At 55.6% G+C, this 69,347-nt stretch overlaps 3 protein-coding genes across 4 annotated transcripts; 2 read left to right on the top strand and 1 right to left on the bottom strand.

Moving 5' to 3' along the window:
* Positions 1-13,796: 13,796 nt before the first annotated feature.
* On the top strand, positions 13,797-17,340 carry SDS (serine dehydratase; the record flags this gene model as incomplete). Its single annotated transcript, XM_080717974.1, has 7 exons — positions 13,797-13,949; positions 14,302-14,341; positions 14,532-14,671; positions 14,757-14,848; positions 15,247-15,474; positions 16,389-16,513; positions 17,132-17,340. 7 exons carry the CDS (start codon positions 13,797-13,799, stop codon positions 17,338-17,340), a joined length of 987 nt encoding a protein of 328 aa, XP_080574100.1.
* A 2,550-nt stretch (positions 17,341-19,890) lies between these two features.
* Positions 19,891-43,556, bottom strand: PLBD2 (phospholipase B domain containing 2; the record flags this gene model as incomplete). 2 transcript variants are annotated; one of them, XM_080717970.1, is made up of 12 exons in its annotated part: positions 19,891-20,058; positions 20,239-20,401; positions 21,878-22,030; positions 22,359-22,430; positions 22,641-22,736; positions 23,067-23,227; positions 27,723-27,820; positions 31,939-32,153; positions 32,251-32,351; positions 35,148-35,306; positions 37,116-37,209; positions 43,279-43,556. In XM_080717970.1, 12 exons carry the CDS (start codon positions 43,554-43,556, stop codon positions 19,891-19,893), a joined length of 1,758 nt encoding a protein of 585 aa, XP_080574096.1. The 2 variants fall into 2 exon arrangements, with proteins under 2 accessions (XP_080574096.1, XP_080574097.1); XM_080717971.1 differs by lacking the exon at positions 22,641-22,736.
* Positions 43,557-55,721: 12,165 nt separating this feature from the next.
* On the top strand, positions 55,722-68,924 carry SLC8B1 (solute carrier family 8 member B1; the record flags this gene model as incomplete). Its single annotated transcript, XM_080717770.1, has 15 exons — positions 55,722-55,862; positions 58,366-58,518; positions 58,602-58,654; positions 58,748-58,805; positions 58,900-59,005; positions 59,079-59,246; positions 60,313-60,420; positions 61,075-61,137; positions 61,347-61,477; positions 63,506-63,647; positions 64,699-64,820; positions 65,810-65,963; positions 66,838-66,918; positions 67,688-67,755; positions 68,727-68,924. The coding sequence occupies 15 exons, from the start codon at positions 55,722-55,724 to the stop codon at positions 68,922-68,924; spliced, it is 1,746 nt and encodes a 581-aa protein (XP_080573896.1).
* Positions 68,925-69,347: the final 423 nt, after the last annotated feature.

Raw genomic sequence — 69,347 nt, 5'->3', positions numbered from 1 at the left:
CCCAGCCGGCAAGGGGCTCTCAGCACCCCCTGGACGGCCTCTCCCCACACAGATACCCCTAAATCTCACTCTGGGGCCAGGGCCCACCCGGATGCCCCACCGCCTGGGTCCTCTTAGCTCCAAGGAAGAAAGCCCAGGGTGGGGGATGGATATTATATGTTCCATGAGAAAGAGAGACTTTTCTCTCTCTCTCTCTTCCCCCACCTCTCCTTTATTTATTTTTATTTATTTTTATTTATTTTTATTTTTTGGTACTGGAGACTGAACCCAGGGCGTTGGACCTCCTAGCTCCACGCCCAGCCCTATTTTATTTTTTATTTGGAAACAGGATCTCAGAGAGTCTCACTACTTGCTGAGGTTGTCCTCGAACCTGCGATCCTCCCGTCTCAGCCTCCCAAGGGCTGGGATTAAAGGCCTGGGCTACTCGGCCTGGCTCCAGGCAGATTTCTTTCTGAATCACCTCTCCATCTCCATGTCTTATATTCAACACAGAACTCAAATAATTACTGACTGTTCAGCTGAATGTTTACGCATTCATTTGCTAAATATCTATTAAACGCCTACTGGGTGCCAATATCTGAGACCTTTAGCCTCAAACAAGATAAGGTGTCCCCGGCCCTGGAAAAGCCCCCGGGGCCATGGAAGAGCAGTTACAATCTGGCAGCTGGGGTTGGCTAGGGCTCTAGCACCCCCAGCAGGCGCCAGCCTGGCCAGGGGCTGAGAAGGCTGCCCCCGAGCCCGAGCCAGCCAGGCTCCGGTGCGCCAAGAATCAGAAGCCACGGCGAGCCGGGCATGGGGCTCACGCCTGTCACCCCAGTACTTGGGAGGCTGAGACAGGAGGATTGCAGGTTCAAGGACAGCCTCAGCAAGTAGTGAAACCCTCAGCTACTTAGCGAGACCTGTTTCAAAATGAGAAATAAAATAGGGCCGGGGTGTAGGTTGGAGGTAGAATGCTCTTAGATTCGCTCCCCAGTGACACACGGACACACATGCACACATGTACATGTGTACACGTACATGCACGCTTGTGTACACACACACACACACACACACACACACACACACACACCCCTCTGGGCCTCGGTTTCCCTGTCTGCAAAGTGGGAGGTGAGATCAGGAAGGGCCTGGCAGCCTGGGGGGTACTGTGTCCTCCGTGGACTGGTGGCCGGCCCAGGCTTGATGATTGACCCTGGAGACCGGGGGCCCAGCTGCGCTGCACCCCTTGGTCCTGGACGGGGGGCCAGGCAGGTTCATTGTGACCCTCACACAAAACAGGCGCCCACCCTGGACCCCGGACGGGCACCGGGGACATGGAGGCCGGTGTCCTGAGGTGGCACCAGGCCTGGACGGCGGAGGCCTGATCCGCACCCTGGGAGGCCAGAGGGCGCCAGGGCCCCACGGGGCGGGCGGCAGAGCAGGCGGCCCAGAGCCTCCTGGAGGAGGCCGAGGCCTCCCAAAGCGCAAGAGCTCAATTTATTGCATTCCGACTGAGTAGAATTTTGTTTTGATGCCTGGCTTGGCTGTTCTTGTGGGATTTTTTGTTTTGTTTTGTACTAGGGATTGAACTCAGGGACATTTTTTTTTTTTTTTTGGAGGTACTAGAGATAGAACCTAAGGGCATTCTACTACCCCCTAGCCCTATTATTTATTATTTATTCTCTCTCTCTCTCTCTCTCTCTCTCTCTCTCTCTCTCTTTTTACAGTACTGAGGATGGAACCCAGGGGCATTCTACCTCCAAGCTACACCTCCAGCCCTATTTTTTATTCTTTATTTGAAACAGGGTCTCACTGAGTTGCAGAGGGCCTCACTAAGTAGTAGCTGAGGCTGGCCTCCTGTCTCAACCTCCCAAATGCTGGGATTACAAGCATGCTCCACCACGCCCGGCTCAGGGGCATTTTATTTCTGAGCTACACTCTTAGCCCTTTTTATTTTTTATTTTGAAACAGGGTCTTGCTAAGTTGCTAAGGGCCTTACTGTGTTGCTGAGGGCCTCACTAAGTTGCTGAGACCCTCAAACCGTCAATCCTCCTGTCTCGGCCTCCCAAGTACTGGGATTACAAGTATATGCCACCATGCCCGGCACGTGCTTTATTTACTGTCATTATTATTATGATTAAAGAGGTAGCCGGGCATGGCGGCGCACGCTTGTCATCCCAGCACTTGGGAAGCTGAGACAGGAGGATCACAGGTTCGCAGCCAGCCTCAGCTACTTAGTGAGGCTCTCAGCAACTTAGCGAGACCCTGTTTCAAAAGAAAGAATAAAAAATAGGGCTGGGAGGTATATTAAACACAATATGCCCTGGGCTTAATCCCCAATACCACAAAAATAAATAAATAAGGGGTATAACAATATGGCAGAAATTACAAAGGAGCCCATAAATAGCTGGCATTTAGGAGGATGTGATATCAAAACATTAGAGAATGCTTGTGACCTCCTGGCAAGATGGCTAGTCCTTTTTTTTTTTTTTTTTTTTTTTTTTTTTGGTGGTACTGGGGATGGAACCCTTCTACCTCCAGGCTACACTCCCAGACCTATTTTATATTTTTATTTGGAAACAGGGTCTCTTAAGCCAGCGCAGCCTGCTTCGAACCTGCGCGATCCTCCTGTCTCCGCCTCCCAAGTGCGGGGATTACAAGCGTGCGCCCCCACGCCCAGCAAGATGGGTATTCTACAGAGCCCCGCATTGAGGAGACAGATCAGAGAGACCAAGCCACTTTCCCAAGGTCACACAGCAGAGGCAGACAGGGACGCAGGCGCAGAGGGGCCCCAGAGCTTCTGGCCTGGGTGAGCCAGAGAGCGGGCGCAGAGCCCGGGCGAGGGCCCCAGCGGGGGCAGGGGCTGGAGAGGAGGCCGGGCCGCGGGCCATGTTCGTCACCCAGCTCCTGTCCCTGACACCTTGAGCCGTCAAACAGACACCCGGCCAGGCGTCCGACCCCCCCGGGTTACTCATTAAGCCACGGGTCACCCTGCTGATCCCAGCTGGCCTTGCGGTTCCCTCACTGATGGAGGAGCTGGGATTGGGCCGAGGAGCAGCCACTGGCCAGTGAGAGGCGGCCCAGCTCCGGCGGCCCAGGCCGGTGCAGAGGAGCCCAGGGCCAAACAAGCTCCAAGCCACCTTCGGGCCTACTAAGAAGCTAAGCCCTGGTAGACCGGGAGTCCCCTTGGGGTCACTGTCTTTCCAGGCTGGCCCTGCCGCTCCCCGCGCAGACCCCACACCCACAGCCCTTAGATTTTAGTAAATAATGCTGTATCAGCATCGGTTCAATAATGGAAACAAAGCCGGGCATGGTGGCTCTCCCTAGGGTGCTGAGAGCTTCAGCTACAGTGCTGAGGCTGTCCTTGAACCTGCGACCCTCCTGTCTCAGCCTCCCAAGTAACCTGGGATTACAGGTGTGCCCCATCACGCCTCACCATCTTGATTACTTTTGTTTCTGCAGTTTTAAGGATTGAACCCAGGGGGGCTGGACCACCGAGCTATAGACCAAAGATTTTTATTTTTTTATTTTTGTGTTGCTGTCTGTTTGTTTGCTTATGGGACTGGAGATGGAAGCTAGGGGTGTTCTACCTCTGAGATATACCCCAGCCCTACTTCATTTATTTGTTTGTTTAATTTTTTTTTCGCAGTACTGGGGATGGAACCCAGGGGCATTCTACCTCCGGGGGGTACCCCCAGCGCTATTTTTTTTATTCTTTATTTTGAAACAGGGTCTCACTGAGTTGCAAAGGGCATTTAATTAGTTTTGAGACATGGTCTCACTAAGTTCCCCGGGCTGGCCTCAAACCTGCCATCCTCCTGCCTCAGCCTCTATGATGGCTGGGATTACAGGCGTGCGCCCGGCCACTGCACGAGGCCACTGCACGTTCTGAGATTTAATCTGCTTCACACGTCTTGCTTTCGCAGTGAGCTCTGCACAAATCCTCGCGGGGCCTCTGACCTGGCCATCTCCACCCCTCACGTGTCACCGAGGTGACGCTAACCCCAGGGCAGAGGCTGCGGCCGCTGCGGGTCCTGACCTTGGCCACAGTGGCCAGGGGCAGACACGGGACCCGTGGAGAAGCTGTTTGTCACTCAAGATGACGCAAAGCCAGGGGGCGCGGCCACAGACGGGGCCAGCAGATTGTCCCGAGACAGTTCCAGGAGGTCTTTACCAAATCGAAGGAGGGACTGCAGCCAGGTGGAAGGAAACCAAGCTCGACGGCAGCACCTGGATTCATTTCACCAGGAAAAAATATCTGGGAGGCCGAGACAGGAGGATCGTGCAGGTTCGAAGCCAGCCTCAGCTACTTAGTGAGGCTCTCGGCAACTTAGTGAGACCCTGTTTCCAAATAAAATATAAAATAGGTCTGGGAGTATAGCCCGGAGGTAGAAAAGCCCCTGGGTTCCACCCCCAGTACCACAAAATTAAATAAATAAATAAAAAATAAAAATAGCTGGGCGTGGTGACGCACACCTGTAATCCCGGTAGTTGTGAGGCTGAGACAGAAGGATCTCAAGTTCAAAGACAACCTCAGCAAGTAGTGAGAATCTCCTCAACCTAGGGAGACCCTGTTTCAAAGTAAAAATAAAATCGGGCTGGGGGTATAGCTCAGAGGTAGAATGCCCCTGGGTTCCATCCCCAGCACCACAAAATGCAACAAAAAGATAAAAAAAAAAAAAAAAAGTGTAGGGACTGAGAGATAGAACGGCCTGGGAGTACAAAAACAAACCAAAAAAAAAAAAAAAAAAAAAACGAACAACAACAAGAAATGGCGTCTACGCAGCGAGGGTAGCCAAGGAAATGAGTTTCCTGCAGGTAGACGCGTTGGCCCACACGCGATTAAGTCCCGGCCACATTAGCAGAGGGAGAGACGAGAGGCGCAAGGAGGAGGTTTCGGCCTCTCGAGCCGCGGCGAGCTCCCGGGCCTGCGGCCGCTGCACCCAGGCAGTGAACGCGTGGAAACCAGGGAGTCAGAAGCCGCAGGGCGCTGGAAGAGACCCAGGCGCCGAGTCGGGCCCGCTGTGGGCAGGTCTCTGGCCCCCCGGACGGTCTGGGAGAGCATCACAGGAGCCCCGCTGGGCCACACAGCGTTTTTCTTTATTCTTCCTGTGCCTCTCAGATACTTTTCTTGGTTTCGTTTGATAATGAGCCGGAGCGATGTTTACTGAGCACTGAAAAGGGAGTCCAGAAATTCTTGCCCTCTTGGAGATGGCAGCCAGGGGGTGGGGGTGGGGGACAGGAAGGACGAGGGAAGGGAGGAGGGTGGGATGCCCCGTGTTGTGGAATAAAACCAGAGACTCTGTGCCATCCTCGATAAAGGGCCCACCTTTCTGCAGGGTGACATTGATTTTATTTTATTTTGGTGTTGGGATTGAACCCAGGGGTGTTCTACCTTCAAGCTACACCCAAGCCCTATTTTTTATTCTTTATTTGAAACCGGGTCTCACTGAGTTGCAGAGGGCCTCACTAAGTAGCTGAGGCTGGCCGCGAACCGCGATCCTCCGGTCTCAGCCTCCCGAAGGCTGGGATGACAGGCGTGCGCCGCCACGCCGGGCTCTGTTTTTGTTTTTATTGCTGTTGTTTGAAACAGGGTCTTGCTGAGTCTCCGAGTGTCTCCCTGGGCTGCAGGGTCTGGCCTTGAACCTGCGCGGGCCTCTCATCTCAGTCACAGGTGTGCGCCACCATGGCCCGCTGCGGGGTGACATTTAAGTCGCAACGTGAGGGCCTGAGAAGCTGGGCCACGTGGATAGCTATCAGGAGAAGAAGCAGTGGATGGCGGAGAGCAGATACAGGGGGCCCCGGGGCAGGAGGGTGCCCAGCCTGTCAGAGAAACAACTAGAAGGCCAGGCCACCAGAGCAGAGTGGGTAGAGGAGACGCTGGGGCCGGGGGGGGGGGGTGTGTGTGTCAGTGACAGATCCCCCAGAGGCCACGTCAAGCACTTCAGCTTTTATTCCCAGGAAGGTGGGAGCCATGGGAGGCTCTAGAGAAGAGCAGCAACCTTCTCCTACTCAGGTTCCCCGCCACCGCCGTGTGGGGTATGGGCAGCCAGAGTGCAGCACAGAGGCACTTGCGAGGGTCCAGGCACAGGATCCAGGGGCCTGGGCCAGCGTGGCAGCAGGGGAGGCTGGGGGATGTTCTCAAGTTAGGGTCACTCAGCTGCAGTGTGAGAGAGAGACAGCAAAAGGGTGGAGGTGGGAGAGAAGCGGAGGGTGGAGCCGCCAGCCAGGAGCCCCGTGAGATGGGGCAGGCACAGCCGGCCCTCAGCTTCTCCTGGTCCAGCGGGGGATGGACGGGGCTTCTGAGCTACAGAATCCCAAAGAGGCTCCAGCCTGAGCTTGCCCAGGGAGAAACGTGGAGGGGCTGGGCCTTGTGGGATCCAGTGGGGGCAGAGGAGGACCAAGATGGCCGGCCTTGCACCCTGCTGAGGGGGGTGCGGGGGAAGCTAGGTGATACAGCAGGGGGGTTGGTTTCAGGCCAAGTCTGACCAGTGACCTGAACTCATCAGAAGAGACCAGAGGTGGCTGCGGCCCGGCCCTCCGGGGAGGGCACCAGGGCCAGGAAAACATCGGGTTCCCATCTCCCCACCAAGGACACAGGACGAGCTGATCTGACACTTCCCGGGAAGGTGTGGTGTAACCGCCCCGCAGCTGGGGGAAGGGGGGGCTGTGCCTGGGAGACCCGGCTAGACTCCTGTCCCTTCTCCCTGGACCACGGGACACTCCCAGGCCTATTTTATACTTTATTTGGAAACAGGGTCTCACTAAGTTGTTGAGAGCCTCGCCAAGTAGCCGAGGCTGGCTTCGAACCTGTGCGATCCTCCCATCCCAGCCTCCCAAGCACAGGGATTACAAGCGTGCACCACCACGCCCGGCTTGGAACGGTACTTTTATGCGCCATCACCCTGAGATAGGGACACAAATGCCCTTGTGAGCGCCAGAAAATAAAAATGGGCAACCAAGCATGTTGGCACACACCTGTCATCCTGGTACTTGGGGGCTGAGACGGGAGGATCACAGGTTCCAGGATACATTCAGCAACATATCAAAATTAGCAGCGACCTAGAGAGACCCTGGCTCAAAGCAAAGAAATAAAAAGGGCTGAGGGTGTAGCTTGGAGGTAGAGCACCCCTGGGTTCAAGCCCTTGTAACAGTAACACACACAAATGGCCATTGCCCCTCCCCTCTCTCTTTATGGTCTTGGGGATGAAACCCAGGGGCATTGTACCTTCAAGCCACACCCCCAGCCCTATTTTTTATTCTTTATTTGGAAACAGGGTCTCACTGAGTTGCAGAGGGCCTCTCTCAGTAGCTGAGGCTGTCCGCAAACCGCGATCCTCCGGTCTCAGCCTCCCAAGTACTGGGATGACAAGCGTGCCCACCACGCCCGGCTGGCCATTGCCTCTGACGTGCCTGCTCTGCACCGAGCGCTGTCCTGATAATTTTACATCAGTGGAGTTATAAAGCCTCAAATCTAACAGGGAGGTGAAGCGAGCTGTCTGAGGTCACACAGCGAGCCGATGGCAGAAACTGGATTTGAACCTGGAAAATGTCTGCGTAGACAAATACAACGTGGTAGGTCCCTATGCTAGGGTATCATTTGGCAAACAGAGAACGAACACTGGCTTCCTGCTTGAAAACATTCTACGTGAAAGGAACCAGACAGAAAAAGACACGCAGCCGATGAGTCCACGTGCACAAAATGATAAAGGGACAGGCCACGCCGAGACTGGTGGCTGCCAGGGGCTGAGAGGAAAGAAGGTGGGCGTGTCTAAGCCGGGCGTGGTGGCGCACGCTTGTCATCCCAGCACTCGGGAGGCTGGGACCAGAGGATCGCGGTTCGCGGCCAGCCTCAGCTACTCAGTGAGGCCCTTTGCAACTCAGTGAGACCCTGTTTCAAAATAAAGAATAAAAAATAGGGCTGGGGTGTAGCTCAGAGGGAGAATGCCTTTGGGTTTCATCTCCAGTACCACAAAAAAAATATAAAATAAAATAAAGAGGAGGTAGAAGGGCTTCAAGGAACCCCAGTACCACCAAAATAAATAAATAAAAATAAAGAAGTACCTGGTCATCTTGTCCCTACCACCAGGCCCCCCCCACCCCACTTCCCTGGGATCCGGTTATGACAGGTCAGAGCTAACACACTGCTTCAACTTTACAAGATGCTACATCCCCATCTCGATTCAGTCTCACCCCTCTGGCTGCAGGATGGCATCAGATGGAGACCGTCAAAACCCAAGTCTGGGCTGGGTGTGGCGGTGCACGCTTGTGATCCCAGCATTCAGGAGGCTGAGACCGGAGGATCGCAGTTCGCGGCCAGCCTCAGCTACTTAGTGAGGCCCTCTGCAGCTCAGTGAGACCCGGTTTCAAAATAAAGAGTAAAAAATAGGGCAGGGGGTGTAGCTCAGAGGTCAAATGCCCCTGGGCTCCATCCCCAGACCCGCAAAAAAAAAAAAAAAAAAAAAAAAAATCGAAGTCTGGGACTTCCGAATGTGACCAGGCCGGGCAGATGTCCTGTCCCCTCTCGTCCCTCTCTGCTGACCCTGTGTCCACAAAGGACTTGGAACCTCTAACTTGCCTTCCACGGATGCTCTCTGGACCTGGTGGTCTTGGCCATCGTCCTCAGCCTCCGAGCCTATCTCTAGCCCTACCGCGTGGGACCTGGGATGCCCACACTTTGCTTGCTGGGGCTGAGACCCCACATGGGGGTCTCGTGGCACGGGGGTATGGGGGTGCTCCAGGACTGCGGATACACACATGGGGCTGTGTCCAAGTGAGTTGCAGGGGACCCCACATCACCCCGCTTTGCCCGCCCATGGACGTCGGCGCAGGGAAGGCTCTGTGGGGTGCTCTGGAAAGCCGGGAGGAGCGGTGAACTAGGACAGCTTGTAGCTTGTCCCGCAAGGAGGGCGGCCCGCGAGCTGTTTGTGCCCGACCTCGGCCTCATCGGTATTCTCGTCTCGGCCAGCCCGACAAGGGAGCTTTGTTGAGGGGCCCGGGACAGAACCAGGCGGGCTGTGCGTGCGTGTGTGCGTGTGTGTGTGTGTGTGCACACGCACGCACACACACGCGCTGTCCTGTGCACAGACAGACCTCTGCCGGCAGCCAGGGACAGACGGGAGGCTTGGTGTGGGGCAGGGAGAGTTTGCCGAGGGAAGACCCTCCAGGTCGGTGATGGTGGTGGCCGCGATAGTAGTGATGATGGTGTTAATAGCGATGGTGGTGGTCGTGATGGGAACAGTAGTGATTGCTCACAATTCCAGCCCCTTACAGAGCACATTATGCCTTTTTTTTTTTTGAGGGGGGTATTGGTGATGGAACCCAGGGGCATTCTATCTCCGAGCTACAGCCCCCCCCAGCCCTATTATTTTATTCTTTATTTTGAAATAGGGTCTCGCTGAGTTACAAAGGGCCTCACTCAGTAGCTGAGGCTGGCAGTGAACCTGGATCCTCCTGTCTCAGCCTCCCGAATGCTGGGATGACCAGCGTGATGGCGATGATAACGCTGCCCCCCTCCTCTGCGGCTGGGCGCTTACTGAGGGCCCAGGGGCTCGAACACAACCTGGGTGTCACCGTGGCTGGGCACCTACCACCGCGTGACCAGCATGCATCGGGAACTTGATCTCACACCTCACGACGGCCTCCCATGGCCCCTGGGACGGAGGTACTGTCCCCATTTGCTACTGAGGGAACCGGACCCGAAGGCGGGCGGAGAGGGGAGAGGAGAAAAAACAGGAGGTCTCTGCCAAGAGGTAAGCGCAGGGCTCCGAGTCCCGGGCAGGGGCGGGCCCGGGGGCGGGGCCTGTGTGGGCGGGGCGGGGGCGGGGCCGGCCCTGCGTTCCCATTGGCTGCCGCGAGGGCGTCCGGGGCATAAAACCCTGAAGCGGAGGAGAACCCGGGGGACAGCTCTGCAGAGTCTCCATCTGTGTCTGATTCGTGTGATTCGATCCAATCTGACCCTCTCTGCAGCCATCCAGCTCGCTCGTTGCCCGAAGTAAGTGGCCCCACCCTCGGCCGCCCCCCAGAGTGGACTGCGGGGGGCCATCGGGGCTTCCCAGGGGGAAAGGGAGATGGGGGGCGGGGGGCAGTGGCTGGGTGCGCAGCCACCTCTGGGCCTCAGGGTTCTCATCTGTAAATTGGGGATGAGAGAGAAGCTTACTCCTGAGGATGTCGTGCGCGTGAGATTGACATTTACTGCATGCCCCCCAGGAGAGAAATGACCATGGCCGACCCAGAAGGCGCTTCTGACCGCAGAGGGCGCGCGCAGGGGGTCCTTGCAGCCCCCGCCCCTCCTGGCAGGGCTCCACTGGGGAAGAACCGTGATCTGCGGGCAGGCAGACGCTCACCCCCTTGTTCTCCCCTGCACTTACTTTACCAAAAACCGCTTTACGGGGAGGCCAGGTGGATGGGGCGCACGTGGGGGCCCCAAAATCCACCTGAAAGGGCTTCAGGTGGTGGACCCCTCCCACCCCCAGCCAGAGGCCTGGGTCAGGCCAGAGCTTGGCAAACCACCCACGAAGAACCGGGGTTGGGTGGGTGCCCTTGTTGAGGGGGGATAGTCTCCAGGAGCCAAAAGTTCGTTTGAACAAATCTGGGGACTACTGCTTTGGAAAGCCCACAGCCTCTGACTCTCAAGATGCGGGTTAACGCAGACAAACACGGGGGCCTCACATTTGGGGTGTGTGCGCAAAGGCCGTGAAGCCCTCAGGACGCCCACTCCTCATTTGCCTGCTAAGTGGAGAGAAGGCATTCTGAGTCAAGTGTGCCAGGGGCGGGGGCTGGACCAGAGACGTCATTGGAGATGGGACACTGTCTGGCCACCCTTGCCTGACCCTCAGGGAGGCTGAGGGCGCCAGAGAGGCCCCTGAGCCTTGCTCATCCTTTCTGGCTCAGCCCAAGCTGGGGAGAATCGGGTCTCCCCGGTGACGGTCAGCAAGACAGAGGGAGAGGTAGGGGGCCGCAGGGAGCCTGTGGCTGGACTGGGCCACACTCCTCAACGTTAGCCACCAGAGCCGCCCCAGGAGGAGAGGCCCGAGTCACATCCCTGGGTCCCCAACAAAGCCAGGGCTCTGGAGCTGACCGCCCGGGTTCTCACCCCGACTCTTAGCCGATTGCTTCTGGCATCTCACATCAGCATTCCAGAAACGAGGCAAAAAGACAGCAACCAAGCCGGGCGTGTGCACACCTGTAATCCCAGTACTAGGAGGCCGAGATGGGAGGAGGGTCGCAGAATCGCGGCCAGCTTCAGCTACTTAGTGAGGCCCTCCGCGACTTAGTGAGACCCTGTTTCAAAATAAAGAGTAGCCGGGCGCGGTGGCGCACGCTTGTCATCCCGGCGCTTGGGAGGCGGAGACAGGAGGATCGCGCAGGTTCGAAGCCAGCCGCGCTGGCTTAGGAGACCCTGTTTCCAAATTTTAAAAAAAGTATAAAATAGGTCTGGGAGTGTAGCCCGGTGGTAGAAGGGTTTCCAGGAACCCCAGTACCACCAAAAAAAAAAAAAAAAAAAAAAAGGAAATCTGGGTGTGGTGGCGCACGCTCGTAATCCCAGCATTCAGGAGGCTGAGACTAGAGGATAGTGGTTCACAGACAGCCTCAGCTACTCAGTGAGGCCCTCTGCAACTTAGTGAGACCCTGTTTCGAAATAAAGAATAAAAAATAGGGCAGAGGGTGTAGCTCGGAGGTCGAATGCCTCCGGGTTCCATCCCCAGACCTGCAAACAAACAAACAAATAAATCGATAAATAAGACAGCTACCATTCCGCTCTTGTTGGTCCCAGCCCCGCGGCAGGGGCAGCTCTCCTGTGGGTCTCTGGTGGTCTCAAAGGCTTCCTTGCTCCATGGCCACCGGCGGTCCCCTCCGTGTGGAAGGCGCGTCCCTAGGCAGGCGGGCGTAGCCTTCCCCGATGCGGGCCGGTGGCTGGTGCAGGCTCCCGAGGGGGCAGTGCCCATCTCTTCCCAGCTCCAAGCTGGGCATTTGGAGTTATCCCTGGCCTGAGTGAAGACATCACAGAAGTAGCTTGTGCTACCCATCAGGACTTTCTTTCTTGGAGGGAGGGAGTTAGTGGGAATTGAACCCACAGGCATTCTTCTGCTGAGCTGTATACCAAGCCCTTTTTAGTTTTTTGGGGTTTGTTTGTTTGTTTGTTTGTTTTTGGTGGTACTGGGGCTCCTGGAAACCCTTCTACCTCCGGGCTACACTCCCAGACCTATTTTTATACTTTTTTTTTTTTTTAATTTGGAAACAGGGTCTCCTAAGCCAGCGCGCACGGCTGGCTTCGAACCTGCGCGATCCTCCTGTCTCCGCCTCCCAAGCGCAGGAATTACAACGTGCGCCACCACGCCCGGTGCCTTTTTAGTTTTTTATTTTGAAAACGGGTCTTGCTTAATTCCTGAGGCTGGCCTCAGACTGGCGATCCTCCTGTCTCAGCCTCCCAAGTACTAGGATTACAGTGTGAGCCATCACACCCAGCAACTCATCTCCCTTTGAAAAAAGGGTCAGTGTTGCTTAGGCGGATACGTGTGGGATAGGAAAAGCTCATGGCGGCTGCCCCAGAAAACCCACCTGTGATCACTTAATAAGTGGTTATTAAAGACTAGAATAGAGGCTGAGGGGGGGCACTGTGCAGAGAGCTTGCCCAGCATGTGTGAGGCCCAGGGTTCCATCCCCAGCCACTGCAAAAAAAATAAAATTAAGATGTAGCCAGGCATGGTGGCGCACGCTTGTAATCCCAGCATTCGGGAGGCTGAGACAGGAGGATCGCGGTTCACAGTCAGCCTCGGCTACTTAGTGAGGCCCTCTGCAACTCAGTGAGACCCTGTTTCAAAATAAAGAATAAAAAATAGGGCTGGGGGGTGTAACTCAGAAGTAGAATGCCCTGGGTTCCATCTCTAGTATTACAAAAAAAATTAAAATATAATGTGGTTTTTTTTTTGTTTTTTGTTTTTTCTTTTTGTGTGTGTGTATGGTACTGGGATGGAGCCCTTTTTAGTTTGGGGGGGTTTGTTTGTTTGTTTGTTTTTGGTGGTACTGGGGTTCCTGGAAACTCTTCTACCTCCAGGCTATACTCCCAAACCTATTTTGTACTTTTTTGGAAACAGGGTCTCACTAAGTAGTTGAGGCTGGCTTCGAACCTGCGCGATCCTCCTGTTTCAGCCTCCCAAGCACGGGGATTACAAGCGTGCGCCACCACACCCAGAATAAAATGTAATGTGTTTAACGGGCATGATGATGGCGTATAGTTATAATCCTACTACTTAGCAGGCTGAGACAAGAAAATCGCAGGTTCAAGGCCAGCCTTAGCAACTTAATGAGACCTCTGTTGGCAAATAAAAAATAAATAAAAAAGGCTGGGAGTATAGCTCAGGGATATAATGCAAAAGTATGTGTTTAAATCAGAAATCCGAGCCGGGCGTGGTGGCGCACGCTTGTCATCCCCGCGCTTCGGAGGCGGAGACAGGAGGATCGCGCAGGTTCGAAGCCAGCCCCGCGCGCTGCCTTAGGAGACCCTGTTTCCAAATAAAAATGTAAAAATAGGTCTGGGAGCGTAGCCCGGAGGTAGAAGGGCTTCCAGGAACCCCAGTACCACCAAAAAAATAAAAAATAAAACAGAAATCCAGGTAGATGGTAAAGTATGGAGACAGCCAGAGGGGGCGCTGTGTACGGCGCGCTGGCCCTGCAGGACCCCCATTTCTGGTGAAGGCCAGGGAATCATTTATTATGCACAGGCGGGTGGGGTCTTTGCACCCTCTGCGCAGACACACCTTGACGTCCTGCTCCTGCCTCCCGACCGCCTCACTCTCGGGCTTCCTTTTCCCCCAGCGATGTTGTCCAAAGAGCCCCTGCACGTGAAGACCCCTGTCCGGGACAGCATGGCCCTGTCCAAAGTGGCCGGCACCAGCGTCTTTCTCAAGATGGACAGCGCCCAGCCGTCTGGCTCCTTCAAGATCCGGGGCATCGGGAACCTGTGCAAGAAGGTAGGGCCGGCGCCGTGGGCTGGACGCACCTGTGGACTGGACGCCGTGCCCGGAGAGGCCTGAGCACGTGCCACTCAGTGGGCCCCTCTGGCCAGAGCCGCCCGTCCTCGAGGAGGAAGAGGAGGGGGAGGCGGAGGAAGAGGAGGAAGAGGAGGAGGAGGAGGAAGAGGAGGAGGAGGAGGAGGAGAAAGAGGAGGAGGAGGCAGAGGAAGAGGAGGAGGGGGAGGAGGAGGAGGAGGAGGGGAGGGGAGGGGAGGAGGAGGATCACCCATAGGAAGTATTCTGGGGTGGAGGGAGGGGCGAGTCGGGCGTGGACTCTGTCCGGCCTGACCCCTCTCCTCTGCCTCCGCAGCGGGCTGAGCAGGGCTGCGCACATTTCGTCTGCTCCTCAGGTAAGCGGCAGCTCCTCCGGGCTCCTCCGCTGTGTGTCCGGGAGCCGGGCCCTGCCTCTCTGGCGGCCCAGCCTGTCAGCACAGTTCCCCATGGGATCTCGGGGGAGGAGGGCAGCGGCCACCGGGGAGAGGGACGTGAGCCCCCCCCCCCCGTGACACGCGGCCTCCGCCTCCGCCTCCGCCCTGACAGCGGGCAACGCAGGCATGGCGGCCGCCTACGCCGCCCGGAAGCTGGGCATCCCTGCCACCATCGTGGTGCCCAGCACCACGCCCGCGCTCACCATCGAGCGGCTGCACAGTGAAGGCGCCGTGGTGAAGGTGGTGGGCGAGGTGAGTGTGGCCGGGTGGGCCGCCGAGGGCGCCGGGGCTGCGCGGATCCGCCCATGGCCTCAACTTTCTCTTCTCGCGGCCGCAGATGCTGGACGACGCCGTGGAGCTGGCCAAGGCCCTGGCGAAGAACAACCCGGGCTGGGTCTACGTGCCGCCCTTCGACGACCCGCTCATCTGGTGAGTTCACTTCAGGGTCAGCGGGTGCAGGTGGCAGCACCCCCCCCACACACACACCCCTGGGCAGGGTCTGCGGGGACACAGGGTCACCACGGCCAGGCACAGGACCCCGCCAAGTGCTGCCGCTGAGAACCTGCATCGGCAATGGGTCCCCCAGCTGCAGACCGGGGGCGCAGACAGGGAAGGAAGGCGCCCCAGGAAACGGGGCTCTTGCGGGCAGGGACCCCTTGGGCAGCCGGAACTCCGTCCCTGGGGCCCCGGGCGCTGGTGTAGACGTGCACCGTGGGCGTTTTCCGCTCACAGAGTCTCCACGGCCAGGGAGCCCGGCTGGCGAGGTCAGGGACCCCCACCCCTCATCCCGGGAGCCCGGCCCTGACCCGCCGCCCCCCGCCCTTCAGGGAAGGCCACACGTCCATCGTGAGAGAGCTGAAAGAGACGCTGACCGCGAAGCCGGGCGCCATCGTGCTGTCGGTGGGCGGCGGCGGCCTGCTGTGCGGAGTGGTCCAGGGGCTGCGGGAGGTGGGCTGGGGGGATGTGCCCATCGTCGCCATGGAGACCGTGGGCGCCCACAGCTTCCACGCCGCCACCACGGCGGGCAGGCTGGTCTCCCTGCCCAAGATCACCAGGTGAGCCCCTGGGAGCTGCGCTGGGGGGGGGCGCAGGCGGGCCGGGGAGGCTGGCCCCCATGTCGCCCCATTTTACAGGGGGGAAACCGTAGCTTTGGTCACTTGGCCAGAGCCACGCCTGCCAGCATGTGGTACGGCTGGGGCTTGAACCCACGTCTGTGACACACAGGACCGGGGACGTTCTGCATCTTCACTTGAAAACGCTAGTCGTGATCTTTTTTTTTTTTTTTTTTTTTTTGAGGCCCTCTATGTCAGGGTTCTATGCACCTCATTAATTGCCAATTACCAGCAATTACCCCGGTACATGGGAGGCTGAGACAGGAGGATCACTGTTTGCGGACAGCAACTAGTGAGACCCTGTTTCAAAATAAAGAATAAAAAATTGGGCTGGGGTGTAGCTCGGAGGTAGAATGCCCCAGGTTCCATCCTCAGTATTGCAAAATAAAATAAAATAAATGGGGGTACGAGTGTAGGTTGGAGGTAGAATGCCCCTGGGTTCAACACCCAGCACCATAAAAAAAGAAAAGAAAGTACTCTGTTCCAACAGACCATGGCAGGATTCCACACAGGCAGTGGGACTGAGTGGCCCCCTGGAGGCCACCCCAGAGGAGGCAGCCTTATCCTGAGCCTTAAGGACGGGACAGGAAGTGGATGGACGGAGCCCTGCGGGGCTTAGTGAGGGTTTAGCGGGTGCGATTCAACCTGGTGCAACGGCAAGGGGTCCCGGTGGGGATAGCCAGGGGTCCTTCAGGCGTGGCGCGCCAGTGTTGAAAGGCTCCACGCTACTTACCCAGGGCCTTGGCACCTGCCCTGGCCCAGGCCTGTCACTCACCTGCCCCCCCTCTCCCTCCCTGCCCCCTCTCTGCCGCCCCCATATCTCCTTTGCCTCCCACTCCCGTCCCCGCCTCTCCCAGCGTTGCCAAAGCCCTGGGTGTGAACACTGTAGGGGCGCAGGCCCTGAAGCTGTTTCAGGAGTACCCCATTTTCTCCGAAGTTATCTCGGACCAGGAGGCTGTGGCCGCCATTGAGAAGTTTGTGGGTATGTGTCAAGTCCCGTCTGAACCCGCCCAGCTGGTCTGGGAGCCGAGCGCGGGCTGTCTGTCCACCGATGTGCCATGGGGCCCTGTTTGCCCGCAGTTCCCTTCCCAGTTTTCTGGCCCATCCTCGCCTAGAACATCTAGTTTATGGTAGACAGTCAGAGCTGACACTTGCTCAGATGGGACCTCAGAATCCTTCTCAGCCGGGCATGGTGGCGCACGCTCCTAATCCCTGCGCTCGGGAGGCTGAGACAGGAGGATCGCACGGGTTCGAAGCCAGCCTCAGATACTTAGCGAGGCTCTCAGCAACTTAGTGAGACCCTGTTTTCAAATAAAATATAAAAAAGGTCTGGGAGTATAGCCCGGAGGTAGAAAGTCTCTGGGTTCCACCCCCAGTACCACCCAAAAAAAAAAAAAAAAATCCTTCTCAACACAGGGCAGCAGCTGCTGCTGCCATGATTTGATCCACGTTAGTCCTGAAGATGGAACCGAGGCCCTGGCTCAGGCCAGGGAGGCCCCAGCGAGGGTGGCGATGGGAGGCTGGGTGCAGGACCTGTGTCTGCGTCAGATCAGGGCGGGGCACCCCTGGCCCCCGCCGTCACCCCGCTCCTTCTCGGCAGATGACGAGAAGATCCTGGTGGAGCCCGCCTGCGGGGCCGCCCTGGCCGCCGTCTACAGCCGCGTGGTCAAGAAGCTCCAGGCGGAGGGGAAGCTCCCGGCCCCGCTGGCCTCCCTGGTGGTCATCGTCTGTGGCGGCAGCAACATCAGCCTGGCGCAGCTGAGCGCCCTCAAAGAACAGCTGGGCATGACGAACGGGCTTCCCAAATGAGCCGGGCCTGGGCATCGGTCCTCCGGGTTTGGCTATGGCCCGGGCGCGGCTCACCTGGCCGGCAGGTGGCCGGCTCACGGCCTAGACCCTGCGGTGCAGGTGCGGGCCGCCTGCGGGAAGGCTGGCAGTGGAAGCCGGCGTGTGCGTGCCCGCCGTGGGCCGCCCCTGCCAGGGCGACGGCTGCCCCCAGGAACTCACCAGGGCCCGGGAGCCAGTGGCGCAGGGGGCCCTGCCCTGGCGCTCCCTGGGGAGGCGCACCGGGCCCCGCGCGTCCTTCCTCCTGTGTCTAATGTGCACTTTTTCACTGAAAAAAGAAAACTTATTTATGAAACAAGGACCCGGTGGAAGTTTTCTGTCCTTGGCCATCTCAGCGCCCTGCCTGGGGCTCCAGCCTGGCTCTGAGCCAGAGCTGTGTGGCGGCGAAGCCGGTACCGCTCCAGAGCCTGGGTGGGCATGAACGGGAACCCGCATTTTACGAAGCAGATGAGGGTACCGGGCTGAGCAAGGGGACCCCAGCCAGGCATGGCGGTGCACGTCTGTAATCCTAGGACTTAGAAGGCTGAGACGGGAGGATCCCAGGTTCGAGGCCAGCCTCGGCAATTGACTAGTGAGACTCAACAAACTAGTGAGACTGTTTCAAAATCAATGAATAAAGCCGGGCGTGGTGGCGCACGCTTGTTATCCCAGCATTCGGGAGGCTCGGACAGGAGGACCGCGGTTCGTGGCCAGCCTCAGCTACTACTTAGTGAGGCCCTTGGCAACTCAGTGAGGCCTGTTTCAAAATAAAGAATAACAAATAGGGCTGGGGGTGTGGTTCTGAAGTGCAGTGCCCCTGGGTTCCATCCCCAGTACCACCAAAAAAAAAAAAAAAAAAGAATTTAAAAGTCTGGGGGTGTATCTTGGAGGCCGCGCGGCCCTGGGTTTCATCCGTGGTACAAGGGAGGGGGCGTAGCTCAGTGGACGGTCCTCTGGGAAGGACGAAACAGTGACCACAGTGTCGACTCCCCGGTCACAGGGACCGTGAAGCTTCAGCGAGGCGAAAGAGCAGAACCAGCCTCGAACGCGCTTTATTCTCTGGCGCGTCCTTTGGCACGTCATGCGCCGGGGACTTACTGACGGATTTACCATCTCCCCAGTGCAAACCTCGCGGAGCGGGGACCCTGGGCACCCGGGCCCTGTGGGGAGGCCGGCCGGGTGCTGAGCACAGTAAGGATTTGCTATGGAAGGCGCCGAGACGCGGGGAGCCCTGCCCGCACCGGGGCCCCGCTTGTCCGATGAGGTAACTGGGGCCGCAGAGGCAGAGTCTGTAGCTGCTGCGCGGTGCGCGCAGGCTGGAACCCAGGCTTCTGCTCCGGGGCCGGGGCCGCCCGTCCTCCAGGCACAGGACAGCCCGGTTTCCAAGGCGACGTGGGAGACCAGATGGGCAGGGGCTGTCTTGCATTGGCCTGCACCCCCAGTGGGGCTGAGGGAGGTCTTGGGAGTTAATCGGACCCAGAACATAAAAGGCGCCAAGTAAGCACCTTGGAGCGACAGACGGACAAATGGACAGAAGGAAGGAAGATGGATGGATGGATGGATGGATGGATGGATTCACAGATACGGATGGATAGATGATAAATGGATGGGTAGGTGGACGGATGGATGGATGGATGGACGGATGGACAGGAGAACGACGGTGAACGGATTGGACAGAGCTGGGCAGGAGGATGCACAGAGGGTCCTCATCTGGGGGAGAAAGGCGCCGGCCCAGCCTCCCCAAGAAGCACGGCGGGGCCTCCGTGTCCCGTTTAATGGCGGCACAGCCTGGTCCTACAGCAGGCGCTGCGGGCGCACCCGGAGGCCAGGGGAGGCCCAGGCTGGGCAGGGGCGAGGCGCAGCACCCACCGCCCGTGGAGAGAAGGGCACTCGGGGCCGTGAGCCACAAGTGGCCAGAAACTTTGGTTTTGTTCGTCTTCAAGTTTCTGTCCTCAAAAAAGCCGTCCAGAGAAGGGGTGGGGGCTGCTTCCTGGGGAGCAGAGCGGCCGGGGTGGGGAGGGACGCCAGCCAGAGACCACGTCCGGGGCCCAGGGCTGCACCCCACCAGCTCCAGAGCCACCAAAGGACGCTGGGCACCGGGGGCTGGCACGGCCCCTGCCCTGGTGCGGGACCCGCCACCTGGGCCCTGGGTCCAGGACCCGCCTGAGCTCTCGGGAGGGAGCAGACAGGAGTGAGGGCCCCAGAGGGACAGAGAAAGAATGAGAGGAGAAGAGGGGGGGGGAGGGAGGGAAGGAGAGAGAGAGAGAGAGAGAGAGAGAAAGAAAGAGAGAAGAGGAGGGGAGGGGAGGGGAGGGGAGAGGAGAGGAGAGGAGAGGAGAGGAGAGGAGAGGAGAGGGAAAGGAGAGAAGGCAGAGGCGTGAGATGCAGAGGTGAGCCCCATCCTGAGCCCCGTGGCCGGCGCCCGCTGGAAGAGCTGCCAGGTGAGGCTGGTCGGTAGGCCGGGACCCAGGGTGCGGAGGGCGGTCAGTCCGGGTGGGCGGCTGAGGCAGAAGGCGGCGGCAGCATGGCGGAGCATCAGTCCCACAGGACCTGGACAGGCAAGAACTTCCAGAGGTCGGGCTGGCCCATGTGCAACTTGTCGCGGAAGGGTGAGGTGCTCCACTGGAACGGGGGCACCTGGTCCCACGTGGGGCCGCTGGCCGCCAGCAGGCTCAGCGCCTTGGCCAGGGGCGCGCTGGTCACCTGGGGGCCGGACCGGGCGGCTGAGCGGAGCGGGACCCCGGCCCGCCTCGCCCTGGGGCTCAGAGCCCAGGTCTGAACCCCGTGCGAGCCAGCCACCCGACCCCAGTTCCAGCCCAGCCCTGGGCCTCACGGCCCCTGCCCGCTCTGCGTGGCCTCCCCGAAGCCCCCGGGCAGCGGCACCTTCACGTCGATGCCCCCGTGGGCGCGCTGGCGCAGGGCCGCGAAGGGGTAGGAGCCGTTGGCGGGGTTGAGGTCGGAGCGGGCCGAGATGGCGTTCTCCCCATTGGGCTGGGGGTTACAGGCTTCACAGAGCGAGAGGGGGTCGTGCAGGAAGTCGTTGTACCTGGAGGAGCAGCTGGGTCACTTCAGGAAGGGGAGGCTGGGGCGGCTGCAGCCCCAGCACCCAGCCCAGCACCCAGCCCCGTCTCCATGTTGTCTGGCCCCGCCTGCCCGGCCTCCCTGGGGCACCCTGGCCCCTTCTGCTTATTCCTCCTTCCAGTCTGGGCGCAGCCAAGCCAGGCCCTTATTTGGTCCCTTGGTGGCAGTCCTAGGCCTGGGTGGCTAACTGGGTCCCAGAGAGCGGGGAGCCCTTCCTATGAAACGGTGCGCCTAGGATGGCGGCGAGCGGGCTTGGTGCCCTCGTCTCCCGATCCCGAGCTTGTGCCCATACAGGGCTGCCGCACAGAAGGCGGTGCCCACGCCCAGCACAGGTCCGAGGCCAGCCTCAGCAACTTTGTGAGACCCCATTTAAAAATAAAAAATAGCCGGGCGTGGTGGGCACGCTTGTCATCCCCGCACTTGGGAGGCGGAGACAGGAGGATCGCGCAGGTTCGAAGCCAGAGGCGTTGGCTTAAGAGACCCTGTTTCTAAATAAAAATATAAAATAGGTCTGGGAGTGTAGCCCAGAGGTAGAAGGGCTTCCAGAAACCCCAGTACAATAAATAAATAAATAAATAAATAAATAAATAAATAACCATGGATAGCCTCAGCTACTACTTAGTGAGGCCCTTTGCAACTCAGTGAGACCCTGTTTCAAAATAAAAAATAGGGCTGGGGTGTAGCTCAGAAGTAGAACCCCCCCGCCCGGTTCCATCCAATGCAAAATAAATAAATAGATAGATAGATAGCCTGGGGTGTAACTCAGAGGTGGAATCCCTTTGGGTTCAATTCCTAATACCAAAAAACAAAACACCCCACTGTGACCAGCCACTACCATGCCCCATGTTGGTGGTGAGGTTTCAATAAATTCTCTCCAGCCAAGCGTGGTGGCGCACGCTTGTAATTCCAGCATTTGGGAGGCTGAGAACAGAGGATCGCAGGTTCATGGCCAGCCTCAGCTACTTAGTGAGGCCCTTCACAGCTTAGTAAGACCCTGTTTCAAAATAAGGAATAAAAATAGGGCCGGGGGTCGCTCAGAGGTAGAATGCCCTGGGTTCCATCCCCAGTACCACAAAATGAATGAATGAATGAATGAATGAGTAAGCAAGCTGTCCCCAGCCGGGCAAGATGGCGCACGCTTGTAACCCCAGTACTTGGGGGGCTGAGACAGGAGGACCCCAGGTTCCAGGCCAGCCTCAGCAAGTAGTAAGACTCTCAGAAACCTAGCGAGACCCTGTTTCAAAATAAAAATAAAACAGGGCTGGGGGTGTAGCTCGGAGGTAGAATGCCTGAGTTAAACCTTGAGTGCCACGAAAGAAGAAAGAAAGAAAGAAAGAAAGAAAGAAAGAAAGAAAGAAAGAAAGAAAGAAAGAAAGAAGGACAGACAGTCCCGGAGCCCACAGGCAGCGCCCCTGCGCAGACAACAGGCGGCCACACCCACCTCATCAGCCGGACCATGGAGTCCAGGTCGTGCACCAGCAAGTGGTCCCTCCGGAAGATCCGGGCGCGGGGGCTCATGCTGTAGGAGAACCAGTCCCCGTACCGCGCCACCAGCGCCTGCAGCCCGCTGGCGTTGAACACAGACTCGAAGGACCTGCAGGGACACGGAGGTCACCAAGGGCCCCTCGGCCTCACGAGGCTAACCGTGGGGGGACGGCACGCCAGGGAGGCCTGGCTAACAGCCCTGACCGTGGTGGCGCACGCCTGCGATCCCAGCACTTGGGAGGTTGGGACACGAGGGTCACAGGTTGGAGGCCGGCCTCAGCTACTTAGTGAGGCCCTCTTTCCAAATGAAAACATAAAAGGGCTGGGGATGTTGCCCCGGGGTAGAATGCCCCTGGGTTCAACCCCTAGGGCCACAGAAGACCCCGAGTGCCCCCCGTCCCCCCGGGGAGGAGCCTCGGCAGGACGCGGGCACGTACGGTATGTTGTAGCTGGCCCAGTACGTTTTCTCATAGAGCTCCGAGGTCTTGTCGGCCACCACCACCATGCCCCTGGGACGGAGAGAAGCGGGGCACAGGCGGTCAGAAAACAGGCTCTGGGAGCCCTGCTGCTGGCACTCAAGAGCCCTGAGTGGCTCCCCGTTGCCCAGGGAGGGATCACGCCCTGGAGCCTCAGCCCCGGGCTACCCTTCCCTTCCCGCAGGGTCCAGCGCGCATCTGGGCCTGGGCTGGAGGGGCCCCTCTGGACCCCAGGGTACTCACGGTATCTGCTCCAGGATGGTGAGCACTCGGCCCCCCGGGCTGGGCCTGCCCCGCACGAAGGCCTCGTAGTCCACGATCATCCACTGGTTGTTATACCTGCAGTGCCCAGGGCCGAGCCTGAACAGAGCTGGGCCCCTGGCCCAGCCCCTGCCCCCCGCCCCGGGGCCACACAGCCCGCAACCACGGGCAGCGGGTCGGCCCTCACCCCACACTGCAGCCGGGCCAAGCGTCCACAGGGCCTCCTGGCCCGCGCAAGAGCTTTCAATGGCCCCCTAGTGCTGGTCACAGCCTGGTCTGAGGCTCTGCACCGCCCCGTCCTGCCAACCCAGGTGACAGGCGGGGCGGGGCCCTGAGGAGGGGGCGGGGCCTGCTGCCCGAGGGGGCGGGGTCTTCGGGGAGGCGGGGCCCAGGCCCTGGCCCGCTCACGTGCCGCTGTTGAACCTCTTGAAGACGTCGGTCCAGGTGGCGCCGTCCGAGGCCAAGCGGTTGGCCACGAGGTTGCGTATCCACTCGAGCACGCAGCCCTCGGGCCGCACGTACTTCCACAGCGCCGGGTTCCTGTTGCCGATGGTGGTCTCCAGTGCGACCTGCGGGGGCCGCGAGGGGGCGCTACACCATGTCCCATGTTTAATGATTTTGGTGTTTTTTTTGTTTTTTGGTTTTTTTTGGGTGGTACTGGGGGTGGAACCCAGGGGCTTTCCACCCGTCCAAGACTTATTTTATATTTGGAAACAGGGTCTCACTAAGTTGCTGAGAGCCTCACTAAGTAGCTGAGACTGGCTTTGAACCTGGGATCCTTCCTGTTTCAGCCTCCCAAGTACTGGGATTACATGCGTGCGCCAGCACGCCTGGCTGTCGCGTTTTTGTTGTTTTTTTTTTTTTGGGTACTGGGGATGGAACGCAGGGCCATTCTACCTCCAAGCTACACCCCCAGCCCTATTTTTTTATTCTTTATTTTGAAACAGGGTCTGAGTTGCAAAGGCCTTAATTAAGTAGCTGAGGCTGTCCTCGAACTGCGATCCTCCTGTCTCAGCCTCCCCAGTGCTGGGATTACAAGCGTGCATTACCACGCCCGGTTTGTCCCATGTTTAATTTATGGTACGGTGCTGGGAACGAACTGAGGCTTCCTCCTTGCAAGGCCACGCGCGATACTGCCGAGCTGTAACGCAGGCCCGACAGTTTCTTTAAAAGTCATAGCTGGGTTAGGTCCATGCTTCCCACTGGCTCTCTGGACCGGGACTGGGGGGTCCAAGCTCGAGCCACCAGCTTCATCCGGGGACCAGCTCCCCGGGGGAGTTCCAAAGCTGCTCCTGTGCCGGTATTAGAAAAGGGCTTTGGCATTAATTTCAAAATGTATAAAGTAGTCAGGACCGGGTTGCTGCCAGGCACTCAGGCAGCTTGTTAACAGTGCTGGGTTCCCTCACCAAACGTGACTAGCAAGTCCACAAAAGAGTTGTAGCCCAGGGCCTTCGTATTTTGAAGACAAGTTTATATACTAAATAACTTCTAGCAGATGGGCTAAAACTCCCCAAGAACTGGGAGAATGGTACAGGCCTCCCTCAAGAAGGCAGATACCGCGTGATCCCTGACTTTGATAGTCAAGTAACACATTTTGGTCTTAACAAAGACTTGGGCTTGCACTGGAGACGAGGACGGGCCTTCACTGCAGGAAGAAGGGTTTCCATCAAAGAGAGTGAATCCTCACTATCTTATCAAAAGCCTTGCTCCGGAGTTAATGGGCAGGCCCGCACCTAGTCGGGTCAGGAAGACTATTGCTTAGGCGTAATGGGAGATAATAAATCTTTATAAAACTGTCTGTATCCCAAAACTGGAGTATCTTATTTTCTTTTTCTTTTTTCTTTCTTTATTTTTCTTTCTTTCTTTTTTTTTTTTTTTTGTGGTACTGGGGTTCCTGGAAGCCCTTCTACCTCTGGGCTACACTCCCAGACCTATTTTTATATTTTTATTTGGAAACAGGGTCTCCTAAACCAGCGCGCGTGGCTGGTTTCGAACCTGCGCGATCCTCCTGTCTCCGCCTCCCAAGCGCGGGGATGACAAGCGTGCCCACCGCGCCTGGCGCTGGAGTGTCTTATTTTCAACGCACTCCACTACATGGCCCCCCTCTGATGTGGTGCTTTATACTTCTCTATCCCTTCTTTCCACCTTTGTAATAATAAAAATCGCTTAAGCTTACAGCAGGACAGTTCTGGCTATTTTTTTTTCTAAAATTAGCTAAGAACAAGAACCCACAGCTCCATCTCACACCGTGACAGTTTTGGTACCGTTACAGCTCCTATGGACTCCCTAAGCTGGCCAGCGTACCCCAGATAGAGAGCACCCCATTACCAGCCCCTCCCCGCAGCTCTGCAGAGGAGGCTGGTTGGTTTGAGGCTGTGGGCCTAGCGACCCAACGCCCAGGGCCTTGGGGGGACCCCCAGTGGCCTCCTCCCGTTACTGCTCCTCCTGGGACCCTGGTCTGCCTTCTGCATGGGTTGTGAATAATGACTTGTTTTGTTAGTGAAAAATAAAACTCATGCCGGGTGTGGTGGTACACACCAATGAGCCCAGTACTTGGGAGGCTGAGTCAGGAGGATCACAGGTTCGAGGACAGCCTCAGCCAATGTATGAGATCTCAGCAACCTAGTGAGACTCTGTTTTAAAAATAAATAAATAAACGCTGGGTGCGGTGGTGCACGCTTGTCATCCCAGCATTCGGGAGGCTGAGACAGGAGGATCGCAGTTCGCAGACAGCCTCAGCTACTTAGTGAGGCCCTCTGCAACTCAGTGAGAGCCTATTTCAAAATAAAAATATAAAAAATAAGGCTGGGGGTGGAGCGCAGAGGTAGAGTGCCCCTGGGTTCCATCCCCAGTACCACAAAAAATAAAATAAAATAAAAATAAAAATAAATATAAACAAAATGGGCCATGGATGTAGCTTGGGGGTAAAATGTCTGGGTTCAATCTGCAGTACAAAAAAAAATTCGTATCAGCGGCCAGGAGTATTTTATCGAACGGGATGTTCTACAGTGGTGGTGGGAGGGGCGGCTCTGGATACAGAAGCACTCTGCGCCGTGAAGTCCTGCACCTCCGGAACGGCTGACACACTCCTCTAGGGACGCAGACAGAGGCCCCTCGAGAATCGCCAGCCTGGTTAGGAAGATGCGCTGTGGGCGGGATTTGCTTAAAATAACAATGCCAGTCAGTGTCCTCACGGCCCATTGGGCTTCCCTGATTTAGGAGAAGTTTGCAAATAAACCATCTCCACAGACCCGGACAGCCGTCCTGGGAGCAGCACCACCCCAGGCCCGATGCCCGCCTCTTAGAACCCGAGAGCCCGGAGCCCCCTGTTGGTACGTGCGCGGAGCTGCTGCCGAGGCGGCGTGTGGAATATCCTGCTAACCGTGTCTCAGCGGAGCTGGCTGCCTTTATCACCCTATGGGTTTTGTTTGAAACATTAAAATACATTGGTCTAGCCAGGCGTGGTGGCGCACGCTTGTAATCCCCGCGCTTGGGAGGCTGGGACAGGAGGATCGCGCAGGTTCGAAGCCAGCCTCAGCTACTTAGCGAGGCTCTCAGCAATTTAGTGAGACCCTGTTTCCAAATAAAATATAAAATAGGTCTGGGAATGTAACCTGGAGGTAGAAGGTCCCTGGGTTCTATCCCCATTACCAACCACACACACACACACACACACACACACACACACACACGCACACACACACACACACTGGTCTAGCTGGGTGTGGTGGTGTCCATAATCACCAGACTTGGGAGGCCGAGGCAGAATTGCAAGCTCAAAGCCAGCCTCAGCAACTTAGTAAGGCTCTCAGCAACCTAAGGAGACCTTGTTTCCAAATAAGAAATAAAATCGGGCTGGGGGTGGAGCTTGGAGGTAGAACGCCTCTGGGTTCAATCCCCAGTGCCCAAAATACATACATACGTACGTACATATATACATACATACATACGTACATACGTACATACATACATACGTACGTACATACGTACATACATACATACATACGTACGTACGTACATGCATACATACGTACGTACATACATACATACATACGTACGTACATACATACATACATACGTACGTACGTACATACATACATACGTACGTACATACATACGTACGTACATGCATACATACATACGTACATGCACTGGTCTAGCTGAGTGCAGTGGTGCACATCTATGATCCTAGTCCTGGGGAGGCTGAGGCAGGAGGGTCACAGGTTTAAAACCAGTCTCAGCAACTTAGTGAGGCCTTGTTTCAAAATAAATAAAATAGGGCTGGGGGGTGTGGCTCAGACATAGAAAATCCCTGGGTTCAATCCCCAGTATCGAGACAAAACAAAAACCTCACGCATTGGTCTAAGGGGCTACCCGTGTCCCCCAGAGGGGTATGTAGGCACAAACACTGGTGCAGCGTCCCCGGGAGGGACGCCTCCCGACCTGGACCCCTTGGGGGACTGGGTGGGACCGGTGGCCCCTCCTGGGGTCACTCACTCCCGGGCTGCAGCAAGGGGCCATTGCAAGCCTCTCCCCACACGCAGAGCAGTGGAGGAGAAGGAACAGAGTCCCCTCCGGTCCGCAGCAACTGGCATCCCTGCCCGCGGGCGCCTTCCAGCGCTCGCTCTTTCTCTCTACTTTCTAAAGCGCCCCCCCTCCTGGCAGGGCCGCCCTGGCAATCGTGGGGGCGCGGGGTGCCAGGGACAAATTGCTGAGCGAGGCTGGACTCTGGCCAGGAAAAGCCGGTAAAAAACAACACACTGAATAAGAACTAGGCAGATCCCGGCCAGGCTGGAGGCCGGAGGGAGGGGGAGCAGAGCCGGCCCGGGAGGAGGAGGTCAGGGCCGGCGGGCGGGGAGGCCGCGTTATTCTGAACACAGAAAAACAAGCAGAGGCCTCAAGGCTGACTTCCAGGGTCCCCAGGGCCCTGCACTGGGCCAGGGAACTCGCGTTGAACCGTGACCAGCCCTCATGGGGGCTCGGCCCCAGCACGGGGAGGAGGGAGGCTGGGCCGCGGCTTCTGGGTGACACCTGTCCCTGCGCAGGGGACAGGACGGGACTTACCAGCTGGCTGCCCAGGATGTAGAAGTCGTCGCAAGAGAAGATGGTACCAGGGTAGGACGAGAAGACCATCTTGTTCCCGGGGACCAGGGGGTAGTCCTCTGTAGGGGGGAGCGGCCAGGGCGAGGTCAAGTGGGCCCCGCAGGCACCGTGCGGCCCACCCCCTAAGACCTGGGTCTCGGGATGGGGCGCAACAGGTCCCCACGCCGTCCCTGCTGCCACTTAGTGAACAAGGCTGTTGGATATAAAATGTAATAGGGCCCTGGATTCCATCACTACATCTCACACTGAAAAAGTCACGAATCTATACAAGAGCTGTAAACACAGCTACACACGACGGTACGAACAGGTCCCATCGCATTGTGAGGAGCAGAAGAAGTCAGAATCGGCCGGGCATGGTGGCACACTCAGTACCTGAGACGCTGCTGAGACAGGAGGATCGCAGGTTCGAGGCCAGCCTCAGCAACTTGGCGAGACTCTCGGCCACCTAGTGAGGCCCTGTTTCAAAACAAAACAAAAAAAAATTTTTTTAAAGGGCTTGGGCTGGGCATAGTGGCTCACGCTCGTAATTCCAGCATTGGGGAGGAGGCTGAGACAGGAGAATCACAGTTCCAGGACAGCCTCGGCTACTTAGTGATGCCCTCTGCAATTTAGTGAGACCTTGTTTCAAAATAAAGAATACAAAATAGGGCAGAGGGTGTAGCTCGGAGGTTCCATCCCCAGACCCACAAAAAAAATAAAAAAGGGCTGGGAAGCTGGGCGCGGTGGCGCACGCTTGTAATCCCAGCATTTGGGAGGCTGAGACTGGAGGATCGCGGTTAGTGGACAGCCCCAGCTACTTAGTGAGACTCTTATCAACCTAGGGAGATCCTGTTTCAAAATGGCGGGGGGATCCTGGGGGTGTATCTTGGAGGTAGAATGCCCCTGAATTCAATTCCTAGAACCAAAAATAAATAGAGACTCAGACAAAGCAGCTATCACATGAGTCCATTCATGTCGCACTAAAAAACGGGCAACCCTAACATGTTGGACATCAGGGTAGAGATTACGCAGGGTTGGGGAGGCCTGCCTGGGAGGGGCAATAGGGGGTGTTTCTTATTCATTTATTTATTTGGAATGTAGCGTTGGTCCCAGAGGCATTCTACCTCTGAGCTATACCCCCTGCCCTATTTTTTTTTTTTTTTTTTTTGGTGGTACTGGAGTTCCTGGAAGCCCTTCTACCTCCGGGCTACACTCGCAGACCTATTTTATATTTTTTTTATTTGGAAACAGGGTCTCTTAAGCCAGCGCAGCTGGCTTCGATCCTCCTGTCTCTGCCTCCCAAGTGTGGGGGATTACAGGCGTGCACCACCACGCCCAGGTCCCTGCGCTATTTTTTATTTTTTATTTTGAAACAGGGTCTCACTGAGTTGCAGGGGTTGGCTGTTTCTGAACTGCTGCTGCAGTGCGGTGGTCATCCTCCACTCTTCCTTGTAGAAACAGATGTTTCTCTAGGGACGTGGAGGAGCCAGAGAATGACTGGATCACTACAGGAAGGGATTCAGAACTTCACTAGACGCTGGCGGTTCCTCTAAAGCAGGGCCAGGCCAACTCACACTCCCTTTAGGGGTGAATAGGGGTGGTCACCTCCCCACCTGCTGCCACATCAAGACTGCGTGTGTGTGTGTGTGTGTGTGTGTGTGTGTGTGTGTGTGTGTGTGTGTGTTGCTGGGGATGGAACCCAGGGGCCTTCTACCTCTGAGTGACACCCCCAGTCCGATTTTTTATTCTTTATTTTGAAACAGGGTCTCACTAAGTTGTGGAGGGCCTCACTAAGTTGCTGAAGCTGGCTGAGAACCTGGGATCCTCCTGTCTCAGTACTGGGATTACAAAGCTGTGCCCAAGATTTGAAGTTTGGCTAAGAAGGAGGTGCTGTAAATGTTTGGGGGAGCCCCTCTGGGGTTGACGCTGGGACCTGGGATGGGGGACCTGGGCCTGAGCTGCCAGGCGTTCCCAGGTAACAGGAAGACCGTATCTCTGCGTTCTTTATGTAATTGGTTGTCTGCGAAAATGGCTGCCCTCCTGTGCCTGCGTCAGGAGCACCTGCAGCGTGGCTTCACGGTGCCTCCATCCCACGCTGGGGTCTGTTCCACGCCTCTTGAATTGGGGCTAGCCATTTGGCCTACTTTGGATGGCAGACTGTAACGCCAGTTTCACCCTGACCTCAAGAGGCCTTCAGATCCCTACCTGGATGCCACGTGGGCCAGCCTGGGCACACCTGCTGGGCCACCCTGTCACTCCCAGCTGACGGTCAACCCCCAGACACGGGAATGAGGCCATCAGACCAGCCAGCTGTTCCCGGGGCAGGGAGGCTAGTGAGGAAACCCAGCCAAGATCAGCTGAGCTCAACCCAGCAAAACAGAACTGCCCAGCTGACTCACAGATACAGGAGCAAAAATAAATAAGTAAAAGCCGGGCATGGTGGCGCACGCTTGTAATCCCTGCGCTTGGGAGGCTGAGACAGGAGGATCGCACAGGTTCCAAGCCAGCCTCAGCTACTTAGTGAAGCTCTCAGCAACGTAGTGAGACCCTTTTTCCAAATAAAATATAAAATAGGTCTGGGAGTATAGCCCGTAGGTAGAAAGCCTCTGGGTTCCACTCCTAGTACCACCAATAATAATAATTAATAAATAAATAAGTAAAGAGCTGCTTTTTTAAATTTGGGGGTGGCCAGTTATCCAGCAATGGCTAACTGATACGTCCTTAAAATAAAAACTGAGCCGGGCGTGCTGGCGCACGCTTGTAATCCCCGCACTTGGGAGGCCGAGACAGGATAGCGCAGGTTTGAAGCCAGCCGCGCACGCTGGCTTAGGAGACCCTGTTTCCAAATAAAAATGTAAAAATAGATCTGGGAGTGTAGCCCGGAGGTAGAAGGGCTTCCAGGAACCCCAGTACCACCAAAAACATAAAAAATAAAAATAAATAAATAAATAAAAACTTGAAGAAAATACACATGTTACAAACAAGGTGAGCCAGGCGTGGTGGTCCACGCCTGTAATCCCAGTACCGAGACAGGAGCATGGCCGTTGGAGGCCAGCCTCAGCAACGTAGCATGATTCTCTGCAACTTAGTGAGACTCTGTTTCAAAATTCAAAATGAAAAGGGCTGGAGGTATAGGTCTGAGGTAGAATGCCCCTGGGTTCAATCCCCAGTACCCAAAATAAATAATTACAACAAAAAAATCAAGGTGTGCGAGGCACAGTAGTGCAGGCCTGGAATCCAGCAACTCCAAGGCCGAGGCAGGAGGGCAGCAGGCGACGTTAAGTCAGCCGCGAAAATTAGGGAGACTCAGTCTGAAAGTAGAACAGAAAGAGCAGGGCTTGGTGGTACACACTTGCAATCCCAGTACTTGGGAGGCTGAGACAGGAGGATCGCAGGTTCAAGGCTAGCCTTAGCTACTTAGAGAGGCCCCCCCACCCCACAACTTAGAGAGGCTCTGTTTCAAAATAAAAAACTAAAAATGGGCTGAGGGCCAGGCGTGGTGGCGCACGCTTTTAATCCCCGCGCTTGGGAGGCAGAGACAGGAGGATCGCGCAGGTTCGAAGCCAGCCACCCTGGCTTAAGAGACCCTGTTTCCAAATAAAAATATAAGAAATAGGTCTGGGAGTGTAGCCCGGGTTTCCAGGAACCCCAGTACCACCAAAAAATTAAAATAAAATAAATAAAAACGAGCTGGGGGCCGGGCATGGTGGCGCACACTTGTAATCCCCGCGCTTGGGAAGCAGAGCCAAGAGGATTGCACAGGTTTGAAGCCAGCCTCGCTGGCTTAAGAGACCCTGTTTCCAAGTAAAAATATAAAATATGTCTGGGAGTGTATGTAGCTGGAGGTAGCAGGGCTCCATCCCCAGTACCACCAAAAAAAAAAAAAAAAAAAAAAAAGAAAGAAAAGAAAAGAAAGAAAGAAAAAAAAACAGGCTGGGGGAATAGCTCAGAGGTAGAATGTTTCTGGGTTCAATCCTCGGCCCCCTTCTATACAAAATAATAATAATAAAAAAAATGACAACCACTGGAGGTGAAACCGGTGGCAGAGCACTTTCCTAGCATGCACAAGGCCCTGGGTTCAATTCCCAGTACCAACCAACCAACAACAAAAAAACAAAAACAAGAAGATAGTGCCACCCAGGAGCCCCGCGCCGGCTCCCACGCCTCCCTCCCACCCCACAGCAGCTCCGCCACCTACCTCGGGGGCCCTCCCGGAACTGCAGCCGGTACTTCTTGACCACCCGCAGCATGTGCTGGTAGGAGTTCCAGGTGTTGTGCGCCACCAGGAGGTCCTGCCGGCCGGGCAGCAGCTTGATGAGGGCGGAGCAGGAGCCCGAGCCCAGGGAGGCCTTGGTCTTGGTCTTATTCAGGGCCGGCTCCAGGTCTTCGAGGTCTCCCGCGAGCTGCATCAGGCTGAGGGGGGCCGGGGCTCAGGAGGGCAGGCTCCTGCGGGACCGGCTTTGCGGGTGGGGAGGCGTGGCCCCTCCTCCGACCCTGGGGCGGCACTTACAGGAACCCCAAGGGCTTGATGGTGAGCCTCCCGGTCGGGAAGGCCACGCGGCCTTGGTAGCTGTCCTCCAGGCCCTTCAGCTGCAGGAGGGTCAGCCGCACCTGGGGGAGGGCGGGCGGGGCAGAGGTGAGGCCACGCCCCCTGGCCACGCCCCCTCCTTAGAGGGGCTCCAGCCTGGGTGTCCAGCCAAGGCACAGAGGCCCAGGTCACCTCCACGCTCCGGCCAGCCCTGACCCCTCCCATGGCAAGCACTCTCGCTTTCAGTGACTTAACTCTGTCCCTGCCTGGTGCCGGCCCCACATCACCCCCCTCAAGAGCTCAGCTCAGAAGCCGCCAAGCCTGCCTCCTCCTGCCCCCTGCCAGGCGTTCTGAGCGCCCAGCTGAGCTGCTGCGCCCACACCTGTCTCACGCTGTGACTTCGCCTATAGCCAGTGTTTTCGCTCAACTCCCACAACCACGGAGTGTCCACACCACGTCCCTCGCAGGGCCTTGGGCTGCGCCGGGCACGGACCAGGCCCTGAGAGAGAATGAGTGAGATGGGTGGATGGATGGGTGGATGGATGGATGGACAGATGGATGGATGGTGGATGAACAGATGGATGGTGGATGGATAGATGGATGGGTGGATGGATGGACAGATGGTGGATGGATGGATGGATGGATGGATGGACAGACAAATGGACCAACAGATGAATGGTAGATGGAAGGATGGATGGATGGACAGATGGATGGTGGATGGTGGATGGATGGACGGACAGACAGATGTCGGGTGGAGAGATGGATGGATGGATGGACGGATGGATGGACAGACGAATGGACGAACGGATGAATGGTGGATGGAAGGATGGATGGATGGACAGATGGATGGTGGATGGTGGATGGATGGATGGATGAATGGATGGTGAGTGGATGGATGGACGGACAGACAGATGTCGGGTGGAGAGATGGATGGATGGATGGATGGATGGACGGATGGTGGATAGATAGATGGTGAATGGATGGTAGATGGATAGATATGGTTGATAGTTGGATGTTGGATAGGTAAGGGTGCATGGATGAATGGGAGGAGAGTGGATGAACTGACGGAGGATGGGTGGGTAGGTGGATGGATAGATATGGTAGATGAATAGGTTTATGAATGGATAGATGGACTGAATGATGAGAAGATAGATGGATGGATGGATGGATGGATGGATGGATAAGAGAATAGATGGAGGAAAGTGGTGGACGGTAGATAGATAGATTACAGATGGTGGGTGGTGGGCAGGTGGATGGTATAGATGGATGGATAGATGGTTGATAGTTGAGTAGGATGGATGAGTGGATAGGTGGATTGAATGGATTGAGGATGACGGATGGATGGATGGGTGGGAGAGTAGATGGATGGTAGATGAATGGATATGATGAATGGATGGATGGATGAATGCATAAATGGATTGAAGGGATGGACTGATGAACAGATGGATGGACGGATGGATTAACTGAATGAATGAGAATAGATGGACAGATGGATGGATAGATGGACGGATGGATGGATGGATGGATGGATAGAATGGATGAGGGGATGGACAGACAGATGGATGGATGAATGGATGGATGGATGGATGGAGGGTGGATGTTTTGGGGTGGATAGAAGATAGGATGAGTGACTGGATGGAGGGACAGATGCGTGGACGGTGGGTGAATGTGTTGGGTGGGCAGAGGGCAAATGGGTGAACGTGTGGGTGGGTGGTGGCCAGCTGGATGAGAACATGGAGAGACGGGGACAGGTGCATGGGGCGGGTTGGCAGTCAACAGAGCCTGATCCGGCAGGAAGATGAGCAGGAGGTAGATGGTGGGAAACAGAGGTAAGGGAGGGAAACGGGGCACACGCGGCCTGGAGCAGGTGGGTGTGCAAACAGACCTGACAGCCGTTGACAGAGGCCGGCTGCCCTGCGCCGGCACAGTGGAGCCCCGAGGCTGCTCAGGGAACCATCAATCAACTGACTTTTCATCTACGACCCAGACAGCCGCCTAAAAACGAGTCACTTAAGCCGGGGCTCCCCTTAGCTCCAGCTCCCCGAGGAAAGGAAGACTGCGCTCCTGTGCCCAGTGCCTGCGGGGGAGGGTTAGTCCCTCCTACCCGGTTCCTCCTACTATTGTTGTCTGCGCTGGACATGATCAGTGTATCAAGCAGCCTCCCTGCATACAAGTAGGATTGTGCGCTAACAACTGTGCTTCTAGTTATTTATTTATTTTTTTTTTTTTTTGCATTGGGGATTGAACCCAAGGGCATTCTACCTCTAAACTACACCCCTAGCCCTTTTTATTTTTAATTTGTGTGTGTGTGTGTGTGTGGTACTGGAGGTGGAACCCAGAGGCTTTCTACCTCCGGGCTATACTCCCAGACCTTTTTTATATTTTATTTGGAAACAGGGTCTTGCTAAGTTTCTGAAAGCCTCACTAAGTAGCTGAGGCTGGCTTCGAACCCGTACGACCCTCCTGTCTCAGCCTCCCAAGCGCGGAGATTACAAGCGTGCGCCGCCACCATGCCCGGCTATTTTTAATTTTTAACAGAGTCTCACTAGGTTGCTGAGGCTGGCCTCAAACCTGCGATCCTCCTGTCTCAGTCTCCCGAGTACCGGGACTACAGACACGCGCCCCGACATCTGGCTTTCTGATTATTCTTCCACAGTAGAAAGGTAGAAGGCGTCGGACAGGGGAGGCTGGGATGGCCAGTCGGAGTTCCACCACGTGGCCAGATGGGAGGATGGACAGGGAGGTTGGACAGATGGGGAATGGAAGGCGGGAAGGAGGGATGGCGACAGGGATGGCTGCCGGGGCTGCTGGGGCAGCCAGACACACCAGAGAGCAGGTGGAGAAGAGCGGAGACGGGGCCGTGGGCCAGCGGGCAGCACCTGGTGCCAGTAGGTGGAGTCCTGGTCCAGCTCCATTTCCCTCTGCATCCACTCCAGGTTGGCCTCCAGGAATCTCTGGAGCTGCTCGCAGTACCCGACCTCATACTCGAAGGGGCCGCAGTAATTCACCACGGTGTTCATCCAGTGCATGTAGATGAGCTGGGGGAGGGGAGGGGAGGGGGAGGGGCAGCCAGGACGCCTCCTCCCCGGGACCCCATGGGTTCCGTCCGCCGCCCACCCCGCACCAGGTCCGCAGAGTCAGGCAGCGGTGCGCACCCCCGGGGTCCTCTGCCCCGTGCCCCCTCCCCCACGGCCCTCATCCCCCAGGGCCCCGAGCTCAGGGCCTCCTTCTACCCCACCCCTGCCCGTCACTGGGGGCCCCTGTCTATCTAACACACTGGCCGGCCAAGGTGTGTTCCGTTTGGTTATCTGGTTGTCGGGTGGCTTGGTTCTTTGGTGCTGGGAACTGAACCCAGGGGAATTCTACCTCTGAGCGTCACCCCCAGTCCTGTTTTATTTTTTACTTGGAAACAGGGTCCTACAGGCTGCTGAGGGCCTTGCTAAGTTGCCGAGGCTGCCCGCGAACCTGCGGTCCTCCTGTCTCAGGCTCCCAAGTACTGGGATTATGGGCCTGCGCCACCATGCCCAGCTCAACCAAGGTGTTTCTGAGCAGCTCCCGGTTCTGTCCTAAGGACTGCGGCACAGCGGGGAACAAGACAGCAAGCTCCCTGGAGACTCAATGCCCGTTCCCACCCAGGGGCCACAGGGACAAGCCTGGCTTCGCCTGGGGGCAGAAGAGAGGCCCTGCAGCCCAGCCCACCATCACCCAGCTGATGCACAGCCAACCCCCAGACCTGGGAATGAGGCTGCCCTGGGCTGGCCAGCCGGCTGGGGAGACCTGCCAGGGGGCTGCAGAAGGAGCCAGCCAAGATCAGCCTGGCCTGGCCCGGCCCAGACCAAACGACCCCGCAGCCACGCGGCTCGCTGGAAGGATGGTCGGTGCCGGTGACTGATGCCAAGAGCCTGCTTCATGTGGACTGACTCCGTCAGACCTCACAACAATGCGAGGAAGGTGTGCTATGGCCCCTCCCACTGCCTTCATGTGGACCTGGAGTGCCCCAGGGTGCCCAGACTGGTGGGGAGGTGGAGCCTCTAGGAGGCGGGGCCTAGTGAGAGGGCTTTAGGTTGTTGGGGGCGTGGCCTTGGAGGGGATGTGGGGCTCTGGATTGCCTCTTCCTATTTTGCTTCCTGGCTCATGAGGTGGGCCTCGTGCTCCACCACAGGCTCCCCGCCGTTGACATCTGGCACCTTGCCTGCAGCCTGAAGAAATAGGCCACCCGATCCTGGACTGGACACTCGGGAACTCTGCACTAAAGAAACCTCTCTCTCAGCTATTTTTTTTTTTTTTTTTTTTTTTTTTTGGTGCTGGGATGGAACTCAGGGCCCTGCTCGTGCTAACAGATGCACATCCCCAGCCCTAAACCATCTCCGTACATAAGACAATTATCTCAAATTTTTTGTTATAGCAGTTATTTTTTTCTATGTATATAGCATGCATGTATGTAGTTTTCTAGATATGTATTGGAATACCTAGTCTGTTTTTTTTTTTTTTTAACAGTGTGAGTTTGTCAGGCACAGTGGTGTACACCAGTCATCCCAGTACTTAGGAGGCTGGGTCAAGAGGATTGCAGGTTCAAGGCCAGCCTCAGCAACCTCATGAGGCCCTAACCTAGTTAGGTAGGCCCTGTTTCCAAGTAGAAATCAAAATAGGGCTGGGGGTGTAGCTCAGAGTTAGAACCTGGGTTCAATCCCCAGTACCACACAAGAGACCCCGAGCTTCTTTCTAAATAGATGGAGGGCTGGGGCGGGGTTGTGGGGCCCTTCTGCACATGCTCAGCACCCTCCTGCACCCCTGGGGTCACTGGTCTGGCGGGGCACGGCAGGGCTGGCTCCCCAGCTTGGCCCTACCTCCTCGGACACAGAGGCCTCCACCACTCCAGCCGCGTAGGCCTGCAGGCTGTCATTGTAGCTGCCGCTGGTGCCCAGCTCCAGAAAGGCCCACCTGGAGGGGAGAGGGGGCACTCGGTCAGCCGCCGGGATACTCGCGAGGCCGGCCCTCTGCCAGGCCCGCGGAACAGCACAGACGGCAACAGCAGCTCAGGCGAACGGCTGTCTGCCTGTCTGTCTTTGTGCATCTGTCAGGCTAAATCCCTGAAAGGAAAACAGCCGGGTCACAGGGCGTGTGTGTTTTTCTTTTGACGGACACTGACAAGCCGAAGCAGTGTGGTGGAATATGTCTTGTAATCCCGGTACTGGGGAGGCTGAGACAGGAGAATGGCAGATTCGACGCCAGCCTCAGCAATCTAATGAGACTCTCAACAACTTAGCGAGACTCTGTTTCAAAATTAAAAAACAAAAAAATAAGCCGGGCATGGCGGCGCACGCTTGTCATCCCAGCATTCGGGAGGCTGAGACCTGAGGCCCTCCGCAACTCAGTGAGACCCTGTTTCCAAATAAAGAATAAAAAAATAGGGCTGGGGGGGTTATCACTCAGAGATAGAATGCCCATGGGTTCCATCCCCAGTTCTGCAGAAATAAAATATAATATAAAATACGGCTAGGGGTATAGCTAGGAGGTAGAATGCCGCTGATTCAAACCCTAGTACCATATACACACATATCCAAAAAAAAAAAAAGGAAAAGAAAAATTTTAAAAATTCCAACAGGCTATTCTAGCTGCAATTCCTCAGTTATGTGTGTTTCCTTATTTTCATGGTCACTCTGGGTTCTCTGATTCGTGCCCTTTATTTTCCCTCCGGGTTTGGCTTCCCTTCATTTCCTCTTGGCTGGCGGAATTCTCTCTCTATGTAATCACTCTGTGCTTGCCACTCACATTGACGAGGTCAGTGTTCTCGTCCTTTGCAACTCTGCTTACCATAGTGTGTGTGTGTGTGTGTGTGTGTTTTACTGGAGGGCTGAACCCAGGGATGTTCTGCCTCCGAGCTACACCTCCAGCCCTTTTTTATATTTTATTTTGAAACAGGGTCTCGCTAAGTTGCTGAGGCTGGACTGGAACCTGCGACCCTCCCCTCTCAGCCTCCTGAGATTCCAGGCAACCGCCTCACTGCACCGTCTGGCCCATGTAGCGGTTTTATCTCTGTGCAGGCGAATGTATCCATCGTTTCCCCATGATCTTGGATCCCACCTTTGCTCCAAGGACTCATAGTATCTATGCATGCCTCCTCTGTAACTGGGGAAACACTGTTTAAGGCGATTTCCATTAAGAAAATGAGAGGGGCGGAAGCCGCTGGAGACCTTGACAAGGCTGCCGGGAGGCTCAGCCTCCGACAGGGCTCTCGTGGGACTTAACTAAAAACCAACCTGGGCGCTGGACGGGGGCAGCTCCGCCCTCGGGAAGCCGGGAAGCCGGCGTGGTGGTGCCTGCCTGGAATCTCCGTACTCCGGAGGCTGAGACAGGAGGGTGGCAGGTTTGGGGCCAGCCTCAGCAAGTAGTGGGACTCTCAGCAGCTTAGTGAGACTGTTTCAAAATAAAGATAAAATAGGACGGGGGGGAGGGGGCAGGTGTGGCGGCGCACGCTCGTCATCCCAGCATTCGGGAGGCTGAGACGGGAGGGTCGCGGTTCGTGGCCAGCCTCAGCTACTTAGTGAGGCCCTCTGCAACTCAGTGAGACCCAGTTTCAAAATAAAGAATAAAAAAAATAGGGCTGGGGGTGTTGCTCGGAGGTAGAATGCCCCTGGGTTCCATCCCCAGTACTGGAAAAAATAATAATAATAAAGAAAAAAATAGGGCTGGGAGTGTACACCTGGGTTCAATCCCTGGTACCACAAAGGAGGAGGAAGAGGAGGAGGAGGAGGATGAGGAGGAGGAGGAGGAGGAGGAGGGGGAGGAGGAGGAGGAGGAGGGGGAGGAGGGGGAGGAGGAGGAGGAGGAGGAGGAGGAGGGGGAGGAGATGATTCTGGAAAAGGAAAAACTCGGAACACCCACACGGACACCTTTGGCAAGCCTTTTTGACACCTGCTGGGTGCGGCCACTGAGACAACTTCAGTCCTGGCTTCAGAAAGTTCCGGGTAGGAGCAGAGAGATAACAAGTCAACGGGGTCACTAATACAAAGAGGAGAGGAGTAAGGTGTGGCCGGTGCTCTGAGAAACACTGCTGCCACCTGCACACGCCGGGAAGGCTTCACAGAACAGGAAAAGCTGTGCTGGGTTCTGAAGTTTTATTTATTTATGTATTTACTTATTTATTTATTTATTTATTGCCATCCTGGGGATGGAACCCAGGGGCATTCGACCTCCGAGCTACACCCCAGCCCTATTTTTTATTCTTTTATTTTGAAACCGGGTCTCACTGAGTTGCAGAGGGCCTCACTAAGTAGCTGAGGCTGTCCGCGAACCGCGATCCTCCAGGTCTCAGCCTCCCGAATGCTGGGATTACAAGCATGCGCCACCATGCCCAGCTGAAGTTTTATTTTTATTCTTGTAGTCCTGGGGATTGAACCCAGGGGCGTTCTACCTCCAAGCTACAACCCCAGCCTGATGTTTTTATTTTTTTATTTTTTTTTATTTGGAAACAGGCTCTCACTAAATTGCTGAAGCTGGAGTCCTCCAATCTCAGCCTCCCAAGTACTGGGATTGCAGGTGAGTGCCATGACACCCACCTCATGCTAGAATTTTTACCATGAAAAATTCACTGCTTTTATAATAATCACCAAAAAAGAGAAATGAATTAAAAAAGAAGTGCAAGCCGGGTGTGGTGGCGCACGCTTGTAATCCCCGCACTTGGGAGGTGGAGACAGGAGAATCGCGCAGGTTTGAAGCCAGCCACGCTGGCTTAAAAGACCCTGTTTCCAATAATCGAAAAAGTAGCCGGGCGTGGTGGTGCACGCTTGTAATCCCCACGCTTGGGAGGCTGAGACAGGAGGATCACGCAGGTTCAAAGCCAGCCTCAGCTGGCTTAAGAGACCCTGTTTCCAAATAAAATATAAAATAGGTCTGGGAGTGTAGCCCGGAAGTAGAAGGCCCCTGGGTTCCATCCCCAGTACCACAAAAAAAAAAAAAAAAAAAAGGAAAAACCAATAATCAAAATAGGTCTGGGAGCGTAGCCTGGAGGTAGAAGGGCTTCCAGGAATCCCAGTAAAAAAAAAAAAAAAAAAAAAAAAAAAAAGTGCAGTGTGGCTTCTTTCAAGCTGGGCAGGAAGGAGAAGGATGCAGAAAAGTCACAGTTCTGGCCCGCCCATGTCCCCTTCCCCAGCCCTCCAGACCACAGCGCCACAGCAAAGAATTAGGCACCGCCTGTGCAAGAGGGGCTCCTGGGCATTTCCCCCTCCAGGGCTCCTGGGGGATCCATCTGCGTGGATTTCCCACGTCTCGCCCGAGTTCTCAGAAAGCCAGGCGGGAGCCGGGCGTGGTGGCGCACGCTTGTAATCCCAGCATTTGAGAGGCTAAGACAGGAGGACCACGGTTCGAGGACAGCCTCAGCTACTTAGTGAGCCCTTTGCAAATCAGTGAGACCCTGTTTCAAAATAAAGAATAAAAAACAAGGCCGGGCGTGGTGGCGCACGCTTGTAATCCCCGCGCTTGGGAGGCTGAGACAGGAGGATCGCGCGGGTTCGAAGCCAGCCTCAGCTACTTAGTGAGGCTCTCATCAACTTAGTGAGACCCTGTTTCCAAATAAAATATAAAAAAGGTCTGGGAGTATAGCCCGGAGGTAGAAAGCCTGTGGGTTCTACCCCCAGTACCACAAAATACATAAATAAATAAATAAATAAATAAATAAATAATAGGGCTGGGGGTGTAGCTCAGAGGTAGAATGTTCTGGGTTCCATCCCCAGTACTGCAGAAAGAAAGAAAGAAGGAAAGAAAGAAAGAGAAAGAAAGGTGGGATTTGCCAGGTGACAGAGGTCTTTCTAAGCTGCTGGATTTTTTGGCACTAGCGCCCAGCGGGAGCCAAGAGGGCCCTTGAGTGTCCTGGGCCCTGGGGCCCTACTCAGCCAGTGTCCCCTAGGAGCCTGCGAGGCCAGCACTGCGGTCACCTAGCACCCAGCACCTAGGGGCCTGCCACCCGAGGTCACCATGGCAACCACCCGCACAGGGACTGGAGCCTGAAACTCGGCCTCCTGCCGCGCAGTCAGACCCTTCCAGCCTCGGCTTCCCCATCTGTCTGTCTGTCTGTCTGTCTGTGTATAAGATGGAAGAGTGAGAGTTCAGCAACCCAACTCTGAAATCCCTCGTGGCTGTGGGGCTGACGCCTCGGAGAAACGCCACTCCAGTCGCTGGCCCAGAGAAAAACTTGGAGGGTTTCTCTAACTCAGCTGGGCGTGGGGGCGCACGCTTGTAATCCCCGCATTTGGGAGGATGGAACCCAGGGCCTTCTACCTCTGAGCTACACCCCCTGCCCTATTTTTTATTCTTTTTTTTAAAACAGGGTCTCACTAAAGTTGCAGAGGGCCTCACCAAGTAGTCCACGAACTGCGATCCTCCTGTCTCAGCCTCCCAAATGCTGGGATTACAAGCGTGCGCCACCATGCCCAGCTCCCGGTCCTATTTTTATTCTTAATTTTGAAACAGGGTCTCACTAAGTTGTGGAGGGCCTCACTTAGTAGCTGAGGCTGTCTGCAAACCTCAATCCTCCTGTTTCAGCCTCTGAAGTATAGGGGTTACAAATGTGCGGCACCACGCCAGGCTCCCAGCCCTTTATTTATTATTTATTTATTTATTTATTTATTTATTTATTTATTTATTTATTTTGGTAGTACTGGGGTTTCTGGAAGCCCTTCTACCTCCGGGCTACACTCCCAGACCTATTTTATACTTTTTTAATTTTTGGAAACAGGATCTCTTAAGCCAGCACGGCTGGCTTTGAACCTGCGCGATCCTCCTGTCTCTGCCTCCCAAGCGCTGGGATTACAAGCGTGCGCCACCACGCCCGGCCTCCAGCCCCATCTTTAGCCAAGGAAATAGGCTCAGAGAGTGAAGGGATTTGCCCAAGGGCACACAGCAGTGGAGCTGAGACTGGAAGAACTTTCCTTTCAGCATAATGGAGGAAAATCTGTCTCCACACTGCCCAGCGGGGGCCTCCTGAGACCAAAGCCCTGCTTCTGCGCCTCCTCCTCCCCTGCCAGCATCCAGGCAAAGATCTGCCGTATCCTCTCAACTCTGGTAAGCAGCGAACCAGTCACACATCCCAAAGTCACAGTGGCGGTCCCTGCAGCCAGCCAGAGAGCTCTGGGGTTCCCTCCATAAATGTCTACCCGTGTGCCTCCTCTCCCTGGAAGCCTTCCCACATTTGCCTCACCAACTGCTGTGTCTACAGCCACCTTCCAAGGGCCACCATGATGGGAGTGCCTTCAGCATCCTGTCTCCTGGACCCCTGAAGGAATCCAGGCGTGTGGACTTGGAGACTGGAGCAGGACCGGGAGGGGGCTGTGTGTACTGCCAGAGTAACATAGTGTGACCTCGTTCCTTTTGGGCGCTGTCTGTCCCACTAAGGAGAGACCCTTGCCGTGCTCAGCTTGTCCAGGCCTGAGAGGGATGTCACACAGCCCGCAACCAGGATGCCTCTTCAAAATCCGGGCCACTGACCCAGCAGGAGCCAGAGAGGCAGAGGGGCAGCCTCGTCCCAGCAAGTGGTCAAGACGGACAATTGGGTGCGTCTTATAGTATCTAGCCAAGGACTTCCCCCTGGGCCAGCACAGGACCGGAGGAGCAGAGGTGAATTCAAGCCTGGGCCAGGCTCACTCTGGAAGGGAGGCTGGGGCTGGTACCCGGGGGGCAAGTCACAGGCAAGCAGGTGAGTTAGCCTCCTGAGCCTGGGACGGGAGGCTGGCCTCCATCGCTGGGAGCTGAAGTCTGGGGATGGGGACGGGAGTTACTGTTTTACCCACCAGCCATGAACCTCATCCTGGGTGGCCCTGGGTGTGGAAATGGTCTCTCGGAGGCAGAAGTACTGTCACCGCCAGCTGGAGGCAAAGTACTGGCCCCGGAGGAGAGGGCTGCCCTTCCCGGTCAGGAACCATCCAGCTGGGCCCCGGGCGAGGCGGGCAGGGCGCTCTCCGGCCACCCACGCAGCCCTCCCTGGGCTGGCCCCGGCAGGGTCGGGCCAACCCTTACCCGGTCTCGTGGATGGCGTTGGTGAGGTTGGCCCAGGCCACGGCCTCCGGGTGGCGACCGTCCACCAGGCGCAGCTGGCCGGTCGCGGCGTCCAGGAGCACCGAGCGGCTGCGGGAGGCGGGTGGGACGGGCCTGTCCCGCTCCCGGTGGCCGCCCGGGGCCGGGGTCGCGCCCGCCAGGCCGCTCAGGAGCAGCCCGGCCTGCAGGGCCAGCGCCAGGGCCAGCGCCAGCGCCCGGGCCAGGCGGCCGCCCGGACACCCGTACAGCAGGGCCACCATGACAGCGCCGAGCCGCGCGCTGCAGCCCGGCCCACGTGACTGCGCCCCGCGGGGAGGGGGAGGGCCTCGGAGGGGCGTGGCCTCCTGAGGGCGGGGCTCTGCGGCCAGCTCTTCCGGGGTGGGCGGTGCCTGGGTGGTGTAGGGGGCGGGCACACTTTAAAGGGCCCTGGCGCCGCCTTCCGCTCTGAAAGTCCAGCGTAACGTACCTACCCCTCCCCCAGTTTCCTTGCAAATTGTCAAAACTGCAGAAAAGTTGCGAGAATACTAAATGTATCCATGTACCCGCCACCACGCGCTCATATTTTGCGGCACTGAATTAAACTCTCTCTATAAAAATGTGCTGAACTCTGAGCGTTGGAAAACTGAGAAACTTGACCATTACGGGAATCCAATCCACTGAGGATGGAAAATAGTAAAAAAAAAAAAAAAAAAGAAAAAGAAAAAAAAAAGAAAAAATGCATCTGTTTTTGGTTTGGGGTACTGGGGATTGAAGCCAGGGGCATTCTACCTTTGAGCTACATCCCTGACTCTATTTTACTTTTTTTTTTTTTTTTTTTTTCCTGTACTAGGTTGGAACCCAAGGGCATTCTACCTCCGAGCTATACCCCCAGCCCTATTTTTTTTTCTTTTTTTTTTTTTTTTTTTTTTGCGGGTCTGGGGATGGAACCCAGGGGCATTCTACCTCCGAGCTACACCCCTGCTCTATTTTTTTTATTTTATTTATTTATTTATTTATTTATTTTTGGTGGTACTGGGGTTCCTGGAAGCCCTTCTACCTCCGGGCTACACTCCCAGACCTATTTTTTTTTTACATTTTTATTTGGAAACAAGGTCTCCTAAGCCAGCGCACGTGGCTGGCTTCGAACCTGCGCGATCCTCCTGTCTCCGCCTCCCAAGCGCGGGGATTACAAGCGTGCGCCACCACGCTCGGCGACCCCTGCTCTATTTTTTATTCTTTATTTTGAAACAGGGTCTCACTGAGTTGCAGAGGGCCTCACTAAGTAGCTGAGGCTGTCCGCGAACCGCGATCCTCCGGTCTCAGCCTCCCGAATGCTGGGATGACGAGCGCGCGCCACCACGCCCGGCTGTTTTGTTTTGCGGTGGTGAGGATCGAACCCAGGGCTTCCCACATAGGAGGCAAAGGCTCTATCACTGGGCTACAACCCCAGCCCCCATGCAGTTTCTATCGTAGAATCCTCACAGCCACCCGAGAGGTTCCCACGACTCCTACCCCCATTGTACAAATGGGGAAACTGAGGCCCGAGCAGATGAAGTGACTTGTTGAAGGTCAGAACCCGGATTTGAACTCAATTTCTTCGCAGTGTGGATGCAGCCCATTTCCATTCCGGTGGCCACCAGGGGGCGCTCCACAGAGGCGCCACCAGGGCTCACATCCCGCGCTCCGGTGGTTTTCTGCCCTCCCTCCTCTGGCAGAACCCTGGGGACCACAGGGGCCCAATGCGAGCCTCGCCTCCTGCCCTGCCAGAACCAGCCATTCTCCTTCCTTCTTTTCCTTTTTGTTCTGGGGATTAAACCCAGGGGCGTTCTGCCTCTGAGCTATACCCCCAGCCCTAATTTATTTTTATTTTGAAACAAGATCTCGCTAAATTGTTGAGGGTTTCCTTGCTAAGTCGCTGAGGCTGGCCTTGAACTTGATATCCTCCTGTCTCAGACTCCTCAAGTTCTGGGGCAGTAGACATGCCCTACCATGCCCAGGCAGCTTTTTATTTATTTATTTTTTTTAAACAGGGTCTTGTTGGGTTCTTGGGAGTCTCACTACTTACTGAGGTTGTCCCCAAACCTGTAAAACTCCTATCTTAGCCTCCCAAATATGAGGATGATAGGCATATATCACTATGCTCAGCTTTGTATATTAAAATTAGAACTAGCAAGCCAGGTGTGGCGGCAAACCTTGTAATCTCAGGACTTAGGAGGCTGAGACAGGAGGACTTAGGTTCGCTGCCAGCCTCAGCTGCTTAGTGAGGCCCTTCGCAACTCCGTGAGATCCTGTTTCAAAATAAAGAATAAAAGCCGGGCGCGGTGGGCACGCTTGTCATCCCCGCGCTTGGCGGAGACAGGAGGATCGCGCAGGTTGGAAGCCAGCCGCGAACGCTGGCTTAGGAGACCCTCTTTCCAAATAAAAATATAAAAATAGGTCTGGGAGTGTAGACCCGGAGGTAGAAGGGTTCCCCCAGTACCACAGAAAGAAAGAAAGAAAGAAAGAAAGAAAGAAAGAAAGAAAGAAAGAAAGAAAGAAAGGAAAGAAAGAAGAAAGAAAGAGCTGGGGTGCAGCTCAGATAGGATGCCCCTAGTATCACACACACACAAAAAATAGAGCTAGCAAGACCCTGTTTTCAAATTGTAGCTCACCTCAGAGATGCAATACTCCTGGGTTCAATCCCTAGTGCTACTGAGGAGGAGGAGGAGGAAGAGGAGGAGGGGGGGAGGGGGAGGAGGAGGGGGGGGGAGGAGGAGGAGGAGGAGGAGGAGGAGGAGGAGGAGGAGGAGGAGGAGGAGGAGGAGGAGGGCTGCGGTGAGACAGGAGGATCAAGGTTAGAGGCCAGCCTCAGAAATTTAGCAAGACCCTGTTTTGAAGTAAAAAAATAAACAAAAGGGCTGGGAATGTAGCTTGTAGGTAGAATGCCCCCGAGTTCAATTCCCAGTATGAGGAGGAGGAGGAGAAGGAGGAGACTGTTCATTTCAACTTGTTTAGGATTAAATCTTGACTCCCTAATTCGCCACGGAGTGATCTTAGGAAAGTGACCTCTCCTCTCTGAGCCTGGACAGAAGGGAAGCCCCTCCACCCGTCCCCTGGCCACACTTCCAGGTTCCCTTGGCTTGCTTGGGGCTTCAGACAAAGGAGCGTCCATCTGAAGATCCTACCTGGGCCCTTCCTCCAGCCGCCGTCCAGGGGACGCCCCTTTCAATCAGTTTTGCAGTTCGATTGTCAAGGCCACCAGCCCTCCTGAGAAGGTGGAACTCCTCGGGCGGAGAGCGACCGAAAATCAGGGACGGGCGAAAATCAGGGACGCCCGTCGGTGCTCAGCAGCCCCCACTGCGCGGTCACGGTCCTCGCGGCCGGCACGCCCAAGGCTGTGGTGCAGGTTCTGTGTGTGACCGCCATGCCACCGTCCCGCCTCTCAGCTCAGGCCATTCCTGCACGTCAGGAACAATTCCTCATTTAATCTACTCAGCATCCTAAACTGAGCTGGGGTGTGGCTCCGTGGCAGAGCGCTCCCCGAGCCTCTGCAAGGCCCTGGGTTCCATCCCCAGCAGTGCAAAAAAATAAAAAATAAAAAATCCTCGAGGCTGGCGTGGTGGCACAGTCTTGAAATCCCAGTACTTGGGAGGCTCAGACAGAAAGATCACAGGTTTGAGGCCAGCCTCAGCTACTTAGAGAGGCCCTCCGCAATTTAGTGACACCCTGTTTTAAAATAAGAAATAAGACCAGGTGTGGTGGCGCACGCTTGTCATCCCTGCATTTGGGAGGCTGAAATGGGAGGATTGCGGTTCGCAGACAGCCTCAGTTACTTAGTGAGGCCCTCTGCAACTCAGTGAGACCCTGTTACAAAATTAAGAATAGAGCTGGGCGTGGTGGTGCACACTTGAAATCCCAGCATTCTGGAGGCTGAGACAGGAGGATCGCTTTTCGCGGACAGCCTCAGCTACTTAGTGAGGCCCTTCGCAACTCAGCGAGACCCTGTTTCAAAAATAAAAAGACTTAAAAATCGAGGGCTGGGGGTATAGCTCGGAAATAGACTGCCCCTGGGTTCCATCCCCAGTACCGCAAATAATAATAATAATAATAATAATAATAGTAGTAGTAGTAAATAAAACATTAAAAAGCGCTGACCTCTTTCTTTTCTAATTCCCTGAATTACTTCCATTTATGGGGTCCCTGCTTCTCACACAGCGTGAGGAGCTGCCACCCACTCCTGGGCCTCTGAAGCAGGCGGGATGATGGTACGTGGATGTATGGGGCAGACCGGGCCTTTCCCTGGAGGGTCGTGGGATGCCTGGCCGGGGCGGCGGCAGTGGTGAGGGGACTCTATGGGGCCCCTCAGACCTGGGTGCAGCCCCATCTCTGCCATTTCCCAGTGGGCGCCCGGGGACAGGCATTGCCATCCTCCCCTTCAGTGGCCTGGAGCTCGCTGTCAGTCTTACCCCACGGGCTGCCTCATACACACACGGAATAAATGTGTCTTCCATAAATCAGTGCTGTTTCTTGCTTACTTAGCTGTAATACTAGGAATTGAAGCCAGGGGCATTTTATCTCTTAGCCACACCCCCAGCTTTATTTATTTATTATTTATTTATTTATTTATTTATTTATTTATTTATTTTCTGTACTGAGGATTGAACCCAGATGCATTCTACCTCCAAGCTACACTCCTGGCCCAATTTTTTATGCTTTATTTTGTTTTTATTTTTATTTTTTTATTTTTGCAGTACTAGGGATGGAACCCAGGTCCTTCTACCTCGGAGCTATATTCCCAGATCTATTTTATATTTTATTTGGAAACAGGGTCTCATTAAACTGCTGAGAGCCTCACTAAGTAGCCGAGGCTGGCTTCGAACATGCGCGATCCTCCTGTCTCAGCCTCCCAAGCGAGGGGATGACAAGCGTGCGCCACCGCGCCCGGCTGAGCACTGTTTGTTTATATAGGTTGGGCATTTGTTGGTAAGAGGCTCAGGTCAGGCTCAGCCGACAGATAGTGCTGTAGGAAGCTGTAGGAAGGTCCTTTTTCCTCGTAACCCCTAAATACGGCCCTGCAGTCTGCTCATGACTCAGTGATGGCTTCTGCGATTAAGGGATGGTGGCAATACCTGTTTTCCAGAAACAGCCGCATCAAGTCCTTGCATTGTATTGTATTGTATTGTATTGTATTGTATTGTCTGGCTAAAATGTGACTTTGACATAGCTCTGGGGAGAGGTAGGCTCTGCTTCCTCTCCTTGAATCTGGGTGAATCTGCCTTTAGAGGACACACTCTTCATACAGTATCACTTCCACAGCTAAGTCATAAAGGGCAAAGAGCTTCTGGTTTTGTTCTCTGAAACCCCTGCACGGTCTCCTGTCGACAGGTGTCAGCCCTGAGGTCGCCATGCATGCACCAGAGGAAGTCCAGAAAGCGGCTCGTGCAGAGGGAGCTCATAGCGAGCCCTGAGGGCACACGGAGGGGACAAACGTGCAGGTGGCCACGGCTGCTGCGGCCCCAGACGCCATGACAGCAAGCACAGGTGGGATCTGAGTGGCGCTGGCCCTGCCCAAGTTCATGGCCCTCGAGAACATGGACAGAGAATAAGATGTCGTTGTACCGGGCCTCGAGCTCTGGGGATGCCTGTTACGCAGCCATGGGTAACTGATACAAGCACAAAATCCTTCTCTTCCAGGAAAGGAAATTAACATTTGTACTCATAGTGTACCAGGAGCTGTGTGGGATCCTCTCACTCTTGGTGATAATACTGATAAAAAGTGATTGTAGCAGCTTTGATATATCTAATTTCTACAAATACTAAAGGTGTTGTGCTGTGAGGGTGTGTGTGTGTGTGTGTGTGTGTGTGTGTGTGTGTGTGTGTGTGTTGCTGGGTATTGAACCTAGGGGCATTTTTCTCTGAGTTACACTCCCTAGACATTTTTTTAATGGTTTTATTTAATTTTTTTGGCACTGTGGCTGGAACCCAGGGGCATTCTACCCCCGAGCAACACCCCCAGCCCCCCTTTTTCTTTCTTTATTTTGAACCAGGGTCTCACTGAGTTGCAGAGGCCTCACTAAGTAGCTGAGGCTGGCCACGAACCGTGATCCTCCGGTCTCAGCCTCCTGAATGCTGGGATTACAAGTGTGCGCCACCATGCCCGGCTCCATTCTCTCCTTTTACAGGGAAACAAACTGGGGCTTAGAGAGATTATGCAGTTATGGAAGGTCATACAGAAACCAAGGCTCTGGACCCGGCGTGGTGGAGCACCACCCCCCAGCACTGGGAAGGCTGAGACAGGAGGATGGCACAGGTTCAAAGCCAGCCTCAGCGACTTAGTGAGGCTCTCAGCAACCTAGTGAGACCATTTCCAAATAAGATATAAAATCGGGCTGGGAGTGTAGGTTGGAGGTAGAATGCCTCTGGCTTCCATCCCCAGTACAAAAGAAGAAGAAAAGAAGGAGGAGGGGGGAGGAGGAGGAGAAGAAGAGGAGCAGGAGGAGGAGGAGGAGGAGGAAGAAGAATCCAAGGCTTTGAGGCTGTAAATGATGCTCCGGACCACAGTATCACCCTCCCAGGGATGGAGAAGAGGCCTGCTCTCTGCTCTAGAGGCCAGGAGCCAGGGCGGTGTGCAGGTCAGGAAGGAGCACAAGAACCCCCGAGGTGGCGGCGTCTGAGCCGGGGCTGGAGCTGTGAGGACCACTTTGTCAGGTGCAGTGGTTCTCAGGAGGCTGAAGTAAGAGGATCACAAGTCTGAGGCTAGTCTAGGCAACTTAAAAACACCCTGCCTCCAATATAAGTAATATTAATAAAAAGACTCGCCAGAAGCCGGGCGTGGTGGTGCCCGCTTGTAATCTCAGCATTTGAGAGACTAAGACAGGAGGATCGCGGTTCACGGACAGCCTCAGCTACTTCGTGAGGCCTTTGAACTGAGTGAGACCCTGTTTCAAAATAAAGAATAAAAATTAGGGCTGGAGCCGGGCGTGGTGGGCACGCTTGTAATCCCCGCGCTTGGGAGGCGGAGACAGGAGGATCGCGCAGGTTCCAAGCCAGCCACGCGTGCTGGCTTAAGAGACCCTGTTTCCAAATAAAAAAGTATAAAAGTAGGTCTGGGAGTGTAACCCATGGGAATGTAGCCAGAGGTAGAAGGGCTTCCAGGAACCCCAGTACCACCAAAAAAAAAAAAAAAAAAATAGGGCTGGGGGTGTAGCTTAGAGGTAGGATGCCCCTGGGTTCCATCCCCAGTACTGCAAAAAACAAAAAACAAAAAACAAAAAAACAAAAAAAACCTTGCCAGGCATGGCGGCACACACCTGTAACCCCAGCACTTGGGAGGCCGAGACAGGAGGATCACGATTCCAAGGACAGGCTCAGCAGCCTAGCGAGACCCTGTTTTAAACAAAAAAAAAAAAAAAAAAAAATTAAAAAGGGTGCTGGGGTAGAGCTCAGAGGCAGAGTGCCCCTCAGTTCAATCTCCAACAACAACAACAACAACACACACACACACACACACACACACACACACACTGTCAGGTAGAAAAGAACAGTGTAGCTGAGGCAGAGCTCAGAAGGAGCCTAGTGGTGTGGCCGTGTGTGAAGACCCAGTGTGTTCAGGGAGTGGGGATCACCGAGAAATGGGGAGCACCTCCGGGGCCAAGGGCGGAGGTGGAGGAGGTGGGGGGAAAGATAAGTCGGGAGACATGCTAGGATGCCGTGTGTGTTAATCATGAAGATGGGGCAGTAGGAATGGCCTGGCAGTGGGTGTTACTCCCCCCCCACCATATGCACCCTAGCTTGTCCCCAGGGAAGGGAAGGCTGGGGTGACCAGGGCTTCCCAGGAGGCCGGGAAACTGGGGGCAGGGAAACGCATGTGTCCGGGATAGGTAGATCACCAGCCAGTTCTCCAACCTTGAGCTGTTCTCCTCCTCCTCCTCCTCCTCCTCCTCCTCCTCCTCCTTCTCTTCCTCCTCCTCCTCCTCCCCTCTCCTCCCCTCTTCTCCCCCTCCTCCTCCTCTTCCTCCTCCCCCTCTTCCTTCTCTTCCTCCTCCTCCTCCTCCTCCTCCTTCATTTGTACTGGAGATTGAAACCAAGGGCATCCTACCTCCAAACTACACCCTCAGCCATCTTTAAAAAAATGTATTTACTTCAAAACAGAGTCATGCTAAGTTGAGGCTAGCTTCAAACTCGCGATCCTCCTGTCTCAGCCTCCCAAGTGCTTCTAGGATCACACTCCTCTGCTGGGAGACGCTGGGCTGGGGACGAAACTCCGTGGTCCAGGGTGCTTAGCTGACAACAGATGCTCCCAGGGGGCAGAGAGCCCCGTCAGGATCCTCAGAAGGAGGCCTTTCAGGCGACATGGCCAGCAGGTTTATAGACAGGGCGAGGTCGTCCCCCACTCTCCCTTCACCGTACACTACCAGGGGCAGTGTGACACTGTTTGCCTAGCTGCCCCCTCTCCGGCCTCTGCTCTCCTTACGCATCTGTTTTGGTCTCCGTTTCTACTTTGCCAGTGAATGCAGGACCCACAGCCTGGGCAGAGGGGAGGCATTAGAATGTGGGGACCCGTCCTCTTCCTGGGCGCCTGGGCCTTTAAGGGACTGGGCGTGGCTAGCCCGGGGGCGTGTTCAGGGCGTGGCTTTGAGGTGGGCGTGTCCAGCCTGGTGGGCTTTGCTGAGCCTCCGAGGCCTGGATCGGAGCCAGCTGAGGGGTTAGGCCGGTGTCGGGGCCAGCGAGACCAGAACCGGGGCCTCCCATGAGGCAAGGCCACTGCTTGAGCCAGCGAGGTCTGATCAGTCCACCGGGTAGCCAGGCCACAACTGGGGCCGTCAAGAGTGGGATCGGTATTTGCAACGCGGCATGCACAGAGAAATATCGCAGAAAATAAAAACCAGATGCTTCCCCTAATCAGCAATAACTAGGAGGAAAGGGGCAACAGGAAGAGGTCGAGCTGTAGAAAGGGCCCTATAGTGAAGCAACTAAGGTGACCAATCAGAGGGTCTGGAATAGGGGAGGATGGAGCCTCTTTAAAAAGTAGGAGGTACATAAACACATGTATCAAAGTTAATCACCAAACAAGCATGGGATGAGGGAGGGGGAGGGAATGGGATGGGGGCTGGAGGAGGGCTAATTGGATGATGTGTGCTTGTATATCCTCTCAAGTCTTGTATTCCAATGTGATGTATGATTACAATGCACCAATAAAAATAAATTTTAAAAAATTATAAAAAAGAAAAAAAAATGAATCTGGGGACCCGTCCTCTTCCCCGGCGCCTGGGCCTTTAAGGGCCTGGGCGTGGCTAGCCCGGGGGCGTGTCCGGGGCGTGGCTTTGAGGTGGGCGTGTCTGGGCGGCGCGCTTTGCTGAGGGAGCTGGACTGCGGGCGGGGCGCCCCCGCTGGCGGCTGGGGCGGAAGGTCGGAGGCGACAGCCTGGGACAGGGACGGGGAAGGCCTGGGGGGCGCGGGGAGCTCAGAGTTTGCAGGTCCGGGGCACCCCGACCTCAGCTCCTCGGCACCCAGGCGCAGCCCAGCCCCGTCCCTCCGATCCGGGCTGCCCACCTTGGGGACGCTGGGCGCGGGTGCGCGCATGCAGGAGGCGCCCCATAAGTGCCTATTGGGGAATGAATAATGGAAACCGGCGGCCGGCACAGGGCAGTCTCAAACTGATCCTCAAGTACTGAGGACACCGGGGGGCGCCGGCCACTCTCCGCGGCTCCTCGGCCAGCATCTGCGTCCACCCTACGGATGAGGAGTCCGAGGCGATCTCCAAGGCGGCCCGGACCCGACGGGAGGCCGGAGTGGACCGCGTGAGCGGCAGGGCGAGCGGACCGGAGGGAAAGCCTTTATCTTCTCCGCAGGTGGGGAACTTTGGGGCCAGGCGCCCCTCTGCGCCTTGCAGCCCCCTTCTCCTCCTCTGGGGTCCCCTCCTCTCCCTCCTCCCCTACCCTCAGCTGCCAGGACATTGAGAAACTGAATTACCCCCAAAACACCCTCAAAAAAAAAAAAAAAAAGAGTTGCCCATGGACTTTTTCCTGATTGCAAAACTAAAAGCATGCTCCTGGCGGGACATGCGGGAAAGGCCAAAGAAGAAAATTGTTTTGCCAATTTTTAGTTTCTTTGATGTGTGTGTGTGGGAGGGGCTAGGGATTGAACCCAGGGGTATTCGGCCTCTGAGCTAGCTACCCCCAGCCTGTATTTTTTTTTTTATTATTATTTATTTTGAAACGGTCTCAGTAGATAGCTGAGTCTCCCTAAGTTGCTGAGGCTGGTCTCAAACCTGCGATCCTCCTGTCTCCGCCTCCCAAGTACTAGGATTACAAGCATGTGCTACCATGCCTGGCTCTTAATTTAATTTCCTTTTTTTTGGTACTGGAGGTGGAACCCAGGGGCATTCTTTTTTTTTTTTGCAGGTCTGGGGATGAAACCCAGAGGCATTTGACCTCTGAGCTACACCCCCTGCCCTGTTTTATTATTATTATTATTATTATTATTATTATTATTCTTTATTTGAAACAGGGTCTCACTAAATTGCAGAGAGCCTCACTAAGTAGCTGAGGCTGTCCGCGAACCGTGATTCTCCAGTCTCAGCCTCCTGAATGCTGGGATTACAGGCGTGCGCCACCACGCCCGGCTTAACCCAGGGAGGGGCATTCTCCCTCCGGGCTACACCCCCAGCCCTATTTTTGATTCTTTATTTCGAAACAGGGTCTCATTGAGTTGTAAAGGGCCTCACTAAGTAGCTGAGGCTGTCTGTGAACCTCCATCCTCCTGTCTCAGCCTCCCAAATGCTGGGTGACAAGCGTGCGCCACCACGCCCGGCTTAATTTAATTTTATCGAAGGAAAATTATATTACAGGCACACAGGGAGGCTTTGAGCAGTTCCCTTCTCTCTGGCCCTCCCCCAGGAGCTGCTGGCTTGTGACCTCCTGGCTCTGTGACCTTAGACAGGTTACGGAACTCCCCTGAGCCCCCACCCAGTCTCTGGAAAGGCAGGAGGGCGATTACATCTCTAGATTGTCCAAAGGAGGGAGGTGGGCCGGGCGTGGTGGCGCACGTTTGTAATCCCAGCGCTTGGGAGGCGGAGACAGGAGGATCGCGCAGCCTCAGCAACTGAGTGAGACCCTGTTTCCAAATAAAAGTATAAAACAGGTCTGGGTGTATAACCGGAGGTAGAAAAACTCCTGGGTTCCATCCCCAGTACACCCCCCCCCAAAAAAAAAAGAAAAAAAGGAGGGAGGTGTGGCGCCCTGGCTGAGTGAGGAATGGGCGTGGCTTCCCCTCTGCCTCTGAGACCTCATCTTTAAAATGGGGATAATAGGTAGGAGCACACCTGTCAGCTTGTTTGGGAATTAACTGAGGTCATACCAGTAAAAGGGCTCTGCCCCTTGTAAGTCAGCACAGCACGCGGCGGCGTCTCGCAGCCTATAAAAGGCGCGGGGCTGGCCTCTCTGGGTCTCAGGATGGAGGCCCACAGCCCCGGACACCCAAAGAGCTCTCCACACCTGGCCATCACTTGCCGGATTTGGATCACCCGGCTGGCCCCAGGGTGCTGGTCTCTGGATCGGGTCTGAAGCCCCTCCCAGCCTTGACATTCTGGCCCTAGCTTGGTATTCTGGGGCCAGGTGGCGGGGCGGTCTGGGGAGACACCCTGGGGCCTGAGGACTGAGACCCACCGTGGCTGGTCTTCTCTCCAAATTGTGGGTCTCCACCTGGACTTTCTCTGGGTAGGAGCAGGAGGGCGGGCGGCTGGAAAAGTCCTTCGACCCTCTTGCTGTGTCCCGGGGTCTGTGTGTGTGTGCGTGGTACTGGGGTGGAACCCAGGGCCATTCTACCTCTGAGCTACACCCCAGCCCTGTTTTTTATTCTTTTTATTTATTCTTTTATTTTTTATGTTACTGGGGATGAAAACCAGGGGCATCTACCTCTGAGCTATACCCCTAACCCTATTTTTTATTCTATTTATTTATTTATTTATTTATTTATTTAGTGTGTGTAGTACTGGGGATGGAACCCAGGGGATTTTTACCTCCAGGCTACACTCCCAGACCTGTTATTTTATATTTTATTTGGAAACAGGGTCTCACTAAGTTGCTGAGAGCCTCACTAAGTAGCCGAGGCTGGCTTCGAACCTGTGCGATCCTCCTGTCTCAGCCTCCCAAGTGTGGGGATTACAAGTGTGCGCCACCACGCCCGGCTATTCTTTTTATTTTGAAACAGGGTCTCACTGAGTTGCAGAGGGCCTCACTAAGTAGCTGAGGCTGTCTGCGAACCGCGATCCTCCTGTCTCAGCCTCCCGAATGCTGGGATGACAAGCGTGCGCCACCACACCTAGCTTCTGGGGTCTTGAGAACACAATAAAATATATTTTTTTACGAATGCCTCCCCTTCTTCTCTTCCCCACCTTGTAGGTCACAGCCATTTGGAACTAAGCTTCTACAGAAGAGGAAGTAGAGCGGCCTGGGCGCTGTGGGCCGATGGCCGGCAGAAGGCTGGGTCTGCACTGGGCCCCAAGATTGCTTCACATGGTACTCCTGGCGGAAACCGTGTCTGGTGCTAGAACCCTGTCTAGGCCCCAGCTTCCAGCCTCAGGAGTAAACCAGCCCCCCATGGCAGACGTGAGTGTCCAGCATGAAGCTGGGGTTGGGGTGTGTTTCCATTCGATTGACAGATATTTATTAAGCCTCCACCAAATGCCAGGCATTGGGCTGAGCCCTGGGCTGTGGCAGGGAACAGTCTAGAGAAGGGTGGATCCCTGTGTTCCAGGAGCTGACCGTCTCCTGGGTCCTGGGACGGAGAAGGAAGTCGGTAGGTTTCGGGTAGTGTGGAGCGGGAGCACTTCCAGCTGCCCCCGTTTCTGGGAGGAAGTGATCTTTGCCACTTCCCTGAGAGAGAAAGCCTCTGACACCCATATCTGGGGGGAGGAAGTGCTGAGGGGGGTCTGGGAGTGAGCTAGCACGTGCAAAGGCCCTGCTGGAGCCGGAGGAGCAGGCTTGGTGCCTCTTGGGAGGACAGAGGAGAGGAGGGATGGAGACAGTGGATCAGGAGTGTGTGTGTGTGTGTGTGTGTGTGTGTGTGTGTGTGTGTGTTATTGTATCGGAGGTTGAACCCAGAGGCATTCTACCCTCAAGCTCCACCCCCCAGCCCAATTATTTTACTTCTTTTTTGGGGGAGTGGTAATGAAGTTAGACTTGACCTGCAGCCCTCTGACTCAGCCTCCCAAGTACTGGGATTACAGGCACACACCAACACACTGGCCTGCTTGCTTTGTCTGTGTGGTGCTGGGGGTTGAACCCAGAGGGATTATACTCCCAGCCTTATTTTATTTTTTGTTTTGTTTTGAAACGGGGTCTCACTAAGTTGCGGAGACCGCCTGCGAACCTATGATCCTCCTGTCTGAGCCTCCCAAGGACTGGGATTACAAGTGTATGTCACCAACCTAGGGAGCCCCTGTTTCAAAACAAAAAGAAATAACAAGGGCTGGGGTTATAGCTCAGAGGTAGAATGCCTCTGGGTTCAGTTCCTGATTAAAAAATAAATAAAAGGCCCGGTGTGGTGGCGCACACTTGTAATCCCAGCATTCGGGAGGCTGAGACTGGAGGATCACGGTTCGCGGACAGCCTCAGCTGCTTAGTGAGGCCCTCTGCAACTCAGTGAGACCAGCTTTCAAAATAAATAATAAAAAATAGGGAAGGGGGTGTAGCTTGGAGGTCGAATGACTCTGGGTTCCATTCCTAGTACTGCAAAATAAATTAATTAAATAATTAATTAATTAAATAAAAATTCTTCCCTTTTTCTAGTCGGCTCCTGGAGGCTCCCAGAGGAGTACACACTATGACTCAGCACTTTCGCTTCTAGAATTTTCTCTGATGACCTCTTGTAGGCTTAGAGAGTCCCGTGCAAGAGTTAGTTGTTGGTATTACCAAAAAATGAGTCACACCCCCGTGCCCACAGTCGAGAAACTGTTGAAACGGTTATCTTAAGTGTGTGTCATCCGTGGTGTGAAGACTGTGGGTGTTATTGAAAACACTGAGCCGGGCGTGGTGGCGCACGCTTGTAAACTCCAGTACTTGGGAGGCCGAGACAGGACGATCACGGGTTCTAGGACAGCCTCGGCAATTTAGTGAGACCCCGTTTTCAAATAAAAAATAAGATAGGGTTGGAAGCCAGGCGTGGTGGCGCACGCTTGTCATCCCAGCATTCAGGAGGCTGAGACCAGAGGATCGCGGTTCGCGGACAGCCTCAGCTACTTAGCGAGGCCCTCTGCAACTCAGTGAGACCCTGTTTCAAAATAAAGAATAGAAAAAGGGCTGGGGGTGTAGCTTGGAGGTCGAATACCCTTGGGTTCCATTCCCAGACCTGCAAAAAAAAAAAAAAAATAGGATAGGGTTGGGGTATAGCTCAGAGGTCGAATGCCCCTGGGTTCAATCTCCAGTAACAAAAAAGAAAGAAAGAGTGAGAGTGAGAGAGAGGGGGGAGGAAGGAAGGAAGGAAGGAAGGAAGGAAGGAAGGAAGGAAGGATGGATGGACTGCAGCAGAGCGAGGTGATAGAACGTGGCTCTGTCAGGCGTGGTTGCACACACCTGTAATCCCAGTTCTTGGGAGGCTGAGACAGAGGGTTGCAAGATCCAAGCCAACCTCAGTAATTAGGGCCAGCAATTTAGCCTGTTCCAAAATAAAGAGTACGAGCCGGGTATGGGGGCGCACGCTTGCAATCCAGCATTCGGGAGGCTGGGACAGGAGGATCGCGGTTTGTGGACAGCCTCAGCTATTTATTCAGGCCCTCTACAACTCAGTGAGACCTTGTTTCAAAATAAAGAATCAAAAATAGGACTGGGGTGGCCGGGCGTGGTGGCGCACGCATGTAATCCCCGCGCTTGGGAGGCGGAGACAAGAGGATCGCACAGGCTCGAAGCCAGCCGCGCTGGTTTAAGAGACCCTGTTTCCAAATAAAATATAAAATAGGTCTGGGAGTGTGGCCTGAAGGTAGAAGGGTTCCATCCCCAGTACCACCAAAAATAAATAATAAAATAAAATAAAATAAACAGCTGGAGAGCCTGGGAGCTGACGGCCCTGTCCCCTGACACCCTGTCCCCTGACGCCCCACCCCTGTTCCTACAGTGCCGCAGTGTGTGTAGCCTGAACGTGTCTGACCGCTGTGACTTCGTGCGGACCAACCCTGACTGCCGCAGCGGGGGCGGCTTCCTGGACTACCTGGAGGGCGCCTTCTGCTCCTTCGGCCCCGGCCTTCTCCCGCTGGCGGTCACGCTTTACGTGGGTCCCTGGGGGTCCTGGGGGATCCTGGGGGGTGGTCGTGGTCGGGAGGGGCTTCACTGTGCTCCCTTCTGCCCCACCAGGTGTCCTGGCTGCTCTACCTGTTTCTGATTCTGGGAGTCACCGCAGCCAAATTGTAAGCTGAGCTTTGGGCGCAGGGCCTGGCATCACGGCCCGGTGACCGGGGCCTGGGCGCGGCGGTCACTGTTGGCTTTTTTCTCCCGCCTAGTTTCTGCCCTAACTTATCGGCCATTTCCACCACGCTGAAGCTGTCCCACAATGTGGCAGTATCCTTTGGTCCGGGGCCCCGCTCCCTGGAGGGATGGAGGGATGGAGGGGCAGGGCACACCCTGTGTGGAAGCCCCTTGACACGCACGTCATGGCGTCACCTTCCTGGCCTTTGGGAATGGCGCCCCGGACATCTTCAGTGCCCTGGTGGCCTTCTCCGACCCGCGCACCGCCGGCCTGGCCATCGGGGCTCTGTTTGGTGAGCGTGGCCCTGGTGGGGTGGGGCGGCCGGCACCGGCCTGGGTGCTGAGCGCGGGCCTGCTGTCCCCCAGGTGCGGGCGTGCTGGTCACCACCGTGGTGGCCGGGGGCATCAGCATACTGCGCCCCTTCCTGGCTGCCTCCCGGCCCTTCCTGAGGGACATCGCTTTCTACATGGCTGCCGTGTTCCTGACCTTCACCGCCCTCTATATGGGCAGGGTCACGCTGCCCTGGGCCCTGGGTGAGTGGACTCAGGGATGGCTGGTGGGCAGGAGGTCCAGGGACAGAGGGACATGGTGGGGGGCGTTGATTGGTTTGATCCACACAAACAAGGAAGTATATGGTTAGGGGTTGAACCCAGGGGCTTTTCTACCTCTGGGCTACACTCCCAGACCTATTTTATATTTTATTCGGAAACAGGTCTCACTAAGTTGCTGAGAGCCTCACTAGGTAGCTGAGGCTGGATTCGAACCTGTGCGATCCTCCTGTCTCAGCCTCCCAAGCGAGGGGATTACAAGGGTGCGCCACCACACCCGATTCCATGGGAATATATGGTTTATATTTTATCTTTTTATTATTATTATTATTATTATTATTATTATTATTATTATTATTATTGTACTGGAGATAGAACCCTCGGCATTTTACTTCTAAGCAACACCCCCAGCCCTATTTTTTATTCTATATTTTGAAACAAGGTCTCACTGAGTTGCAAAGGGCCTCACTAAGTAGCTGAGGCTGGCCTCAAGCAGCCATCCTCTTGTCTCAGCCTCCCAAGTGCTGGGATAACAAGCGTATGCCACCACACCCAGCCCTGCAAATGGTTCAGATAAAGAAGGGACAGGCAGAGGGGGACAGCCGCCTGGCCGCAGCTACCCACCTGAGCCAGAGCCGACCCGTCTCCAGGCCCCGAGCAAACATTCCATTCAGGTGGCTCCAGGAGCAGGGGCAGGGACGCTGTATGCAGAGGGTTACAGAACCCACAAGGGACACTGAGACCCAGGGGCCAGCAGGGGCAGGGCCGGGGCCAGAGCTGGGGGTCACCAGCCCTGCCAGAGAGCAGGCACCCCAGCGGGGAAGGGACAAGATTCAGACGCTCCACACTGTCCTGTTGCCCCCGGCTTCTGGGGGTGGGCGCCGGGCTCCTGCTCTGCACGTACGCGGTGGGCCTGGAAGCTGTGGACGGCGGGTTGTGAGGGAGACAGGGAGGGCGCCGGAGGAGGCGGGAGGGAGGAGCCTGGGGCACAGAGATGGCCAGCCACGGGGCTTGGCGGGATGGTGCCTGAGCCCCTGCGCCTGGCACGCAGGCTGCCTGGGCTTGTACGCCTTCTACGTACTCACCGTGGTCCTCTGCACCTGGATCTACCGCCGGCAGCGGAGCAGGTCGCTGCTCGGCTCCTTGCCCGGCACTCCAGGTAAGGCCCCCAGGGGCGCCAGCGAGGCCAGAGCGCCTCTGAGGCCTCCCAGCCCAAGCCCATCCATCCGCTCTCCTGTCCTTCTTCCTTTTCTTTTCTTTTTTTTCCCTTCTCTTTCTTTCCTTCTTTCTTTTTTTTTGGAGGGGGGTGTGTACTGGGGGTGGAACCTAGGGGCTTTTCTACCTCCGGACTACACTCCCAGACCTATTTTTTTTTTAAATATATATTTATTGGAAATAAAACTAAGTTGCTGAGAGCCTCACCAAGTAGCTGAGGCTGGCTTCGAACCTGCGCGATCCTCCAGTCTCACCCACCCAGTACTGGGATTACAAGCCTACGCCACCATGCTCAGCTTTGGTTTTTTCCTTTTATTTTTTATTTTTATTTATTTATTTATTTAATTTTTGTGTGTGTGTGTGGTACTGGGGATGGAACCCAGGGGCATTGTACCTCCGAATAAAAAATAGGGCTGGGGTGTGTGGCTCAGAGGTAGAATGCCCCTGATTTCAATCCCCAACACCATAAAAATAAATAAATAAGTAAGTAAATAGGTAAGTGAATAAATCTCACTCCCTCAACCAGTCCTGCCCCAGGCGCCCCACGCGGAGCGGGGCGGCTCTCTAGCTGGTATACAATGGCCTCCTCCTCCCGCAGAGGTGCTGTCTGATTTGGAAGAGGAGGAGCAGGTGTCTTCTAATACGAACAGCTATGACTACGGTGAGTGCGGGGCCGGGCGGGCTGGGATGGAGCGCAGGGAGACGGGCCACAGAGCCTGGGGCCCAGGACGATGCTCCAGCGGCCTGTTGCTCACCTGCGCCGGGTTCCTCCACCTCCGCTGGACCCCGGGTGCCCTGGTGGGATGGACGGGAGGGGAGGGGTCTCCTGCAGCCGACCGGGTCACACCTGCCCCCGCCCCGTGCACACAGGGGACGAGTTCCGACCACTGTTTAACCAAGAGGAGACCACGGCTCAGCTCCTGGCCCGGGCCCTCAACCCCCTGGATTACAGGAAGTGGAGGACTGAGTCCACGTCATGGCGGGCCCTCAAGATTCTCAAGGTACCAGGAGGCCTTGGGCCAGGCTCTCGGCTTGAGGTCAGGGAGGGGCTGCCTGGCTTCCTCCAGCTCAGCCGGAGGGGAGAGGCTGGGTCTGCTGAGACCCGATGGGGAAACTGAGTCACTGAGCTTGGCTGTCCTTGAGAAAGGAGAGCGGCTAGCCAGACGTGGTGGCGCACGCTTGTCATCCCAGCGTTTGGGAGGCTGAGACAGGAGGATCGCGGTTCACAGCCAGCCTCGGCTACTTAGTGAGGCCCTCTGGAACTCAGTGAGACCCTGTTTCTAAATAAAGAATAAAAACTGGGGAGTGGTGAGTTGGCCCGGGTCACCCTCCCCCCCCATGCCATTTTGGCATGGGGCTGTAACTATTTTCTGTATTTCTATCTTTCTAATAAACTTCTTTAAATATTAAAAAAAAAGAATAAAAAATAGGGCTGAGGGTGTAGCTCAGAGGTAGAATGACCCTGGGTTCCATTCCCAGTGCCACAAAAAAAAAAAAAAAAAAAGAGGAAAGAAAGAAAAAAAGAAAGGAGAACAGCTCCCTAGACACATGGCATTATCTGGGTGAGGGGCTGGGGACAAGGAGGGGCCGAGGCAGATTTGGCTACAGCATCCCTGGGCTCTGTGTCTCTAGCGCTGAGCTGGGTCCCCAGCCGTTTCTACCAGGTGTGTTCTCCACTGCTTTCTCCAACCCAGATTAAAGTTAGGCGTCCCCTCTCGCAGCCTTTACGAGCTCCTGGAGGTAGCCAGGAACCTCTAGCTTGGCCTCGGTTCTGGGGCCAAATAATAAACAATGTTTGTGCCCCGCGGTGGCTCTGGGTGTCCTGGTCTTGGGAAAGTCATTTATCTTGCCCAAGGTCTTGTCTCTGAGGCTCAGCTTCTTCCACTATGAAACAGGGACAGTGATACGGTGCCTTTTCTCTGCAGTGATTGTACGAGTGAGCTATCGCTGCGATGATGCTGTGTAACAAGCACGCCCCCAGTCCCACTGACTTTCAATGACAGTATTTTTTTTCCTCTGAGTGAGCCTGTGGGTGGATAAGTTTGTGTCCACTTCCTGTGTCGGTGGTTCTGTGTTTTACCCATGTCTCATTCTGGGGCCAGTGGCTGCCTGGCGCACGTTCTTTTCGTGGTAGGAGTGGTCAACACAGCCATATAAACATATCCAAAGCCTCTGTTCACATCACATCTGCTAACAGAAAATGTATTTGAAGGGCTCAGTATGTTGTCTAGCCTACAGTAGGCACTTGTGAGTGTTTCTGGCGAACTTAGATACTGGCCAAACACACAGGGTGTGGGGCAGGCAGAGCTGGGTTCGTGTCTCAGCCGTGCGCCTTCTGTGTGGCTTTGGACAAGTTCCTTAACCTGTCTGGGCCTCTGTTTCTAGAATATTAGTTTCTAGTCACAGGGTTTTTTGTCAGGTTTAGCATATGAGGTGCTATGGTAGTGTGAATCATGAGGGACACACACACACACACACACACACACACACACACACACACACACTCTGGTCCCTGGTACCTGTGGATATATCTCCTGATATGGTAAAGGTGGCTCTGTAGATGCGACTAGAGACCTTGAGATGGGGAAATTGCCCTGGATCTCCTACTTGGGCTCAGTGTAATCCCAGGCTCTTCACAGGGAAAGAGGGAGGAAGGAGGGTCAGGTCCGAGGATGAGCCGCGGGCGACCACAGGACAGGCTGGGATGGTGTGGGGCCAGGAGCCCAGGGACGCAGGCAGCCCTGGAAGCTGGGAAAGGCAGGGAAAATACAGTCCCCTAGAGGTTCCAGGCCTGCCCATACCTCCATCTGCCCTCCCAAACCGTAAGAGAGTTGGTTTGTGCCATCCTCGGTCATGCAGTTCACAGTTCCTGTAGTCATGGGAACCATGCACGGGGGGGGGGGGGGGGCGGGGGGGGCGGAGTGTCTCTGCAGGGGCCCCTGTCTTAAGCCCCGAGAGCTCCGGGACCGGTGGCTGGTGTCCAGGGCTCGGCCCTCCCGCCCACGCCTGCCACCTTCTGCCCTTGACAGCTGCCCGTGGAGTTCCTGCTGCTCCTGACCGTGCCCGTGGTGGACCCGGACAGGGATGACCGGAACTGGAAACGGCCCCTCAACTGCCTGCAGCTGGTCATCAGCCCCTTGGTCCTGGTCCTGACGCTGCAGTCAGGGGCCTGTGAGTATCCCTCCGCGCCCCGCCTCTCCGCTAACTCACATTCAACGAGTTTTAGTGCCAGCCACCAGGCGAGCCTGGGTAAACAGCAGGTGCTTCATATGTGCATATGTGTCCAGTTTGTCAGGAACAACAGCTGGGGAGTTTGTCTGGGCAGCTGCTCCTGCCCTGTGGCTGTACCCGGCTGAGTTCCGTCCCCAGCACCACAAAATGATTTTATTTGATTTCACATTACTAGTTTTGGCTTCTCAAAATCTGGACCATCTTTCTTTCTTTCTTTCTTTCTTTCTTTCTTTCTTTCTTTCTTTCTTTTTCTTTTTTGTTACTGGGGATTGAACCCAGGGGTATTCTCTCTCTGAGCGACATCCTTCAGCCCTGTTTTATATTTTATCTTGGGAACAGGGTCTCACTAAGTTCCTGAGTCGGCCCTTGAACCTGTGATCCTCCTGTCTCAGCCTCCCAAGTACTGGGGGTGACAGGCGCGTGCCGTCATGCCCGGCCCCTTCTGCGTTTTAATATGTGGATTCTGGAACCCTCCTCGCTTGCTGAGGGATTGGTTTTTGGAGTGGATTGATCAAAGGAGCAGTGGTGAGGCTTGGTTCAGCAGGCAGGATTGAGTTTGTGCAGAGAATTCGTCCCATCATCGATGAGTATCCATTGGTGATGCCTGGCCAGAGGGAGCTGCCTCCAGGCTCAGTGGAATGGAGGCATCATGGATGACTGGTAATGTCTGTCACAGAGGTGGGAGAGGGCGAAGGTGAAGAGAGTCTTTGCCATTTTCTTCCACTGTCGAAAGCTGGATAGTCTATTTTTCAGGTCTGTCTTGTCTTTCAGAGGCAGATAACTTGAGGGTAGGGGCTGTTTTCAAATTTTCTATTCCCTGAAATGCCAGATAGGGCTAGGCACATAGGGAGTATCTGCCTCATATCCCAACAATCAGTGGTGTATGAGGGTTTGCTCTCCGGCCTGCCCCAGGCCCCTCTGTCGCTCTAGGGGCCCGGGAGCAGGTGCAGGGCCAGCCGCACACAGCACGGCTCTCCTTCTCGCTCCACAGACGGCGTCTATGAGATCGGAGGCCTCCTCCCCGTGTGGGCGGTGGTGGTGATCGCCGGCACCGCCCTGGCCTCGGTGACCTTCTTTGCCACCTCCAACAGGGAGCCCCCCAGGCTTCACTGGGTAAGATCCCCGGTCTTTGGCTCCGAGAGGGGCTACCGCGGTCTCTTGGGTGACGGACAACCCGTCCTGGTCTCTGGGGCAATTGGCCAGTGACCGCTTTCCACCGTGACAGACCACATCCAAAGAGCTCCCTAATTAATCAGGTTCATTTTTCGATATCTGGTTTGTTTCCATTTTTTGGCTATCATGAATAGCGTTGCTGGGCGCAGTGGCACACAATTGTAATCTCAGTACCTGTGAGGCTGAGACAGGAGGATCGCAGGTTCAAGGCCAGCCTCAGCAACACAGCAAGACTCCCCGCAAGTTAGTGAGACCTTGTTTCCAAATAAAAATTAAAATCCGGCCGGGTGTGGTGGCGCACTCTTGTCATCCCCGCGCTTGGGAGGCAGAGACAGGAGGATCGCGCAGGTTCGAAGCCAGCCTCGCCGGCTTAAGAGACCCTGTTTCCAAATAAAAATATAAAAATGGGTCTGGGAGTGTAGCCCGGAGGCAGAAGGGTTTCCAGGAACCCCAGTACCACCAAAAAAAAAAGAAGAAAATTAAAATTAAAATCGGCCTGGAGGTGTAGCTTGGAGGTAGAAAGCCCCTGGGTTCCATCCCCAGCTCCGCAAGGCAAAGCACAGGCCGCTGCTCAGCACCGTGGTGTGGAAAGGGGCTGTCCATAAACGCGCCTCCTTTCTCTTGGGAACCTTCCGGGCAGCGCTTTGCTGGGTCAGATGTCTCTGTTGGTTGACCTCTGGGAGGAGCGCCGCCGAGCGCTGGAGAGGGAGCGCCTGCGTTCCCAGTGGCTACATTCCAGCCCCCGGAGGGGGAGTCTGGCCTGTGTGGGTGTATTTCCACATTCTTTCCGGCCTACAGCCCTCCAAGGAATTTTTAGGCAGTTTGTCCGGAGTCTTTTCCTTCAAACATTTACTTAAGATTTTCTATTAGTTTTTATACTTGTATTTTTTTTTTTTTTTTTTTAATATCGGGTCCCCTTCCCTCGGCAGCTCTTCGCTTTCCTGGGCTTCCTGACCAGCGCCCTGTGGATCAACGCGGCCGCCACGGAGGTGGTGAACATCCTGCGGTCCCTGGGCGTGGTGTTCCGGCTCAGCAACACCGTCCTGGGGCTCACGCTGCTGGCCTGGGGGAACAGCATCGGAGGTGACCGGGCTGGGGCGGCGCCTCCTCACCTCCCTGGCCAGACGCCTGGCCAGATGTGCGCATGCGCGGGAGGGGCTGTGCACCTGCGTGCGAGCAGACTTGCGCATGCGCACGGGACCAGGGGGGTGGGGGGGCGCTTAGCAGGTACACAGCGCCCACAGTTACCCGGCCAGCGAGCTGTAGAGACCTTGACTCTTCTCCAGACCCTGATGCCTGGACTCTGGGTGGCTCCGCAGCAACTCATCGAGCCCATTGTAGACAGCGGTGCTTAATGTATGCTTTTTTTTTTCTTTTTTGGTACTGGGGATGGAACCCAGGGGCATTCTACCTTGGAGCTACACCCCTGTCCCTATATTTTATTCTTTATTTTGAAACAGGGTCTCGCTGAGTTGCAAAGGGCCTCACTAGGTAGTCGCTGAGGCTGTCCGCGAACTCTGATTCTCCTGTCTCGGCCTCTCAAGTGCTGGGATGACAAGCGCGCGCCCCCACGCAGGGCTGTAATGTATCCATCTATACGCATATTCTTGTCTCGCTAGAGCAGCCAGGTCAGGTTGGCCGGGTGATGCACGGCATCAGAGCCTCTAGCCCAGAGGGCAAGAGGTCTAAAATCGCACCCTCCTCCTCCTCACCTCAAAGGGGCGCTGCGTGTGCCCGCAGCTGGACTCGGGCGACAGCCTGGTAGCAGCCCGGCGCACCTTACCTACCCCACACCTGCCCCTGGTGGGAAGGGGGGGGAGAACTGGAGAAGGCAGCTGTCGCGAGATGCCGTGGCCCCCGGGGAGGTTGTTGGTCGCCTGGCCGGGGTCGGGAGCCAGTGGGCACGGAGGGCCGGGGAAGCCGCCCACCGCTCAAGACCCCTCTCGCTTCCACACAGACGTCTTCTCGGACTTCACGCTGGCCCGCCAGGGCTACCCACGCATGGCCTTCTCCGCCTGCTTCGGCGGTATCATCTTCAGTATCCTTTGCAGGGTTGGCCTCGGCCTCGGCGCTGGGGGGTCCTACCTCCAAGAACACAGGTGCGCTCTGTCCCACCCTGGGGAGTGGTGCTCCAGGGAGCACCAGGGGCAGAGCACTGCCCGAGGAACCCGGAGCACCACCTAGATATCCATCGTCGTTATTAGTTTGTGTGTGTGTGGAACTGGGGATGGAACCCAGGGGCATTCCACCTCCGAGCTATACCCCCAGCCCTAATTTTATTTTTAGTTGGAAACAGGGTCTCCCCAAGTTGATGAGAGTCTCACTACTTGCTGAGGCTGTCCTCGAACCTATGAGCCTCCTGTCTCAGCCTCCCAAGTACTGGGATTACAAACGTGTGCCACCACACCCGGCTTTCCATTTTTTTTTTCCTTGTCCGGTGGTGCTGGGGATGGACCCTGGGGCCTTGTGCATGCTAGGCCAGTGCTCTAGCACTGAGCTACAGCCCAGCCTTAAGCACTTTGAAGCCCTGAGTTCTTGTTCTTGGCCAACAGTTGCTAAGTGACTGAGGCTGGCCTCCAAACTGTATTCCTCCTATCTCAGCCTCCCAGGTACCGCAGGTGTGCACCACTGCAAAATGTGCGCTCAACCCTGCCTTTTTGGAGGCGCAAACACTCAGATGGGGAGCTCCTAGGGGCGGTAGGCGCGATGAGGAAGCCAGGCTTGAGCCGAGCCCAGCAGGATTGCACCGCGGGGTTGGGCTGGGTTATGGCTCTGCTGTTCCCGAAGCTTCCTGAGCTTGGCTGCAGACATCCTGGTGGGCGTGGGGCTGGGCTGCCTACTCCAGATCGTCCGGAGCCACGCCACGGAGGTGAAGGTGAGCCGCCAGGAGCCTCTGCAAGGGCCTCATGGCGCTGTCTGCTCTTGTCCTCTCCCTGGGACACCGCTTACAACTTAGCACCTTACGCTTCCCTGGGAGGAGGACTGACTTGATAAGCCTGACTTGTAGAATATTTCAAAATAGTCTGCATCAGGGTTAAAACATGGCTTCCTTACAAGTGAACAGAGCAGTTGAGAAGTAGGTTGGAAGCCGGGCGTGCTGGGAGGCTGAAGTAGGTTGGGAGGAAGGGGCAGGAAACCCTGGCTCAGGTCTTGGTTTTCTTTCTTTCTTTCTTCCTTTCTCTTTCTTTCTTTCTTTCTTTCTTTCTTTCTTTCTTTCTTTTCTTTTCTTTCTTTCTTTCGTAATAGGGGATTGAACCCAGAGGTGTTCTACCTCTGAGCTACATCCCCAGTCCTATGTCTTTTTCTTTTCTTTTTTTGTGGTACTGGGGATGGAGCCCAGGGGCATTCTACCTCCAAGGTATACTCTCAGCCCTACTTTTTTTATTCTGTATTTTGAAACCGGGTCTCGCTGAGTTGCAAAGGGCCTCACTAAGTAGCTGAGGCTGTCCCTGAACCGTGATCTTCCTGTCTCAGCCTCCCAAATGCTGGGATTACAAGCGTGCACCACCACGCCCGGCTCCCGATTTTTATTCTTTATTGTGAAACAGGGTCTCACTAAGTTGCAAAGGGCCTCGCGAGTAGCTGAGGCTGGCCGCGAACCTGTGATCCTCCCGTCTCAGCCTCCCGAGTACTGGGATGACAAGCGTGTGCCGCCACGCCCGGCTGAAAACTTTGTATTTCCGAGGGGTAAACGGGCCAGTGGGACGGGAAGTTGGTAGGCAAGGCCCGCTGCTCCCGAGGCTGGAAGCTGCCGGGGACACGTCTGGGTGACGTCCAGGCTGGGGCCCCGCACCCCACAGGCAGGCCCACAGCTGCAGGCACAAGTCTCTCTCCCTCTCTCCACAGCTGGAGCCCGACGGACTGCTGGTGTGGGTGCTGGCCGGCGCCCTGGGACTCAGCCTCGTCTTCTCCCTGGTCTCGGTCCCCCTGCAGTGTTTCCAGCTCTGCAGGGCCTACGGCCTCTGCCTGCTGCTGTTTTACGCCATCTTCCTCCTGGTGGCCCTGCTCACCGAATTCGGAGTGATTCACCTGAACGGCGTGTGATGCGCGCTCCCTGGGGAGCTCCAAGGGGCTTCCTGCGCCCTCTCGAGGGAGCTGGACTGGTGCCTTCCGCGGGGCCCCCATGCGGTGGCTCTTGCGGCCGGAGTTCTGGCGTGTGCAGATCGGCTAAGCCCCCGGATGCTGACACCCGCAGCAGCCTCACTGCGGGGGCTTGGAGAACAGCAGAAGCAGCCAGGCTTCCTGGGATGACCCCGCAGCCTGCGGACCGGGGTCTGGGGTGAAAGGTCTGGCCATGCTGACGACCCCCAACAGCTGCCCAGTTCTGGCTCAGAGAACCAGGGCGGCTCTGACCCGAGGGCAGGCTCTATCCAGAGCTGTGCCGTCCCACAGACTTGTGCACCGTATGGAATTCAGGACTTCCCCGGTCACCGGGTTAATGAAGCCAAAAAATAGTGCCGTCAGTGG

The sequence above is a fragment of the Muscardinus avellanarius genome (assembly GCF_963383645.1).
Source record: "Muscardinus avellanarius genome assembly, chromosome: 21".
NCBI lineage: Eukaryota > Metazoa > Chordata > Mammalia > Rodentia > Gliridae > Muscardinus > Muscardinus avellanarius.
This window is presented reverse-complemented; position numbering and strand designations above follow the sequence as displayed.